At 41.5% G+C, this 72,089-nt stretch overlaps 1 protein-coding gene across 1 annotated transcript; it reads right to left on the bottom strand.

Annotated features, from left to right (window-relative positions):
• Positions 1 to 35,223: 35,223 nt before the first annotated feature.
• On the bottom strand, positions 35,224 to 60,051 carry ADAM28 (ADAM metallopeptidase domain 28). Its single transcript, XM_026081923.1, has 24 exons — positions 59,889 to 60,051; positions 57,005 to 57,108; positions 56,310 to 56,386; positions 54,318 to 54,396; positions 52,553 to 52,629; positions 51,288 to 51,480; positions 50,825 to 50,887; positions 49,635 to 49,706; positions 48,648 to 48,817; positions 47,799 to 47,883; positions 46,354 to 46,484; positions 45,327 to 45,504; positions 44,708 to 44,797; positions 44,080 to 44,275; positions 43,280 to 43,382; positions 42,481 to 42,637; positions 41,775 to 41,855; positions 41,093 to 41,171; positions 40,161 to 40,248; positions 39,714 to 39,798; positions 39,332 to 39,397; positions 38,360 to 38,437; positions 37,375 to 37,437; positions 35,224 to 37,274 (listed from the first exon to the last, which is right to left on the bottom strand). Exons 1-24 carry the CDS (start codon positions 59,938 to 59,940, stop codon positions 37,242 to 37,244), a joined length of 2,400 nt encoding a protein of 799 aa, XP_025937708.1. The 5' UTR covers positions 59,941 to 60,051; the 3' UTR covers positions 35,224 to 37,241.
• Positions 60,052 to 72,089: the final 12,038 nt, after the last annotated feature.

Here is a 72,089-nt window from a genome sequence, read left to right as displayed (position 1 = left end):
AGCAGCTGAGTCTTGGGGCTTGTCTAACCTAAAGCAGGTTTATACCAGTGACATTCCTTCCAGGTGCCTAACAGTGGAAGCTGTACCAAAGCAGCCTTATCCTGAATGGGTGCCAGCATGGGAAGCAGGCAGCTCAGTCATGCTAGTGCTGTTTCATATTCAGAACAGGGCTGCGACGATGAGAAAGGGATTTTCACCAAAGCACACAGCAAGTCAGTGGCTGAGCTGCTGCAGTAAGCCTGGTCTCCCAGCATCATGCTGCCTCTGAGAGGGAGTGGTTCTTCCCCTGCAAGGACAAAACCCTCTCAGCAGTGCCAAAATTGCTACCTATGAGCATCTCCTTTAACAGACACCTTGCAGTTTTCTTGTTGCTAATGCAATTGTGGCATAAAAGGTGCAGTCCTTTGGTATTGCTAGCACTGCAGCCTAGTCTCATAGAGCACTGATGGCTGCTACCCGCAAAAGAAAAGCAGTGCTGGTTGGGGCCAGTTCCCCTTGCAGGAGTGGGCAGTAGCCCATCTCCTTGCCCAGGTGCAGCCAGCCCTGCTGTGCTGTTGCAGGCAAGGAGGGTTCCTAAGCAGCAGAAGTTGTTCTCTGTGTATTAAGGTGAAATTCTAACTGCCCGGAACAATTTTGTTGCTGATCAGTTTGTCTAGCCTACTGCTGTTTCTCATGTTATTTTTAAATCTTCACAGTGTAGAGTGGGGGAAGGCTGCCTTAATTACTGCAGATAAAATAAATCAGGGAAATCTCATTGCAAATGCAGGGAGACGAGACAGCTCTAACTACAGCTCCCTGAGTCATCCTGCCAATAAGGCTATTAATTTTAGTCTGAAGGAACAGACTGCATATTCAGAAGCACACTTTAAAGATATTACAGGCTTCCAGATCTGAGTTGCTTGCTCTCATACTGATGGTTAAAGGATCCAGCAAGGTGATGTAATGCACTCTTGGATGAGAGTTGCCAAAATGCAGAGGCACTACGTGGAAAGACTCCTGGGTGGAAGGTCTTAAACCAATTTTCCTTCGTGGTAAGATTGATGGAGGGAGTCTGCCATATGCATATCTTTAGAATACCTATTTATAAGAGGCACTTGTTGTTTAGAAATGTATTAATTCTCCTTGGACTCTGTGGCATTCTTGCTAATTTGAGTGTAAGAGTAGGTGAATCGGAGGCAGTATAACTCAATGGCAGGAGCCCTGGTTTTAGAACTGAGGGAACATTGTGTTCGTTCCCAACTCTAACATTTGAATAAGTCACCTTTCTCATTACATTGCTCTTTCCCTCTCCCTCTGAGATCTTTGTAAAAACTCCTGAAGCATCAGGAGTGGTTCTAAATCACGTCCTGGCAATCTGGCACTTGGCCTATCCAGAGTGTGGAGGAACTTGTCTGAGTTCTTGCATAATTTATTTTGCTCTGTGACCGGTTTTGGACTAACGGATCTGCTAGCTGCAGTCTTATGCTCTAGCTTTTACAGCATTAGCCAACAGAAGGGATCACACAGCTACTAAAATGAGATCTAAATTTTTTATGCAGCTGAAAATTAGGACCAGAACAAGCAATCTAAGGTGGGAAGAACAAAGACAGGAGGCAGTCGGTTATGTTAGTGTAAGAATTATGTTGGCTGCTTTAGCAGAAGTGATTCCTGCAAGTACTGAGAGCTCTCTGCTTCCAGTGAAAACCAGAAGTCCTCTGCACTTGCACTGTGACTGGGTTTCATTCCACTGTTGACTGGATGTGTCCAACCTCTCATGATGTATATGTCTCAATTCCCACTTGCTTATATCCATTTATGGATATCTTCTCCCCCCCCCCTTTTTTTCCCAGCTGGTAAATTCTCAATAAGGTGTGTGTGTGTGTGTCTTTTTTTTTTTTTTTYTTTTTTCCTTTCTCCTCTTTCCCCTCTCCTGTGGCTTACAGGAAGTTCCCTCCCATCTGTTCCTACCATATGTTTTTGATGGCAATTTGCACACTGGATCGGAACATGGGGATGATTGGGACATTGCATTGCAATTTTTAAAAATAATTTCTCTTGGCAAAGCAAGATTTAGCTGCATCTAGAAAAAATGCAGGCTTACTGTTTTCCTCAGTCTGTTCACTTTTCACATTCGAAATCAGTGCTCAGCTATATTAAAACAAAGATGAGGCAGCTTTTAATTACCATTATTTAACTATAAAGGAATAAAAAGTCACTGCATAAGGCTCTGGATACCCAGGCATTATAAATAACCCAGTTTAGTCCTAGATGTAGTGAGTAATTGCTTCAAATGGATTAACTGCGATCATCATTACAGTTCCACTTTTTGAAATGCCCAGTCTGAGAAAGCTGACAGGCTGGAGAAGCAGTCCAGTTTATTGTGACCATATTCCATACCTGCTGCATCACTCCAGCAGGATCTCTTTTCTGCAGTGGAACAAGAAAAAGCCTCCATCACAGGAACTAAACTGAGTAGCAGCACTCCTGCATTGCTTGAGTTTGTAAGGATATTCTGTTGCTTTAAAGGACTGTTTTCATTTAATGATGCTTGTGATATGCTGGTGGTATTTCCTCTTTTCTTCCCTGAGCTGATCTTTGTGTAGATTTGTTTCTTTGCTTGTACTCTGTTTTCAAAAACATGCATTGTGCATTTGTGTGCACTAAAAACAAACTGATGGTAGAATTTACTTGGAACACAAAGGCGGTGTGGTGTCAGCCCATTAGTTATTATAATTAGCACTGCACAGTTATTAACACTGCGCAGTCCTGCCAAGAAATTCTCGTGGGTTAGGGATCAGTCCCGAGTGTCAGCCAGTTGTATTCTCTTTGTTAAAATGAAAACCAAGCTTAATGCCTGATGCTGCTATTCTGAAGGCAATGCTGTATATTTGCTTTGCATAGATGCAAGTCACTGCTGATTCAATAGCATGTGGTGCCAGTGGAAATGTAAAGGGTGGTACATGGTCCTGGCTGAATCCCCAACCCAGGGAATGAGAAATGAGAACCTGGTATTGCCCAGATAAGAAGGAGCAACCTCTGCTTGTCTGCTTTTTGCCTTTACTGCCAAGTGGCTCTTTGAGTGGCAGTCAAGTTTCTAGAGGGCTGCAAGAGCCTCATTCAGTACCTTTTGAGGCTGATGTGAGTTGGTGCTGATGAGCTTTGGGTCATGCACTAGAGTCACTGATATTCATGGTATATGGCCTTCATTTCATTCCCTAATCCAAGTGGAGAAGGTTCAGAGAAATGCTATGAAGTAGATAAGGGGAATGGAGATCCAATTCCATGAGAAAGCTTGAATCTTTAACTGTGCTAATGAAATCCCTGTTTATTTAGCCCAGGAAAATGTAGGATAATACAGTATATTCATATTCCTTCTTTATAGAATGGAGGTAAGCATGGGAGAAGGAAGAATTTCTAAGGCCAGCAGATAATGTTGACAAAATAAGAAAAACTAGCTGCCCATAAATCAATTCTTAATTTGAAAATAAGTTTGAGTTTTGTGTGGCTAAATTTGATGGTCACCTCTGATCAATCCCAAGAGCATGTACGCTGTGTAGGAGATGCTTCTAGTCTTATGTTCCTATAATTACTCTGGATAATATTGTTTGGTGTGGCTCAGCATCTGAGGATGGCATCCCAAGCAGGGTTTCTGGTGAGTAGCTAAACATAACCAAGGCTCGGCTTGTTCTAGGGTTTTGATTTGTTTTTCCCAATAGCCTCAAGAGGTGTATCAACCTGCTGAAAGTATCTGGAAGTTGTGTCCAACTTTCACAGGATGTTTTGGGAAATGCCACCACTACTCCAAGAAAGAAAGGCAGTTTTTTGGTTAGATAAGGAAGCTTGTTTCTCTCTGGTTGTCTTTAGGGCTGTGCTTTTGTGTGAATTCTCCAAGGTCTTGTAACTGTTGTGCTCATACTTGTAGTCAGTCTCTCCGTGCAGGCATTATAATATGATCTTCCACCCCTGTCCAATGTGACACTCAAACTTGTAGGAATAAGTATATTTGCCAAATTTGGTTGCAACTGGCCAATAGTTTTAATGGGCTAACAACTAGGCTTGACCTAGACAGCCTGGATTTTGAAGTATTTATCAAATTGTACTGTGCAGTTTGGAGCAGTAAGAATCCAGGTGAAGAGAGATCTTGAGAGTAATTTTCATACAAGGAGAGGAAACATGAATGCTTTGCAGACAAGGCACTGTGCTCCATGCATTTCCATACCCTAGAGTACAGAAAGATTTAAGCCAAAAGCACAAGAAAAACTGAAAGTTGATCATTCTTTTGGGATGCCAATCCTGTTCCTAGGATATTTTAGAGAGAGCATATACCTGTATCTGACAGACGTGTTGAATCCAGACTGTCTGCTAGCTCAGTTATTAGGGAAGTGCTTGCACACAGCAGGATCATGTAAGCCTCATTTGCTTAAGAAACTCAACTGAAAATATATTAAAACTGAATGCACTGTGTGCAAGATTAGGTTCTGTTTCTTCTGCTGGTAGCAGAAGGTGAAAGTAGGCACATCTATAGGGTTGCTATACAATTTTGCCATGCTTTGCTGGATTTGTTTGCTAAATGCTTAAATTTTAACCTTATGAAACAGAAATGAAAAAGCTGTCTCTAGAATAATTTTTAGCTTACTTGCATAATACAACCCTAATTTAAGTGATTTTCTTTCAAGGCATAGACCTATGAGCTCTCTAACTGGCACTGGTGTGGTTATATCTTTAAATCTCTACATTCTACAGTAGGCTTTTTTTTTCCCATATAGAAAACCCCACCCATATCTCTGCAGTATCTGCAGCATGAATTAGAAAGTCCATTGGGACATCTAGGTCAGCATGAGCAGATCTGACATCAGCCTGCAGATTATGCCCACAATCAACAGTGCTGCAGTTGTTTTTCTTTCCTCCCTCCCCCTCTTTGTACTAAGAGAAAATTATTCTCAAATGGCAATTCTAAGAAATGTTAAAATGCCTCCCCAGTCAGTCTTGTCAAAATGCCACTCTCTACATTAGAAGAAACTCCCTTGCCTTGTGTGTAGAGAATATATATAATCCAGTAATGTATACTTGCTAATGCAGTATTGACTGGAATTCAGAAACCTGGCAGAGAGATATAAAAGGAAGGAAGATGAAAGCTGATGATGATGCAGAGAAGAAAAATGAAACTCTATTATCTGATAATAAGAGCCTCAGCAGCAGAACTGGTGGCCAGATCCTGAGCTCCATTTCAATGCTGTCTAATGAAAGCTACTCCACTAGCTTCGCAGAATTACTCTTTTTGTCTATTTCTATAAATGAATTTGCCCTGAATTGACAAATCTATACCAAAATACCACTCCTCGCTTCTGTCTCCTATCTGCCAAGCAGGCCCTGCCTGCGTTTCACTTGGTCCTTTTTCTTTTCTACAGCTGTATATTAAGATATAGTTCTGAATTCTCCAATTTCCTGTACTTTTCACAGCCTCAGGGACTTTCTCTTTTACATCCTTGCACTATTTTTACAATACTCTAATTATACTGGGCTCGGTGGAATTATGCCTGATGTATCCTAGGGTAAAACTAAACTCAAGCTCCCTGATTCTGAGCTCAATTATATATTGGTGTAATTCAGTGGAATTAACCTTAATTTATCACATTGCAACATGGGACAAAATTTATCCCTAAGTGTGGTGATAAAGCAATTGGGAATAGGCATGTTCCCTAGCAATTTGCTTTGAAGTGAGCTGGAAACCTTAAAGATTCCTATATTCCTTATAGAAGGGGAGCTTGTATACTTTCACTGTGGGTCATCTGAAAATGGAGTAAGATATAGTCATTATGCCCAAGAGCTTCTGGTTTAAGTAGCTGTGACAGGCAGAACCTGGGAAAGGAAGGAAGCTGATGCAGAGAAGTCAGAGGATTTGTTCAGGGTCATTCTGCAGATCAGTGGCAATTCTGGAAATAAAACTCACATTTAGTGAATTGCTCCCTGTTAGAAGAATATGCATATTTTTTTTCTCAGAGAGCTTTTTTTATAGTCTGGATAGCTTTTCCCTTCTAATCCAAAATCATTGTTTCCAGTGCAGAAAGTCTGTGGGAGATGCTCCAGGATTGTACCCTACCATCCATGTGTCTTACCTGGTGAATATCAGTGTTCTTGCAACAAAAGGCAAATTCTTTAGTGACCTCCGAGTGCCTGTGTTTTAGGTAGTCAAGCTATAGCTGTCTGGTACTTGGCTTTTGGAAACGCAGATGTCTCTACTCCTAGTGATCCTGAATACTGGGGATGGGTCGAGAAACCTACTCCTGGGTATCTGAAACTAAGACGTGCTCAAAGAGAGATCGTATATGAAACCTGCATCACTTCATGTCAGTCTGAAATAAGTATGAATTAATCTTTATTTCAGCTGTACAAATTTAGTGAGGTATTTCTATATCTTTTCCTGCTGCTAGATGCAGAAAAGCAGATCCAGCTCTGAGAGATGCTGTCATGTTGATTGTGGGATAAATAATATGTCAAAAGCAGATTGAATGGCTGTTTCTTAACCAAGGGCCAGCGCTGGACAGTGCTTTTCCATCACTTGAATGGTGACATGCTTGGATTACTGTCCAGAGGAGCCTTTGTTCCCCTGCAGAGTCCCATTAATTTCCTGTGGGCATAACGGTCTGTCTTTGAGGACTTGGTTGCAGACTTTATCCTCTGCTAGAGATGACTTTAAGCACTTCCTTTTATTATTTCTCTAAATTGAATGCCTTCCAATGCTTGAATGCAGTAAAAATGACATTTAGAGAGAAAATTGGGACACAACTCTTAAGTTCCAAAATACATTGGAATAGAAAGCTGTGTGGAAGGACGGGGTAAAATAAATAAATATTAAATATCCTTCTAAGTCATAGCCTTTTTGTCCTAAGAGGACAAAAATATTTTATGCAAGTTTCTCTGTTATAAATGCAATATACTAACTTTATTTTGTTTTTTTTTTCTACTGGAAATTTTAGCATGACATTAAAAATGGCAGCTAAAGATCAGCTGGCAAATTATGCTAATTCTTTCTTCTAACCTCTTTTTTTCTGATTATGGATTGGGGGGCAAGAAAATCCCTGAATGTTATCATCTGTAAAGGCTTCCATTAACATTTTTCTTGCAACGCACTGTTTTACATACCAGTAATGAAAATACAGGAAGGCAAAAGTTAGTGCCTTGATGTAGCTTCTGTAAGCTGAGATCAAACAGGAGATCTGTCTTTAATTACTTCAAGTCCTTCAGCAAAAATTTTAGATTCCTACACTTAGATGTAAGGAGTAGCTTCATAATTTGATAGCAATAACAGGTCCAGAAGAGAGGGATACATCTCCCAAAGCATCAGCACAAGTACTGCTTTGGATGGAAATATAGCTATTTCAGATCTGGATACTAAAGGAGGGAAAGAGAGTTTTGGGGTGAGGATTAATGAGGAAGACTGAGTTTGCACTGATAACTTTGAGCCTTTGACAGTTTATGAACATTAAGAAAAAACTTGTGCTTTGAGGGGGAGAGATTTGCATCTGTCACAGTCGGGCTGTTAACACCAAATTCTTGCCCATAACCAGTCTCAATGAGTATGAGTGAGGGTGGAGGCACTTCTGTTCCAGCCCAGTTCTTTTAAAGGGGGTCCCCCATCCTTAAAGGAAGAACTGATTTTCTTCTGTACTGTTCTTTGTTGCGTCTGTCCTTCTATGGATTAAGGCTGTGTCAGGTGCTGTGAAACTGTAGAACAAAAAGAGCCTGGTTCCTCGGTGCCTCCTGACTTGTGTAATCACTTAATACCTGTACACAGTGCGACTGCCTGCATGGTGCCAGGCGCATGGAGTGTCAGCAAAGGAAACCACAGTAGAGGATCCTCCTTTGGCTACCTGTCAACTACAGCAAGTGAAATTCCATTCATCTACATTATGCTTTGGCAAATTGACCTAAAAAAGAAATTGTACATGATTTAAAGATGCGTGGGTGGCTGAAGCATGTTTAGATTTGTCTACCTCCCCTGCCTTCCTTGTTGCTATTTGACTTGCCTCTGGATCCATTTCAGGGATTTGGTGACTTTGAGTTTGCGAATAAATTGTTTCATTTAAGGGTGACGTCCAAAGCTTTCCCACTGCCAAGGAGATTCATGCTTAGGGAGGTCTGTTCTGCCTGCATGACTTGCCCTGAGGCTCTGGGGACGTTATCAGTTGTAAATGTCAGTCTGCATTTATGCTACTGCCCCTTTGGCATACGCAGTCTACACATACTGATGTTTGAATGCGTTTAATTGTCTTTGCTAAGTTTTCTTTGGCCTGAACTCCAGGCCAAAGAAGCAGCAGGCTAATAGGTCTTGTATTTGAGCTCAGAACTGTGTGACTTAATTTTTTTCTTTCTCTGATCTGCTTTGCGGTCTTGCCTGGATCTGCATTCCTTTTTGTGCCTCCATTTCCTCTCCTGCTGTTTGGTGCGGTTGCACAGCTGGACTCTGCACGCTCTGCTGCTGTGGCTGGCCCTTCCTCAGAAGGACAGTCCTGCCTGCTCTCTTCAGTGCTCTGAATCACGCACTGGAGGGGAATAGAGCAAATCTTTTAAAATAGTAATAATAAATGGTTTCTTAGGCTTGCTGAAAAATACTTAATATTCATGTGTGCTGGGATTCCAAGGAGCTTGTGCTAGTGATTAATTTGATCTAGTTGGATCAATTTTTTCTCTCAATTGCTATCAGAGAGGCTATTTTTGTCCATGGAATCAATCTGGGAACAAACTGCCAAAGCTTAATGAAAAGTAACTGTGTTTGGGGCCCAAGAGACAAATTTGGGGCTCACTTGCATACCATGTGCACCTCTGGCTGTCTCTTACATTTGTGCAGTATGATTACTCCTTTTGCAACCACTTAGCAGAGGTAGCAGTGGTCATCTGAAGTGGAAGATAGAATGGTATCGCACTCGCATGGCTTGTTGAAGACAAAGGTATAAATCACTGGGATCTGCAGGCATGGTGCAGAAGGTGATGTGATTCACTGTGTATGATTCCTTTAAAGCCATTTTCAAATATGAGGTGTTCATAACCTGTTTGGACTAACCCACTATTTCAGATAATTATTGTTTTCATATAATCCCAAATCTGATGTCAGCTGAGGAAGCCTGGTGACTCCCCCCTGCTCCCCTGCTTCTGAATCCAGAACCAAAATATAGCACTTAAAGGCTGTCTGCTGGCTAGAGGTGTGGAGTGGGTAGCAAGGATGTCAGACTGCTTACCTTGCCACTTCACTGTCAGAAATGGTTTTATACCTGCACTCTCTTTTCTACGTATGCTACAGGTGTGCTGGTATGTTTGACCTGGAGTTGCCTGTGGGTTTTCATCAAGAGTGAGCAATAGTTTTTGAGGCAGGGTGAAGTGTAAGGCATAGAAGCTGTTCCCTGAAGGTTTAAGCTGAGAAAACACTAAACTTTGCCAACCTGCAGTCTAAGAACAGATTGTCATAAAGATTGTTTGCTCACTGCACTTTTCCTATCCCTGTCTACATGCAGTGTAAGCCTTAATTCAACAAACATGCACACAAATACCTGAATGCAAGTAGGCAAGTTCAAGATCTGTAGATCGAAGTGTTTAAAGAAGCCACACAGGTGGATGGGCCATTCTGCTAACTTAGCTGTGGGGCAGTGAAAAAGGACTGGGGTGGTAAATCTGATCCATGTAGCAGTCTGAGGCTTCAGTGTTCCCTTTTAAGCCTTCAAACTAGATGCAATTAGAATAAAGTGCCTGGACTCACCTGGTGCTTGGAGCCATGCTGGGAAGCATTTGTTTTTGCTTTTATTTCTGTGTGACTATCAATTCATTTTTCATTTCATATTATGAAACTTCATTAATTGAAGCACCTTCCTCTTAACACGAAGCATTTTTCAGTGTCAAAGGCTATGGGGCTGAATTATCCCCAAAGAAGATGTCATACAGATAGACGCAACATTAAGGACCTGATTAGGTTATTAAAAACTGATGAGTAATTTTCTCCCAATTAGTGCACTGCAGCTACAATTATACCCTCTACCAAGGGTCTTCTGTGTTCCCAGACACAGGACTGTTCGCATCAGCCATTTCCAAGCCCTGGCAGGTCCGTCAGTGCTTCCCTGACAATAATGGAACATTAATTTAGTCTCTCTTGCCCCTGTGAGTTGTAGCTGGCAAAGCCAAGGTGCAGCAGGACCTGCAGACTGACATTTCAAAATCGTTTGAGAGCAGCTCTCCTGGTTTGCAGATGTGTTCTGAGCCTACATGGTACACAAAGGGGAATTCAGCAGCCATCTCAGCCCAGGATCTTGGGGTTTTTATGTACTCAGCTTCACTCTTAAGTTTGTATGTAGAATTATAACTAAATCTAGAGTTGAGTGAGCTAACAGAAGGAAAAAACAGCTTATGCCCTGACTGTGAGGCCGATTTCCAATTTTTGGGTTTAACCATTGTGCTTCAAGATCTATTCAATAGAAACTGAAATGGTTTTGCATTAAAATATGGACCTGAAATCTGTAGGGCTGTGGGTTTTTTGGCTCAGAAGTCACCACTGGTGACAGTGCTATTTAAAAAATCCAGCAAAACAGGAGGGGACTGGGATACACTCAGCTGCAGTCTGGAGGGCAATAAGGTGCCCCAGGAAATGAGGGTTGGTATATGAATCTGACAGGTGCACAGAATGGCAATCCAGAAGATACTGTGGCCATTCCTCCTTTATTCCACCCATCCCATATTCCTAATGGGCTGCACTGATCCTCTGCAGCAGAAAGAGGAGTTGCACTAAATTACAGCATCCAGCTGGGGCTGCTATTGCTTCTGTCACTCAAAAGAGCAGCCCTTTTTTGCAACTCACCATTGCAGCCAGGAGAACTTTGAGCATGTGATTTATTTGTATTTTTAGAGGTGAAAATAACTTGTCTTGAAAGATAAATTTCTCTGTGGACTATATTCCTCAGCAGGGAGCTCTACTAATTGTAGGAGCATAGTGCAACTTACAGTCAGGCCACAACTAAATACCAAGCAGTAAGAGTATATTTACACTAGGCACTGTACAAACCAACCCTTCCCCAGACAACTGCTAGACTGAGCAGATAAAGGGATTGAAAGGAAAATGTTAAGTTAAAGTCCTGAGCAACGCAGTGTGCAGGGCGGGAGGCCAGGGCTTGCTATTTCAGGTGTAAGGCGTCCCATAGCAATGTCTAAGGTTGGCTGATTGTTTTGAAAGTGGCGTTAATTTGTGGTTACATTCCAGTTTCATCACAGCTGATTTTGTAAGAAGCATGTTCCACTGAAATATTTGATGTAAAGGCTTGGCCTCAGCATTGTAGATACAAGGGCAATATCAAATCATCTTAAAACAGTACTGCTATTTAAATTGCTTTGGTCATCATATTGAAGGCAAAGCAACGTGAGCCTTATTCAACACTGAACTTAATGCAGTGTCTCTGAAGGCTGAGCCAAAGCCTCTGAAGTGAATGGAGGTAGTTTAGTTGATGTCAAAGGATTTTGGATCATTTAGCCTGGTGCTTTTGTTTTGATAGTTATCAGCCCTTAAAATCATAAAGTTACAGTAACAAGAGTACATGGATCCTGATCCCTGAACTCGATTTGAGCACACAATTATCTTTGTCTTAACGGTGCCTTTTGGATTGAAGCCTGGGGGATTAACTTTGAGTCTATTCAAAATGCAAGAACAAAAGGAAACTTAGGGCTTCAAGAAAATAACATTTTTGAGAAAAGATGATACAAATGCATGTAGGTGTGGTACAGCAATGTTAAATGTCTGCTAGGATCCACACATTTTAGTCTGAATAATAATAATGATACATTTGTTATGAAGTACTGGGATTGATCCCTCTTGAATAGGGATTGGCAAGAATCACAGTGCTGTAGCCAAGCTTCCTTAGCTATTAACTGAATAGCTGAGTTCGTAATTTTTTTTTTCCCCTTCTGGCTGATTTTCATATCTTTTAAATCAAGACAAGTCTAGCTGCTCTTGCATTAATTGGGCTCTACAGGCATGACTCAGGAATTATACCAGTGCAATGTAATGGAGAGCCAAGCCCATGAAATCAAATCTCTAGTAGTGTAAATCAACATATCTGAATACGTGAGCAGTTTCTGCACCTGCAGGTCTGGTCAACAGTGTACATGCAAGGTCTGCCTGGAGGGTTCACTGAACACTGGCATTTAGTGTCTTGTTGCAGTGACTGTGATCTTGCTTTTTTAAAAAAAAAAAAAAAAAAAAAGCCACTTGCATGGAAGTTCTGGCTGCCCGGAACTTTGTATTCTTTGCAGACAAATATTACCTCATTAACAAAACAGATGATGATAACATCTTAAAATTTCAGCCTGGGTTTGTCTTTGAATCAGTTTTAGTCCTGAGTGGGGTGGGGTTTTTTTCCTCCTTTTCCTCTCTTCTGGTAAGCTTGGAAAATCTCCAGGAATGCTTAATTGGCTTCCTCAGACTGTTGAATTCCTTTGTGTCCGGAGCAGTTTATCTTTGGAGCACTGTATTAATGCACTAAGCGAACTTTTCTTTTTCCAGTGACTGTACCAGTCCAGTGATAAGCAAGTGTGACCTGCTGCTCTGTCCACTTGGGTCTGCATTTTTAAGTAAGACCTTTCATTAGGACTAGTTTCATAGAAAGCTTATTTAATAACTATCAGACAAGGGAGTCTAGGTAAATTACAATGCAAGCCTGTAATAGATGTATTTTAAAATCACTCAGATGTTGCAGTTAACAAAATCAGTTTATCCTGTAACTCCAAGGAGGAAGCATTGCTCACATCTGCACTGGATTTTCATGCTTTGTTTTTGGGGAACGCTTGCTGCAGTTGAGGCAAGCCTACAAAGCGTGCATGTGCAGAGTAGCTGAAGTGCTAAGAGAATCTGTAATGGAGTGGCACATCCACTCCAACCTGATTTTGCAAGATTTTGTATCCTCGCTTCCTATCGAGTTCTCTGGCTTATTCCAGGATAAGCGATGGGGAAGGCTGGCAGATGGTGCTCCTGACTGCAGCTAGCTTAGCTGTATGCACAAAGTCTCTGTTGCTACAAATTTTCAGTGCTTTCGCCCTCCCTAAACATCCAGCTCCTTAATTTGTCTGAATCAGCAAAGCTTTGCCACTTCAACAGAATTGTGCTAGGGGAGGAACTGATGCTGAAAAAAGCTCTTGACATGGACTGAGGACCCTAGTGACTTCAGATGAAAAAGTCAGACCTAAATGGCCATAGGCATTGTATAAACCCTATGCACAGGGAAGAATTTTCCCCTAAAGTCTTAGAAGATAAAAGGAGTGAGCACAGGGGAGATCTCCATTTAGTTTGGGGAGATATTATAAATGCTGTGCTATCTTATGATGCGCTCGGTGTAATTATTAATCGCGTGATTAAGTGTTTGATGTTCTTCATAGCCAAGTTATCAACATGTTCAACACTAATTTTGCTTGTTCTGCTTTATGCAACATTCATGCCCCATAAAATGCATATTAAGTACTAAGGTTGCTTAATAATGATGTTTCCACCAGGGCATGATTTGAAGACTCCCTTGGGCTAAAAGATGAAAAATAGCAATGATTAAACTTTCTTTGACAGTGTAGGTGGGGAAACTGAGCCAGTTGCTATTTAAGAAAGGATCTTGAAACAATAAAGGTAAATGGTAAAGGAGCTTTTATTTACTTTGACATGGATTTGAACCAGCATCTAAGTTGATGTAGTGATTGAGCTTCCTTTTATTTATATTAGGGAGTGAAGAGCTCTTATGTGCTGAATAATGAAAAATCTGATTCCACAGAACCATGTCTTTTTAATAGTCTCTTCTGTTGTGCCTTCTGTTGCTTTTGATAGCAGGAATGATTTCTCTGCTGGTCATTTTAGGATATACCTATTCATATATATACATGTCTAGCATTGGCAGCTGCTAAGCGGGTAACAAATGGGTACAGCTTCTATTTAAACTGCTCATTGACAAAATGAGGTGAAGAGGATTCTCTGCTTCAGAATAGCTGAGGAACATGTAAAAGCTTCAAGCAATGTTGTTTCAGATTATTACTGCAATTTTATGGGCCAGTGAAAAGCAAAATGTCTATTTCTCATACTCTGCTACTCAGTATAGTAAATCAATAAATAACTAATGGTGGTCTTTTTAAATCTGTCCCTAATGGATTGTTGTCCTATTATAAAATGTGTGCAAATTGAAAATCTAACAAGACTAAAGGGAAAAAAGATCTTATGTGTGTCAGTTACCTCAGAGCTACTAGAAAATAATAAATATAATTCAGGATTATTGTTTGATGTAAATATTTGTAATGAAATCCAAGCATCAGTAAGAAACTGAGTATTGGAAAGAAGAGTTTAAACTCAGTGCTTTATAATAGCAAAGAACAAATTAAAAGCTGGGAGCTGGTCTTTCTTGAAGTCATGGGAAGGGCTGCTGCTGGCACTGCTGCAAATGGGAAAGGCTTTTGGGGTGGCCAAGGAGATGCTGAAATAAAATGATTTGCAGTTTTGAATGCTGAAGTGCATTTATTCTGCAGTTTCAGCTAGAAATACAATTTGCCTTCATTTCCTACTGTAATGTGATTTTCAGCCTTGCCATTGAGCAACTTCTTTATTCCCACTCAGCCATCTCTTTCAATGTTTGATAGAGTGATTTCCTTATGCTATATACTGTTTACTCTGTAAACTCAGTAAGTCTTTATTTGTAATGTGTTGTTTTATAAATATCCCTGGTGTGTTTACCATGTGTTAAAATTAGCTGCAGAAATAGAACATTAATCAGTTGATATCTATACCTCGTATTTGTTGCACCATCTCTCAAGGAAGCAGGGCTGTAGGATTACTTGGGTGTAAAAATTGCAAGCTGTACCCTTGAATTAAATCAATGTATTACCTGACCAACCTTCCGATTTAGATGACTTGAGTCACAGCGGAGAGAGAATAACTCTGTCATAATCCACTGAGTGTAAATGTTTTCCAAGGTATTGAATTTGTTCTCTCTTTTTCAAATTCTTTTGTAACTACAAATGCTATGAAAAGTTGCTTAAGTCATCCATATCTTCAAAATGTGATGTTCAGTTCTGCAGAGAAAGCCTGTCTTCATGTACTTCTATCCTTAAAAAAAAAAAAAAAGGGAACCCCCCCCCCCCCACACACACACATACATAGCAGCAGAACTCACCACTGATGTTTGTGGGCTTGCTGCCATTCTCTTCAGCAGAGTTGCATCTATTTATCCCAACGGCTTCATTTGGCTTTGAGGTTCAGTCCTCATTTTCCTTTCTAGCAGCGATGACTGCTTTTCCCTGATTCCCTGCAGACAAAGGGGATATTGTCTACACAGCACAATATAGTGCCAAGCAGAGAGAGCTGAGCTAGCTTTGAAGAAGCTAACTTGATTTATGCCTATAGCTTCTCCCAAGTGCAATGTTTCTGATCCCCGTACAACTTGGTCAGAACTTGGTTGATTGTTTCTGCTTGGCGCTGAAGCAGAGACATGCTCAGAGCAGATACTAGCTGAACATCTGTCCTGCAGAGTGAAATACTCCTGCATTCACACGATAGGGACTTGCAGGTTGATGTTTAGTAGATAGGTTTAACTAAATCCATAGTAAAATCGGTGCGCAAGAGAATTAAATTGACAGTGGGGTGGTATACGTGATTTCACTGGTTGAACTTTTGCTAGCTCAGTTTTGCACAGTAGTTTTAACAAAGTGCCAGATTGCTTGCAAGTGAGAGAACTTCTATGGAATAATTTAATATATTTGACAACATTGCAATATGCAACTGTTTTGTTCCTGCAACTGAGACTTATCTTGCCACAGTGCCAATACTTATTATTCAGCTACTCTTGTACATAAGGCTGGACCTTCTGTCTAACACAGATCTCTTCAACCTTCAAGAGCTTGTCAAGAGTATCCAAAAGTAGGACAAAGCTGTGCTGTCCTACTAATGTGTTGCAGCATTTGGTTTCAGCTTCCTGCCAGTCTAAATTGTGGCTCAATTTATAAACATCTCTGTGCAGTCATAGTAGTAAAGTGTCACTGTCTACCTTCATGCAAACAGTGTGGGTAGTTACAAGAAGCTTTGGAGTAAAAGTCGTTGCTGGACTGTTTCTTCTATTACCTTGGTTTGGAGACTAGTGGCCCCTGTGTCAGAGAGAGAAAATAGCTGTCATTAGGGTTGCACGTGGCTTTGATCTTGCTGGCTTGTCATTTGTGAACTGAGATGTCTAATAACGTCAGGTAGTTTTAGCTCAACACATGAAATTTATTACTCTGGCTCCTATTGATTGGGAGATGCCTGTATTGGAAATTGCAAAGATTTTCCAACAGTTGCTTGGTGTGGCCCATATAGCAAATTTAATGCAGATGCCCTTCAGATGACATCCCCTTACCTTACAAATGTGCCTAATATAACAGGGACTTACAGCATTAAATTTATAGCTTAATATATTTAAGGCAGGTTAATACAATAAACAGAGAAGTAACTGCTATTTCACCAACTTCTATCGCCTGCATAATATAATCTAAAATCACCTGCTTTTTCTAAAGATCTCAGAGGAAATTTGAATGGTAAACCAAATAATCAGCAGAAATGCGATATTTGAATTCTGTCACTCAGTCCATTGACTTGAAAGGAAGCTGGAGATCCACATAATCCCCCAGGCTGCAATCTAAAAGGCACCTACTGGTTTCCAGCCTGCTTTGCCTTTTAAAGCAGTGCTTCTGCAAGGTGCTTACCAGACCCCATCGTGTTCGGTGTTCGGTGCTGGGCAGAGTAAGCACTAATCTGTCCAGCACTGTTTTGTGTTTACATGTAATTTAGGCGACTCTGTTTCACTGTAAATCAGTGACCCTTAAAGGATTTTGGTTAAATCGCTTCTTAACTAAGACTTGGAGCACAGGAGAGGAGCAGGTCATAATTAGATAAACTGAGATATGTACTTGCCGTGTGCTAGGACAGGTGAATACAAGGTGGATGGCCTTCAGTGAAGGAGCGGTGAAGAGCCTTGCTGTCTCCCCAGCGTAAGCTACTAGTAAGAACTTCACAATAACTTGATGTGCGCGTGCATTTTCTGGACCTACGTCCTGCCCGCTGACAACGGAACACTTCTCACTGATTTTAATGGAGTCCATCTCATCTGTATCAATAATGCAAATTTAAGGACTGAAAATCTAGCTCTAAATTTGGTAAATTTGGTAGCTCAAGCCCATGCCTACCCTTGCTCAATGCCCTGGTCTTTTATTGTAGGCCTTTCTGCTAAAGATGACAACATCCATGACAGCCCATTTTGTCAGGTATCGAGAGGAAAATAATAAAAGCCACCCTGAGGATCAATGACGTGTTGATTTAACACTGAGCACTCCGCTGCTCCTGTGTATTCCACCCAGCTGATGGCAAGAGAGCTTGTAACCAGCTTGACAGGGAAGTCCAGTAGTGGTTTGACCCCACTCTAAAGCATTAGCTTGTCTGACAGTAAATGTAAGTTTAAAAAATAAGAAGTCAAAGGGCAGTTGCAAGCCCAGATGTCACAGCAGGAGAAAAACAATTAGGATCTTGGTACCTGAGTCTTTTCAGATGCCGATGCGTGTGCTGGCTGCCAAAGCAGATGTTTGCTAGTGAAGCAGGGGAGGAAGGGGACCTGTGAATTGCTCCTGTACCAAGATGAGTGTGTGCTGTCACATTGTCTTTGCGAGTCTGGGCATAGGCACTTACAAGCGGATTGATTTGTGATTGGCAGAATAGGTGTTGCTTTGTGCTAGCTGAAGTTCATCTGAGCGTTTTGCCCCTTGAGTGGGGGGAAGAAAGGTCAGTTCCCAGCTTGCTCATCTCTGTTTGCAACTTCTCTATGGCAATGATGGTCCTTTTTTGTGTATCTGTAGAGTCCTTTTATGCAGCAGTTCCTTACTGGGTCACCTCTAGGCATGATGCCAGTGTAAATGATGGAGAACAAGACGCTCTGTCTGAGCCAGAAGACAAAGAGGCTTTTGTCTGGTTTGTTTTACTCTGGTCGGAGAGACAGAAACTTGGCACCTGAAGGCTCTTGGCTCCGGATCTTGTGTGCGTGCAGGGAAGACATGAGTGTCCAGCGCTGATACTCCTTCCTGTTTCCGCTTCTCATAGATTGGGAATTGGCTAGAGACACTGAATGAAGGACTAAACTTCTCTGGCTTTATGGTAGAAAGTTTGGAGTGTGTGTTAACAATGGAGAATAATGCTCTTTGAGGTATATTTAGTAACTAATGTTAGTTCTGCTCTGGTACTACGTGGGACAGAAACTGTTCATAGCCAGAGGTACAATGGAGTCGCTTACTTCAGCCTATAGATTAGCTTTGGTATTCACTTTTCTGGGAAAGTAGGTGGTGGTGGCATCTTTATAGCATTATATATATAAAGTGAAAGTATATTATATATTATTTTTACACACACACACATATATAATGAATGCTTTCACATTATATACTAATCTGAATTGAAAATGAAACCCAAAATCTGATTAAAAATATTTTTTTTTAACTTTTAAATCAGTATCGTTGTTTACATAAAGGAGTCCAAACCACTGTCATCATGAGACTTATACGTTCACATTTTCTCCCACCTATCTTTCCAGCTAACTTCATTGTCTTTCAGTGTCTTCAATATTGTGGGTCTTGATACATTCCTCATGGGCATTTGTTTTCAGTACAGTCACTAGTGATGTAAATCTGATGTGCCCGTGAAAGATGAAATAGGATTGAAGCTTGATTCTAAGAGAAAATATTACACTAGAACTGCAGTGTCTAAAGATTTAATGGACATGCTGACATTCATTTTGGAATCATGCCTTTTACAGCAAGTGAGATCAGACTCTACAAATGCTGTAGAGCACTTCTGTTTGGTAGGACTCCAGGCCCTGTACAGAGGGGGCAAATGGCATGATGTACGATTTGTAGGTAGAAAAGAGCTTTTAGAAGGTAAAATGTTGATTTTTGTCCTGTATACTTCACTGTCCTCAGGCTTTCTGGGGTATGTAGTATAGCTGGATTCATGAACTTTAAAATATTTTTATCTGCTTTTCAGAATTAATACTTTGCTCGTAATTAACCTTTGATTAAAATTAATTGTTTCTAAATCCCATTAAGAATACTCTTAATGAAATGAACAACCGGAGTGGGCTTTTATGGAGCTGCAGGCAGCAGTGTAATGTGTTATTGCAAGGCTTCAACTGCAATGCAGAAGGAGAAAAAGAAAATTCAATGGAAAATCCATGATTTATATGTTATTCAGAATTATTTTGCATTGAACTGTGTTAATCTATATCTATAGAGCAGAGTTTTTTACAGTAATGCATGGTTTGGCATTAGTAGGCTGCTTTCTCTTTTTTTTTCCTCCTTCCGAGGGAGGGAAATGCAGTTCCATGTAGGTGAGTCATCTGCATTGTATAGTAAGTTGTTTAGGATGGTCAGCTATGAAAATGCGATGTCATTTGTCCTATCTATCAGTGTGAGAGACAAATGCTGACGGGCATTGCTGTATCTGCCTTGCTGAGATGGAGTGGAGAAATGCAATAAGATGAAGAGTATCTGAAGGTGGATGAGATAAGGTACTGGTTAATTAAAATTGAATCTGCTAAGATGCTACACTGGGGTTAGGTCAGTTTAGTTTCAAACAAAACTTCTGAACTTGTTTTCAAGGTTAGGACGTGGCTAGAAGGAGAAATACCAGCAAACCCAAGGAAAGGGTGTGTTCCTGAAAAATCAGCTAGGATTAAAAGAAAAGCATACTGTCAAGCAATTTCTGGTTGCAGGTTAAACAGGCATGGCGCAGTTGACACAACACCCCTGTACGCAGAAGGTTTTCAGGGAATTGGAACAATTTGCACAACCAGTGGTTACCATTTACAGTCCCTACAACTGAAGCCTTCTATCACCAATGTCAGAGAGATAGTGAAGGTAGGTGGTGTGTTCATCACTCCATAGGCGAGGAAAAGAGGATGCAATACAGATAAGCAACTTATTGCCACTCATGCTCTAAATCTGCTGTAGAGTCATACAAGTTCCTGCATCTGGACTCCCTTTTTTTCATAGCCTTATGCTGCCGTGTTGAATAAAGGTATTCCCTGACAATCAGGCTGCGTTCCCCACTTGGAGCAGTGCTTCCGAGAGAGAGGTGCCTGTTTAGAGGTGCAAAAATCCCACTGTCTAATGAGAGGCCAGGATGCTGTTATGGGGTGGGGGGGGAAGGCAATTCCAGACAATTTGTGTACTGCAGGCTGCCTTTATGTTGTAAGCAAAGAAGCAAGTGGCTTTTTAATCTTGGCTGAGTTGAAAGAGGATCACAGTAAGATTGCTCCAATTCAGAGGGTCTTTTAATAGAACTATTAGGAAACATTTCCATTTGTCAGGTGGGTGTCTCCATGCTTTTGATTAATGCATAAAACAAAGCACATGCTATGTAAAAATAAGCCTGCTGTGTTATCTGTCTAATTTTTCATCTATCACTCTGCACTGTGAAATAAAGTACCATAAATTCTCTAAATGAAGTAATTGGAGTGCGGCTCCATTTAATCCATCCATTATTTTTAACCTTGACATGAAGTTTCTTGATGCTGTTGTTCTTCCCTCTTTCTGTTAGTATTTCTTAATTGTTTGTCTTGACAGCAGGACATTTTAGCTGTCCCAGTGTAATCTACAATTCCCTTTGGGAATGTTTCAACAAAGGTTTCTGCAGAGTCAGCCTTTCTGGAAATAACAAAGCAGATACTGAGGTTAACACAGAGGTGCATGCCTTGAGCTCAAATTGTATTTTTTTTTCTTTTTTCTTTTCTGCTTATAGGAAGGACAAGATTGCCTTGAAATCCTGTCTCTCCCTGGGTACCTTGATAAGAAAATTCTTAGTTGATGTTAAAGGGCTGCTTGGTTATTTGGAACCTACTCGCTGTTTCTTGGCTTATAATATTCACGTCATCTTGAAAACTAACCAAAGATTTTCATCCCAAGTCCTGTATTATATCACAGCAGGAAATGCTTCTGTCATTTCATCCTATTCTGTTCCAAATCATTTTTATTTCTCGTAAAAATCCTGCTTAAAAGGTGAAACAGTGCTTTTAAAAGGGAAAGGGTTGCAAACCACATAACCTTCGAGCAACACAAACATCTTCAGCTCTGACACATAACACGATAAATTTCAGAAAGATTAATTCTTTGAAATGCAGCAGCCTTCTGTTCTCAGTGCTTTCCGATACCTGCTGTGGAAGGACTCATCAATCATGCTATTTTGAGACATTAATAAAGGGGTATAAGGTAGGGGTTTAAGCAGGGGACACTTTCATCTCAGACCTGAAGCAGGCAGAGATATTTATACCTCTCATGCAGCAGGTGTTTCATTAAAGACAAACTTCTTATTAAGATTTATGGGGCATACACTCAGCCTATTTGTAACAGATGTACTTGTAAGATAATAGCAATTCTTCTATCTCCTCACTTCAATGAAGTATTGAGAATCAGCTCCAGTATATCTCCTCTTTAACTTCTCTGGCTTAGCCAAAGCTAAAGTTCTTGATGTGTAGGATTTGTTAGGCATCTGTGTTCCTTCTCTTTAGGTTTGCCATAAGACACTGTAGAAATCAAGAGCTGCTTATAGAGTGGATGCTTATTTTAGATAAAGAGAATACCTGGAATTAAAATAATATGAGGTTTTTAAGTTCGGAGTCTTGCCGGCATTGCAGACCTGCGTGCTTCAGCTGCAGAATGATCGGAAGTGGAAGAGCTTTTTCCCTGTCAGCCTGTTTTTCCATAGCTGCCTGCAGCGGAGCTCCTCACTTTTGAAGAAGCTGGGGGTGGCCATTGCAGAGGGTAACATCCCAGATAGATGATTTGATCAAGATAGCAGCTCCTGCCTTACTGATGCACCAACTGTGACCCTGTGTGTGTCACTCGGTGAGATGGTGGATGGAACTTCATATCAAACGAAGTGATATATTTTTAGATACTGTAAGGTGAACCTGTAGAATTCACTGCTGTGTTGCAGCTGTATTCCTTAGTGTGACTGATCGTGCTATGTTTGATGCTTCACGAACGTGTGCAATTATTATATTATAGGTGAAATGTTATTATAGTAAATATAAGTAAATATTATAAGTGAAATGATCCCTAAGTGACTGGGTTTCTTGTATCTTTTAAAGATCTGATCCTATAGTAGTTTTGGCTACAACCTCCTTTGAGGATCGAGACTCTGATCTACACTAACAAACTGTGTATTTCTGGACCACCTATTTGGAGTCCTTTCCTCCCTGCTGTGACTGAGGTGCTACTTTTACAGAAGTTGAAACATCTGTCAAATGAGAAGTGTAAGGCTGCCTGTGAAACCTCTGTTTCCAGGTGTCTTTGATCTAAGTGCTTTTTGCTGAAGCAACCAGGCTTGTTCAGCTACTAATCTTCCTCTTATGATATAATCAGTGAAAAGGTGGAAGGAAGTTGCACCAAATCATGCATTAGTGTAATAAGGTTGTGCAAGCTGGAAAGTAGATCCTGTAGTCAAATGAGTCCTGTTATGCAAAATGAAGTTAGAATACTGTTATATGCGGTCTTAGATTTTAATAGCGCAGCAGGAGTTTCATTTTGTCAGAGGCATTAAGAAACGATGCTGGTTGCATCAATGTGATGACACTGGATTTGATGCTGGATCGTCTTTGAGAGGAACTGGTCCTGTGCAGTCAGCAAGCCTGTTCTTGGAGATGCTTGCCAGTGTGAGTAAAGGATGCAGTGAACGGGGAGCTGCAGAGAAACCTGGCTTCATGCTTGTGCTTCTCTCCATCCTCAGCAGAGCACTTGAGCACGTACTTAGCTTTGTGCGGACTAAGCCCATATTGAAGTGCTTTAATGGACAGAGGTCAGTGAGTGGGTGCCTCCGCGCTTCTCTGAAACATCCCAGGTTGATTCCCTGCAGTGCGACACACTTATCTTAGTTCTGGGTGCAGATAACGCCTCGGGGTTCGGCACAACAACGCAGTGAGTTTCTCCTAGTGAGCTACAGAGCGTTCGTCCCTTTTGTCCCTATGGTGATATTTATAGCTTGAGTTTTATCTAAATTTCCTCTTACAAGGATGCCATTGAGACAGCACACTGCAGATCAAAAAGACAGCATCAAAAAGACAGTATTTTAATTGAGAAGTATAATTACTTTATCATATTTAACAATGCCTGGAATTAAGATAATTATTAATATCATATAAAATACAAAGTAATATCAATAATAGTTGCTCCCAAGGCTAACTGATTAGAAAACAGTACTTTTCCTATTGCTCAATTTCTTATCTGTCAGAGTCCAGTCAAAAATTCACTATAGTCAATGACAGTCTTTTCTACTGATTTAAATGAGGTTTAGATCAGTTCCACAGCGAGACAAATTATTTTTTTTCCAGACAAGAAAATGCCACTGACTTCTTTGAAAACTGCTGTCACAGAAAATTACCGCTTTAATTGACAATATAGATGGTTTCGGTATTTTGCTGATGACTTGGAAGGTCATGCCACTGCTGCTGTGCAATTCAGCATCTCTCCTACCAGCTGACCTTACTGAAAAGCACCCTCTTGCCCTGTGCTTAGAGGCAAATACAACACCAGGCAAATGCCCAACTTGGCATGTCCTTCTTGCAAAGCAAAGGTTTTCCTTGGAGGATAGCGTGGATAACTCTAAATCAAACTCAGAAAGCAAGCAAGCAATGGAAAATAGCATCATCAAAATAGCACCAAATAAGTAGCCTTGAAAATAGGCTGCCTTGCAAGCACAGGTTTAAGTGGGACTGAAATGGATTCTTCTTCCAGGTGCAGCCGCAGGTCACAGTTACATACACCTGGATTTCAACAGGCTCATATTTTGCCTTTGACAGCTGTTTCCCTTGTGAATTTGGAAAGACTGCATAAAGTTTCTGCCTCACTTTTCCCATCTGGAAGTCTGCAATGCTAAACTCTAATATGCTGACTGTGCAGGCCTATTTGGAGGATTCATATTTTCGAAGTACTTTATAAATCTCATTCACTAGTCGGGATAAAACAAAAGTGAGTAATAGTCTCTGATTTCTCCAGTATGCGCTACTCCAATATTGAGTAGTTCTGTAACATTTTTACGTCTGTCAGGACGCATAGTGGTTTGCACTTGTCCTCTCTCCACACGCACAGTTCCCACTAACGTTCATAGGACATGAACAACAGAACAGGACTGAAAATCTGTGTTGGCACCTTCCTGTCGCTAAATATCGCTTGATTTTGTGATTTTTAGAGCCTGCAGTCTAGACTGGGTTCCAGCTTGTATGCCAGGAAGCCCATGTTGCTTCCATGTTTCCGTGTGATTGCGAAGGGCATATCTGGGATATTTTCTTTCTTTAAAAAGACTGGAATAAGTTGGGGATCTGGTAGTTGTGCGTTAAAGTCCTCCTGATATTGTTTTAATTGAGTTTCTGAGGTGGGACTGAAGCAGAACATCCCACAGACAATAGCATCCTTGCTAGGAAGCTGGGCATGGCAGGCTGCGGGGATAATCCGTAAAGGGCGGCAGCCCTCCCTGGGCAGGGTCCAGCAAGGCTTCTACAGGCCATGGAAGCCCACCTGCATCTTGCAGCAGGAACTAAAAGCCCTTGTACGATGGCTGCTGCTGCATTAATAAGGGGTCCGTAAAGAGAGCTGATTGACAAATTTCTGTAAGCACATTTCTGTTTCTTAAGCAGCAAATAATTATCAAGTAAATGGAACCTGGCACAGAAAATTATCCTTATTCACAAAACTGATTCTCAGAGATTAAAAAATGTGACATGAGTGTGAAGTGCTTTGGATTTTGGAGTTGCTGGGTTTAGATTTTTTTTTGGCAAAATGACAAGAAAACGTGTGGGGTTTTTGGGTGTTTTTTGCTTTTTGCAAAAGAAAATTACAATGTAGTTTTGTAGCAGAACCTGTTGTTTCTCTTTTTAGTACTAAACCTCTGAAAAATTACAAAGTAAAGCGTCACTGTTTCACTGCATTTTTTCTGAATGGAAATAATTTCCTGAAGATCAGTCCATAACCATTCTGCCTGCCCCGGCACAGGAAAGCAGCATTCAGCTCATGCAGCAACTGCTGTGCTCTAGCATGCTGGGGTTTATAGACAGGCTAATTTTTGCGCGTCTCCAGATAAATGCAGGGTCTTTTGGTCAGGCGCCAGCTTGGCTAAATGCAGGCCAGCTCTGTTCTGGAAGTTGTATCTGTGAGTTAAAATGACAGAGAATGTATTCTGCTTCGTAGACTTGCATGGTATCAGCACAAGTATATAATTTCAGGGTTGAATGCAGACAGTGTGGAGCTCATGGCAGAGCAAGATCACATCTCACAGCCCTCATTGGAGCAGTCATCAGCTAGTGAATTTGAGACTGCTCCAAGTCAAGTGCTCAAAATCTGGAGTGTGGCATATCCAGCTTGACTGCAAGTCAGATGTGAGACCGTTTCGGTGACTTGCCGTGCTGAGCGCCGCCTCCCTCCTAGAGCCTTGGGGACGCTTTGCATAAGTAGTCCCTGCAGCATTGTATGTCTGGTCGCCCCAGCTTTGGAAATGATGTGCTCCCCTGATTCATGGTACTAGCATGACGGACTGAGGTCTTGCAAGCTTTACGTGTGAGGCAGCGCTGCCTACTGACAAGTGATGCCAGCAGCGCGAATGGGACATGACAAGCTGGCTTGTGCAGAAGAGAGCTGGCCTCCAAAGAGGTTGCAGCTCGTGGTGTTCTCCTACAGGCTGGGGTTAGACCAGGTGCTTGCACAGAGATATTACCTTACATGCACCCATGGTTGGTGCTTTTAAATTCAGCATAAAGGTATTGAGCTTAAAGCTGCAAGGGAAAAAAATAAATAAAGCATGGGAATAACATTTTACATGCAAGAGCCTGCCAGTGCCTATGGGAACTAAGAAATGGAAGGTCAGGTTGCTCCTGATCTCTCTCCTGTCTTTCTCTCTCCGTTTGCAGACGGGCCCTCAGTCATGCAGGCCTAGGCAGTAATTTGTAGCTGAAATAAGCCTGACTTTGTGATTTCCCTTCCAAGCAGTGGGAGCAGCCAAGGCTGCAAACCTGGAGAGAGATTACAGCTTGCATGTCTATGCCTGCTGGAATAGAAGCATCTTTCAGCCCTTGCAAAGCTCTGCAGTGTCCCTTGCAGTGCCTGGTGGGTAAAAGCTCCTAGGTGGCAGGTGTTGTCATCTTTACTTAGCTTTTGGGAGCACAAAGACATGCAGAAAAACAAAGCTACATGATTTAGGAGGAGTCTTCTATTGCCTGAACACCCTGAAACAGAGCCAAGCATTTCAGATCAGTAGCTTCTCTGCAGCCTTGAGAATTGGACCCTTATATGTCCTTAAATTAAATCCTAAAACCACAAATATAATCTAAAGGGTTAAAAACAAACAACAACAAAACAAAAAACCCCCCACCTTTCCCTTTTCTATATGCTCCAACCACGGTGCTAAAGCTAGGATGGCATGGTGGTGGTAAGTGGCTTTCGGCTAGGCCTCAGTGCGGCCGTCTGCTCCCCACAACCCTGGCAGCGGTCCCTAGAAATCCTTGGGGCCTGGGTTGGGTGTCAGCCGCCTGATGTGTGTTAGCTTGCAGAGCTGGAAGCTCATTTTAACTTGTGTACCAAGGCCAGCTATTCAAAGATATCTAGATGCTTAACTTCCATGGTCATCTAAATACCTTTGATGGTTTGGATTTTATAAGACTTCTGTTTTATAGCAAATTTTTTTAAGCTCAAATGCGTTGTTTCTACTGTTTGCAAAATAATCCCCCTCACTTTGGATTAATTTCCCTCCATTTTGCATGTCCCTTACAGATCCCTTCTAAAGAGGGTCTTTGAATGTGTTTACTTCTTAAGTCTGTGTCCCCACCTGCTAATGTGTTTAATGTAAATTTACTGTCTGTCCTTGCTGATTGCATTATGCAGTCTGGGGTGATGGACTCTTTAATAAAGTGAATATTAGAGATGGGATTGATAAAAGACATGCCACATCTAATCATGTTTAATGAAAATAAAAGCTTCTGGTTTTGGTGTCTTGCCCATTAACTTAAGTGTGATTATATTTATTGTCCATCAGGCGGCTCAGTGCAAGTTCAGTTAGAAAATGAAATTCTAGCGTTACAGTAAAAATAGAAAATAGGATGAATATTTTGATAGGGGAACAAATAGGGTTCATTAACATGGCATGATGATGGTCATGTTAAATGTATGAAAATATTGCTACTGACCTCAGCAGGTTGCAAATGCTGCCACGGCATATACAAGAAAAGCATTTCAAATACTTCTGATTATGGTTGAAGTTATATGTATGCAGATCCTTATATATTCCGTGATGTTATTTGCCTGTTTCTGGTGGCTCTTTCCGGAGATGCTGGAGTATCTGAACGTGGCATGTTCTGCTTCGCCGGTAGCTTTCCTGGCTGTGACGAGACCATGGGCTGGGTGGGCAGGGTGCGGTCACAGCCGAAGGTGCTGGGCAACATAGCACATAACCAAAAAATGTACGACAAGCAAAAGCAATGGTGCTGTGGACATTGAAAAGAGAATTTCTTGGAAATTTAAGTGCTTAAAAATAAGCATATGCTTAAGATTCAAGGGCCGAGGTTTAAAAGCGTTGGTTTCGCTGGAGCCCGCGTACCCGGGCACGGTGTTTTGCTGAGCTGGGGCCCCGGTCCCCGGTGCCGGCCGGGGCAGCCTGGCGGACACCGACCCTGAGCGCAGGCTTTGGCTGGTGCCTTGGTGGCTTCGTGACGGATCATCTTTCCTCCCTGACCCCTGCTTCCTCTTCCATGGTGTGAAACCAGACCTGTGTTAACAGTTTCTGGAGCTGGCTGTAAAAGCATAAAAGGTTTAGGAAATGTAGTTTTTAAAAACTTCATTGCAAAAATGCTTGGAGTTTTCCAGTTGTTTCAGTGAAATTAAATTAATTGGGGGAGGGGGAGGGAAGAAGAAAGTCAGTTCTGTTCTTTTCTTTTTTCCTTTTTTCTCCCCTTCTGTCTGTTTTTTTTTGTATAAAAAATAATAAAGCAAAAACCTAGACACTGAAGAAAGGAAATTGTGGAAGATTAGAAAACTGGGAATAAAACCACTTTTATTCTCCCTTCAAAATACAGAAATTCTGAAAAGGTTGAAAAAACCTTCAATAGTCATGTTGGAGAAAAGGGCCATTTTTCACTGGATAAAATCAGCCATATTGATTTCAGAAGTACCACAAGATAAAGTAGGTTTTGTCCAGCCAAATGTAGTTAGCCAAAGTATACAGACAGGAAGAAAAAAAACCTTCCATTTTCTTTTTCATGTGTAACAATTACTTCAGTTGCTCAGCAGACTCAGAGCTGATTATAGATTTCATTTTTTAGAGCAATCAGATACAAAATTTAAATTATTTAAGTTTTTTTAATTAATGCCAAGTACAAAACACAGCAGGACACCTGGCCAAATTTCAAAGGATTGACTGGAAGAAATACTAGATGGCTATAAAAGAGGAATTAAATTGAATAAATACATGTGATAGAAATAAAAAGAAATAAGGTTGACTGAAACCATAACAGTATAAAAACATTTTGAAATGAAGATGCCCATGTTATGTTGAACATTTTCTGTATGAATATCTTTTATACACATATAGATAACATAAATACCCAGCGTTCTGTGCTTTCACGTACAGCTCTGTATGGTTTATATAGGCAGGTATGCCTGTGTTTGTAGCAGTCTACACATGCAGCACTTTGTCTTCATGTACCAAGTGTTATACAAATGAATACAGTATTCGTTCACAGTCTGTATTCTACATGTGCACATATATATATATATATATATATGTGTGTATATATATATATATATAGAAAGAGCTGACAAACCACCTCCTTTGGTGGTTTTGAATATGCAGTACTCCATAACCTGGGCTGTCCTGAATCTCTGAATCCATGGGGGTACACGGCGCTCTCTGTAACAGAGTGATGATGATAAACGATAACAAGAGCAGTAATTCCTGCTTTTTATTCCCCTAGCAGGGACCAGCAAGTCCCTGGTGCATTTCAGTTTGTGGCGAGACGCGCTGTGTGTTGTGCGTCTGCAGGCTGGGTCGCTGCCAGCTGCAGGGAGGGACAGCGCTGGAGCAGTTGGGTGGCTCCATCCAGTGGTGGCCGGGAAGGGAAGGAAGCCCCTTCCCGGCCGCTGTGGCAAGCCGGGCTGCGGGCCCAGTCCTCAGCCCAGCACAGGCAGCCGTCACAGCTGGGGCTGCCCTCCTGCCACCCCGCGTTGTTCAGGGGGGACCGGGCAGCCTGCAGGGACCCTGGGCTATGCCAGGTCCTCTCTTCTCACTCCTGTACCCCCAGCGCGCTGGTTTAACACCGACTTGCGTGCAGGGTTGACAGCCTAGCTCTGGAGACCTTCTCCAGCGAGCGGTCAAAGGCTGAACCCGGCAAAGGGAGAGGAGAACTTGCCAGGGGAAGGAAGAGTGTTTGTTCCTTCTGTGGCCAGCAAGTTTGGATAGGAAGGCAGGTCAAGTCGAACTCTTAGATCAGACCAGCTCCAAACCTGGCTGGATGCGCAAAGCAAACCCTGGTGGGATGGGATGTGGCATTAGCGACAGCCCCGGCTTGCTGGAAAATGATCAATGTTACCAGTTACACCCAGGTTTTGTTTTCTCCGTGATTTCAGTGACAGGAGCCACTGCACCACCCACGCTTCGCAGCAGGGTCGAGCATCAGCGACTCTCACTTCGCAAATAAACAGTGGCCCAAATCCTGGCTTTTGCAAAGCCTCCCACTATCTGCCTCCTACTGCAGCTCCTGAGATATGGTTTGAATGAATCCATTTTGCTAAACATGTCAGAATCAATTTAATTGAAAGATGCTATGTAAATTTGGGATGGATTCCTTTACCAGGATCATATCATTATCACTTTCCTGACAAGACAGGATGCATAAACTCGGCAGGCCAAAAATTACCGCTGTATCTCATTTTGGGTAGCATCTTACACCAGAAATAAACCTTTTAGAAAGAGGGTAACTACTGACCCATGAATTTTTTAAATTAATGTTGGAACTTTGATGTTACTTGTGTGCACAATGGATATTCTGCAGATGCTCAGAAGGTGTATATTTATATCACTGCTTTTTTTCTCTAACCTTTCCATTGGGCATAATTTGGTATACATCTCACAAACATCCATGCTGCTTGACATGTTTTAAATAAGTAATGAGAAGGCACTATCCTTCTGATTGCAGCATTCCTACTGATGGCAGTGATTAAGTAAATGACTCTAACCCCAAGTCAGGATAGCTTTTAAGGCAAGGAAAGGGCTACATGAATAAGGGATAGGTGTGAAATTGATAATATAATCATTCAAGGGAAGCAGAAAACGTTAGTGCTGGAATGAATTAGAGCGCTCACTCATTTTTGACAGTAAGATCTTGGGCTTCCACTCTGGTTAAATTTGAAGAGTTTTGGGTCAGGTCACATCAGTGAGTGAGAAGTCTGCCTGATGGTTTATAATGTCTAGACAGCTGCCTAGATGTATCGATATGTGCAGAATTAATCCCCCCCTTCTTCCTCTTTTCCGTGTCCTTTGTCCACCTTGTGCTACTGGGATGCATGGTCAGGAAGGAGCTGGTACTTCTGGCGCAAGGGGCTAATTCTAGGCCAAGCCACGGCTGAAAAGCGCTAGCGGTAAAGCGGAAGGTTTAGCTAACGCGGGTTCCCAGTGGGGCGCACAGAGACCAGTTGGTGAATGCACCAAAACCTGGCATCTGTCTCTCTTCAGTTGAAGGAGGATTGATTCAAGCCTCAGTCGTGCTGCGGATCAAGGGATAAGGGTTTTCCTGCATTATATAACGCAGGACTGAGGCTTCTAATAGTGCCTGATGATTAAATATGTTCCGCATTTAGGGCGAGAAGACGGCCTTATTGTCAAGATTGCTTAGCCTCCTGTGATGTTCTCCGTGCCTCTAAAGCAGCATGTGTTCATTGTAACTCACCTGCGTTTTGGACAAAAAGGGAGCAATTCTATCAGGCAGTCTAAGGTTCCCTGTCCTCGTTTGTAGCTCTTTTCCTGCCTGCACTCTGATATGTATCATTAATATTTCAGGTTTGTTTTCCATTCGGCTAGGTGCCTGCAGCACACAGCTGATTCTAGCATGAAAAATTCACAGCAAATTACAGCTATCTGGAGGACTGGTGATTGTCAGATGATTCAGGCGCATGGTCCCGCTGTGGCTTCTCCTTCTCCCTCGCTCTTTTTTGGATGCTGGGCTGTTGCAGAATGTATTTGGAGCTGTGCAAATTTACCTGTTTTCCTGCTCAGGACTTTACCAGAGGGATCCCAAATAGCTCAGAGATCAATCTCAGCGGAGCAGCGTAGTGGGAGATTGCATGCTAGAGAGGTGGTTGCGTCAGGGTTCTTTAATATGCACTTAGCATTGCTGCTGCAAGTCATTCCTGTCATTAGGGCCTAGAACTGACCAGCACCAGGCCCCTCTGTGCGGGCTGCTATAAAGGCACGACAAAGATGAAAAACGGATCCAGAAAGGCACTGCCACACAGCATGAAATGTTAGGTACCTGGTCCCAGTGGGCTCATCCCCTCTGCAGCTGACGGAGGGAAGTGAGGGCCCCTGAATTTCAAGAGAGAAGGCAGATAGAGAGAGGGAAGAGGAGCTGGTGCCCTCATTTCACACAGGCAGAGCCGAAATGCAGGGAATCTGAGGCTGGAGCCCAGAATTCAGTTTCCAGGCCTGTGAGCTTAATGTGCTGGGTGCACAGAAGATGCTAAACTCTTCTGAAAAGCCAGCCCTTGATTGCAGCTGCTAAGTGCCAAGAAATCCAACCCTGGTGTGAGAGTCGGTCCCTTTGCTCTGACTTAGAGTGTTTTAGAGTGTGGTGCCTTGAAATCTGGCTCAAAGCTCCGTGAACAAAGTCACATAGGCAGTGGGAATTTCCTTGCTGTCCTCCTCAGGTGTCTGTGGCGGGAGCAAAGGTGTCCTACGCAGAGGATGGAGAGGGGTAGACTTGTAGATGCCCAAAGAAAAGCATGTAGGTGCTCAGGCAGCAGCTCTGAAGGGAGTGAATCGTCTTTACCCATTTCAGCACCTTGACAAGGAGACTCTGCTTTCTTTTTGTTTTCTCCTTTGTTCAAGTCATCTTGTGGGTTTTCTACTGTTATGAAGCCTGATCACGAAACGGGCCCGGGTAGCAGGGATTTTTGGATCAGCTAATCTATAAAACATGCTTAGCAATTCATTTCAGCACTTTAATGGGAAGTACCCAGTCATGGGATTCAGGACATGTCTCTCTGTGACAGCTGCGGAGTGTGACATGGAAAATACATTATTGTAGTGCACTTAAGGACACAAAAATATGTTTGGTGTATGGCAGAAGAGCTCGTTTTTCTCTCCATGCATGAAATAATGCAAGAGAAAAACCTTTTCTGTATCCGCAGTGCAGAGTAAATCCGCCCACGCTCTATCTTCACCTGTACCGAGGCTTGCTAGAAGAGTTTGTTGGTCTTTCCCAGCAGTTTTTGAGGGCTGAAGGGGGGAGGCCTCCCTTTCTGAAGTCTTGTTGAAGTTGTGTTGTTCCCTTCATTTGTCCTGCTGCTTGGGGCTGGGGACGCTGCTGGATAAGGCATGTCATCGAGCTTCCCTCTGGTCCTGGGAACGGTGGCTTGGACCGGTCCCATGGAAACTACTGCCCCTTTTTTCCTGGCTGCCTCAGACACATTTATCACCATTTCAGCCTCTGCTTTTTTCCCCTAGACCTTCTAAAGGCTGGGGCCATGCATTATGCAGAATTATTTATGGATCTAATGTCAGTAACAGCCTGTTACTCTGTGCCACTCTTCTGAAGATTGCTCTAAAATGATCCAGTAGCTGGGGCAATTGCTGGCAGCCCTTCAGACATCCTTCCTCCTTCCTCAGGGCCTTCCATTTCCTCGGCACCAGGGGAAGGGTAGAAGCATCCAGCAATGCCGTACTCGGGAAGTTATCAATAAACTGATGATTAAAGACTAGCACTTCTCTTCCACTAGTAAGTAACACTAAGTAGCTGATGGCTGAGGTTCACATATGCTGATATCATCAGTCTGTGGCAAATGACACTGTAGCAAGAGGCATTTTTGTTCCATGGAAAACCATTAGGCCCGGCTGGATAGCAGATAGTGGGCAGAGGGATCTGAATTCTCGAGGCTTGTCAGCTAGGAAATCTTAAATGTTTTCATGAATTTACCCCAGTTTACGCATCACTGGATTCAACCAGCAGTCTTTTATTCACTTATTTAAGATGATAATGACTTATGCAGTACTATGTGGCTATGAAAGATCTACTGAGATGAGAAAGAACAAAAGGGGGGGGGGAAATCCATATTCTCCAGTTACAAGCGACATTTACTTCCTCCCTTTGATAGGGGCTGAATAAGGGGTAGAACCATGTTTTGGTTTCTGGTCAATAAAACCTTACACAATTAGGGCTTCCTGTTGCCGTCTGGAGTAGTGTCTGGGGTGTTACATTCGAAGGGTTGGGTTTAACCTATTTATTAGTTGTCTGGTGCCTCTGTGTCTGAAAATCTGAATCTGCTCCGGCCTCCCCACCCTCCCGGGCCAGTGATGTCCTTGTTAATGTCTCTGAATCTATAACTCAAGGTCAGAGGATGCAGGCAATTCAGAGCTGTCTCAATGGAGGTGAGAGTAGTTATCTGATAGCCAGCAAGAGAAATTTCTTCTCCGTGCCCCATTGCCCTCTAATGGACAGTGTTGCATTTGCACAGGAAAGTGCACAATTAAGAGAGCCAGATAGGAGCTACCGAGGAGATCAGCCTGTCGTGATGATCCTCCAGTGTGTGCCTTATTCCCAGTGAACCCCGAGCACTGTTCACAGGGAGGATAGATTTGTGGGTATAAAGAGCAAGAGGTTTGCGCTCTCTTGGGTGAAAGAGTGGTCAATTCAGAGATTGGAAAGACACAGGAAAGAGACGTTTTGTCTTCCCTAGGAGTCAGGGGAGCTGAAGGAGCGCAGGGCTTACTCTTACCAGAAAACATAGTGGGAAACAGCTTTGCTTTGGGCCAGGGGGGAGAAGGGACTTGCACACCACCCCCTGCATAGCACATGACACTTCCAGCAGTGTTAATTCCCTGATGGTGACTGCACTGTGCCAAAATCCTTTCTATATCTTACTGTATCACACCAGCAGATGGGCTCACTGCTCCCCTGTACAATGTGTGTAGGGCAAACCGTGCTGAGCAAGGAGCCGTTAAACCAGAAATAAGGGCACAGCTGAGCCCGGATCAAACTTGCTATTCGGTGAAAAGTTTGAGACCACAGAGGGAAAAGTTCCTTGTGATGAAGCAGTCCTTGGGACTAGGTACTGCAGACTCTTGATGCTTGCAGTCCTGAACACGTCAGAAGTTTTCTTGGGTTTGCTTTCTTCTTGCAGTAAAGGCTTTTTGACAGTAGATGTCACGTTTGCATAACCAAACAGTAGGCTGTATGCGGAGACGAGCCCCTGGCTGGAATCCATAGCGCACGTGCTCAGCCCCATCAGACACTGTCACCTTCCTGTCATTTGCATGCTGAGGCCAGGAAAACATCTGTAAATCATGAACTCCTATAGGTGTGTGCTGGTTTATGCTTTCTTTTGGCATCTACTTACTGCTAGCCACTGCTGGAGGGAGATGTATAGTCTCAGTATAGCACGCACGCCCTTGTTGGGTGCCGTCTTTGCTTATTGAAAGTGTACAGAGGCAAAGGGGATGTTAGCCCACATGGCTCAGAGCATTGGTTTCTGCAGGAGAAAGCAAGCCCCTGCTCCATGGTTTGGGAGTTGAGGGCCTTGGAAAGCTAGCTAAGGGAAAGCGAGGCTCTAGTCAGTAGATGTCAACTTGCTTCAGTTCTGTATGTCCTTGGAGAACTTGTAAACGCTCGCACCCGGGAAAAGTTTGAAAATCACGAAGAAGGTGACTGTAAGTAGGGAGAGAAATTGTGATGTGGTACCTTTTCCTTTAATGGATTAGGTTTTCCTCTGTTTAGGATGTGGATAACTTTGGCAGGGTTATGCGATGCTATTGACTGACTTTTTTGATAGAAACTGGGAGTTTGGGGGATTGGGTAATGTTATAGATGATCCCAGTCTGTCCCATTTTCATGCATTTTGTGTACAAATGATCTTTAAAAAACAAAACAGCCACCTCCACTTAAGTTAGAACATTTTTAATACAGAAATTTTTGTAAATACATTAATTACAGTTCATAAAAATAAGTTCTAAATCTTTACACCATAGTCACATATGGATAGATCAAAATCCATTTCTGAATAAAAATAAAGCAGTTATCCGAAGTGGAAGAAAGCAATGCTCTTCCAGTAAAATCTATCCTAAAAAAACCCCACCTCACTCCTCAAACTGATGGTTGTAATTTCATCACATCTGTGTTTTACATGACAGACAGTACTCGCTTGGCAACTTCAAAGCAAAAAGAAGTTGGATTTTTTACATGCGTTTCTGTATTAAAGAGAGAATAGTTCTGCAGCATGCAACTGTAGTAACGACCGCTGTAAATAACAAGCTTCTGCATCAAAAACTGCCCGTACACTTTAACACCCTGTTACGTGTTGAGCATTGGGACAGCATCAGGTGGGTCAGGGTTTCGGCATGTGCAAGCTGGTTTGTGAACGTGAGGAGAGGGATTCATGCCCCCCGAGGATCAGGCTTATTTTAAAGGCCTAATCAGAACCAAACCCAGATTAAAGTTGCTATTCCTGATGCTGACCTGAGGCCTCAGATTTTGTTTTGACGGTTCAGCAGCCACGTGATCTTCCCCAACAAAGCCACTATGGCCAAAGGCTGGAAACCTGCCTTCCTGAGCCACGGCATAATCGATTTGGAAAACCAAAAAATTCTTCTGATTTTGATCCAGATCCAAACCCAAGTCCAGTTCAAACTGGAACCTCCATAAAATCTTGAGTACTTTGGGTCCAGGGCAATTTTATTTCTCTTTTTTTTCCTGGTAGAGTTTTTATTCCTTGAAAAATACTTCCGTGTGCTTTTACTTAAAAATATTGATGCCAACCACATTAATAGTATCAGTGCCAATGGTAACAATAGCATCAGTGCCAGCACCCTCACAGTATTATTAATGTCAATGCCAACAGTATCATTAAGATCTATTCCAGCAGGCCAACAGTGTCAACAGTGTTGGTGCCAGCAGGCCCGAACTAATGAAGAGCCCCACAGTCATCCACCAGTGTGCAAAGCCTCACGCTGAGCTGCAGTCCTGCAATAACAACTCCCTGTGCCCAGCCTCGTTCTCATTAGCAACTTTACAATAACACACCCTGGTGCAAGAGCAATTAAATGAAAACACCAAGGTGTGTATATCCTGGAAGGGAGAACTATTAAGATATTTCTGGAGCTGAGGGGCAAATAAAATAAATGATTAAGGACTTTGTTGACTGTCCTTTTTTAAATTTTGCTCTCCAAGTGAAATGATGGCAGCTGGAGTTCTTTTTAAACTGGCACAGCCAGAGATCTGGGAGTACTTGCAAGCAGCAAGCTGTTTGACTCCTGCGTACTTTGCTTGTGAGCATATCTCCAGTGCTGCCTACTCAAAAGAGGAGTCTTGTTTATCAGGCAAGCTAAGGATTAATGAGAGAATGGTATCCAAAAGGATCTTTCCAGAATCAAAGTGTACTTACACCAAGGCTAATTCGGGCACTAGCCTCAAGGACGCAAACTCTTTTTTTCAGAGAGCAGGAAGGATTTTTCTTCTTCCAGAGCTTGCAAGTTGTGCATGAAGCAGAAGGTCTGGTGTGTTGCTGAAGATGGGGCTGGCAAAGAACCAGAAACGTAGCACAAAGTTTGCAGTTTGCTGACAGGGCTGGTACACCAGGCTTCCCCCGATCTCGCCGGGCTAAACGCTGAAGAGCAGCGCAGATGCGAGGCATCCCAGTACAGCCACGTCTTGGGGTGGTGGCCTAGGAGTTAGGGTATGTAAGCAGCTTTCATAATTCCCTCCTAGTCTACACCTCAGTGCAAGTAGCTATTTTGCTTGGTTTCCTTTCGGACAGCAGCTTGATGTCACGACCAAAGAGTTCCTCACTGTTTGAAAAACAAACTTTTTCTCTCAAAGCAGCTGTCAGTCACTTGTTCTTTTTTTTAATAGAAAACAGGAAGACTATCTCAGTTGCCTTTGCCAAAAATGGAGGAATCACAGGACAAACTGTCCCTGAAAATTTCAGGAATCTTGATCAGCCCTACTTCAGACGCTTCACACTCTGGGATTAGCAGGAGGTTTTAAAGCCTAAATAAAAAAGAAAGAATTGGACAAATCACTGTGCCTGGTGCAATTTCAGCAAATGCCATCCCAGAAGATCTGCTATTCACATCTGAACTTGAGTTACCTTTGGTGGAGGTGGAGGTTTGCCTTTGGGAACTGGGAAAGGAGCAGATTTTCTTTCTGGTGCCTATAATAAAAATATAGTTTAAATGTCTTTATGCTTTCCTGTCTAAGCAGCTGCGGAACCTCCTCAGACCTCAGCTGCTGCTACTATGATCTCATATATTTACTACAGCATTTTCCTAGTGTAAAAGCTAGGGGTGAATTAGGTTAATCTGTCCACATACTAAAAGGCACAATAGTATAAATATACAAGTGTTGTAGATCTCCTGTTTCAGAAGAGCCCTGTGTGTAAATTCATCTGTATCAAGTAACCATGCTCTGGTAGACTGCTCAGGAAGCTAAAGCTGATGAGGTGCTCAAGGTACATGTTGAGGAAGCATCTATAAAGACAACAGAATTTGAATGTGTCCCTGTGGTTAAGCCCATATGTCTTCTGAGTCCTGATCAGTCTGTCTTCATGCAGGCAGTAGCATGCAGTTAGGTTACTAGTGTGCGGATTGTTTTTAGGCCCTAGTATCAGATAGGCAGGAGGCTCAAACACTGAAGTGCTTAACATCCAAATGAGGGATTTTTGTTTCTTTAAGTAGGATTCTTTGGGTTTATTAACAGCAAATGTTTTTCTGACTTATTAAAAAAAAAAAAAAAAAAAAAGCACATTGATGGAGATCCACCCACAGATGGCATCTTTAGGGACTGCCAGATCTCAGCAAATACAGGGAGCATTGCAAACATCTGTAGCAGCTAAGATGTCTCTGCACTCATGAGATGTACTTGTGATGGTGCACAGGACTCCTTGGCACAGGTTAAAAATATTTTGTGTGGTTTAGGATTATGTGGCAAAAAAGATGGCTGCTACCCTAAACAACATGTGATCTGAATGTCTGTGATTTCTTTATGTATAGTCAGAAGCTGAAAATAGTAATTGGCATCTGCTATTCGTGTGCAACTCAGGGGAAAGACATGCAGTTTTGGAGGGTTATACTTACGAAGCGCTCTCCTGTGTGAGAAGCGGCTGCTTTGGTAGATGGGACAGGAGGTGGGGGACCTTTTGGCCTTATGGCAGGCTGTAAGAAAGGAGAATAAAAAACACACTGCCTGTGTATGCATATTATGTATGTGTGTATCTGCATGTTACCCGAGAATGTATGCAGGCTTGTGTTCTGTATAGAAAGCGTGTTAAAATAGGTAAAAGGATGCATTCATTTCAGAATAAACCCAGACCTAAAAGCTTATCAGTGTATTCCTGGCTGCACTGAAGAAAGGAGGAATTTTGCTACGTTAGGGTTTGTTAGGCTTTTTTCTGGTTCTCAACGGCATTTTTATTAATGCCTCACACCTGAAAACATGTCATCATAACTTTGTTCTTTTAATTCCTGTGTGTTTAATATGAATACATCTAGAGGGAATATTCTAGCTGACCTGGATCCATATAAATACAATCAGAAATTTGTATGATATATCCTGTTCATGTAGCTTTAGACAACCAAACCTACAACCTTAAACAGAGATATTTATCTTGATTCATGTCTCACGGTGGCCTGAGTTGGAGGTTCATACTTTTGGTTCCAGAAGCACATTTTCTACGGCTTTAAAGCTGTTTATATCTAGCTTGGATTCATCTCTGCTCATAACAGGGTCAGTTCTGAAGGAGGTAGATCGTCTGACCATGATACCTCCAGCTTACCTGTACTGCTGGTCAATAAGGAGACTGCTGGGAAGTCAGATTGCATGGCTTTTGTTGTGCCTTGACTCTGTGAATTTTGCGCGTTAGGTCTGGGATGCTTTATGCTATTCCCCTGGCTCTAAGAGAACGTGCAGGGCTGTGTCTGGAGTACAGTGATTTCCACAGCCTTTGGGACCAGATCATCATTGTGGGTCATCACTGTAATGCCAGAGCTCTGTGTTCTGCCTTCCCCGAAATAAACGTGCAAGCAAAGACATTCTTTAGAGGTACTTACACTGTGACGCTGTGGTTTGTTTTCCTGTGGTGGAGGTATGGGAAGGAGAAGTTTCTTGTCGTTCATCTGGAAGTAGGGAACAGTTAAGTCTGATAAAGGCCTTGTGGCAAACTCTTTATCCTGTGTGTTAGTTTTGCTTGCAGCCCAGCTGCTGCAGGTTGGCCAGGGAGCTGGCTTGGTGCCCTGTGCTTACCCGCTCCCTCCCTGCGCTGGGACTCGCAGCACTCTCCTCTCAGCACTAGACAAGCATTTAGAAAGACCCCTGGAATGCAGCGTGCTTTCGCTGACAAGTCTTGATGTTTTGGCCCCTCTGTTGTATTCCCAGAGAGACATGCATTGCCCCAGGCAGGCCATAGCGGACCCAGCACCTCCTTGCACTTACCTTCTGGGCAGGTACCGCCGTTGCAGGGTGTTCTTGATTCACAAAGACTTGGTTTGTGGCTCCAGGTCCCCTTCTGGGCTGGCAGCTATGTAAATATTGACATATAACTTACAACTGCACATCTTACCCTGAATGAAACAAAAGCCTGCTGAAGCGAATGCCTGCCTTACTCCTGCTGGCCTGCTGTATAGCTGTGTTTTTCTCCCCCCCTCCCTTTTTTTCAATTATTGTAAGTTTAATCTTGAGAGCTGCGGTTTCAAGTCTTCAGTCCTCTCCTGATCACAGTATTTCTAAAACAACTCGGTAAAGGTAGCAGGCCCTTGGCGTCCCAGAGTTCATTCAGAGTCCTTCCAGATTCCCTTCGCCCCCTTTGAAAACCCCAGCCTAAAACCCATCCAGAAGTTGCTTGATTTTAGTTATTTTTTCTCAATGGGGAGAGTATTTTACCTCTTGAATACCCGGAAACGGATAAGTAACACTGCTGCTACTGCTGTGACAGCAAGGACAACCAGCACACCAGCAATGACAGCGAAACCTGTCAGGAAGAGAGAACACAAGTTGCTGTTTCTTGAAAGACCAAGTATTGCTAAGCAGTTTTCCCCTTCCCTACTATTGGCAAGGTAATTTTTTCCACAGCATCTATGCTATACTTATCCTCACTGTTGCTCAAACTTATGGCTTCTTGTCTTATCACGAATGGTAACGAAGAGGAATTTTTTCTTGCCATTTCTGCCATATTTGAGGACTGTTGTTACTGCCTGAGCTGTCCTTAGACTAAACAAATCCAGCCCTTTCCACCTGTCCTCGCAGATCATGCATTTTTGTTCCTGTTCATTTTAGTTCCTCTCCTCTTTAAGGATGATACCCAAAACTGGGTACAGTACGTTGTCGTGGTATATAAGTAAGGCTTCACAATTTTCCTTCAACAAAGCTTTTCTAAAGCTAAGGCGTGATATTGGAGAGCTGCTGGTGCTCTAGTGGTGTGCAGAGAGGAGAAAGATGTATAATAACAAAGGCTCAGAAATCATTCTTCTCCCAACTGCATGGAAATTACACAAAGTATTTTCCCCATAAGGTAGATCAGGAAAAGGTCAGTTCTATGCCGGTGTTAAAGAAATCACCTTGCCGGCCTCCCTCACAGCAAAACCTCTGGAGAGCTTGCCTCTGCGAAAACTTATATAGGTTATAAAGAAAAATAGCTTGCTCTAGTCATTCACACAATTTGCAATGACTCAAAAAAGTGCAGAAATCGGAGACTTAGGTGCCATATTTGCAACGACAGCCAGTACAAGTAGTGCTGTTTCACTGGAGTTAAAGAAACTTTCATTTCAATCTGTTGTTTGCAGAGCTTGCCGAATCCACGGCCATGCAATACTCACTGGTAACTGCTGTCGAGCTGTCACAGGTTGGTGGTGCCCATCCTTCTTCACACTGGCATTGCAACTCGTGGTCACACACCTAGGGAAGCATAAAGCCAGGACTGTATTCAGGGTGGAAACATGAGTGAAGGTGATATAATAAAATTTCAGTGGCTCTGGATCAGCCTCCTGATAAGCTTACCGAAGTTAGGTCTGGAAACTCCCTCTCATTTCACTTGGACTAAAATTTAGCAGTTGTAATAGCAGAGCTTGTTTTACACAGTAGAGGACAGGCCTGTTTGTCTGCTGTCTTGTGCCTTTTGCAGGTATTTTTGCAGTGGAAGCTACAGCGTAAGGCACATGGCAGCAGGCTCAGGCCCTACATCTGTAGGGTCTCTTAATGCTCAAATAAGATGAGCACAATTATCTTCACAAAAAGGGGGAGTCCTGGGAGAGAACGTCTGTGGTACAATGGCTCAGTGGCAGGGCTAGAGACAGAATGTCCTGCAATTTCCTTAGTAAAGATATTGATAACTTGTCAGTTAGATTTGCATTCATAAAGATATCGGAAGCTTCCGACTCAAGGATTTTTGCAAATTCCTGTCCCAATGACTTAAAAAAATACTGCTATCAATGAGGTCTGTAGCTGACTTGCATCAATTTGTTTTTTTAAGATGGATAGCATCAAAAGCTCATATCTTACAGCGTGTCCAGTACACTTGGCAGAACAGTTGGTGGATCTGAAGGCATCTTCGACATAGACACATTCTCCATTGCTGCACACCTGAAACGTACAGGGCACATGTCATCTAAGACAAGTGGCTTTCAGAACACACAGAGCTTTCTCATTATTGTGTGAAGTGATGAAGAGTGAAAGGAGGCATAGAAACAGGTATGCAAATCACTCAAACCCACATTAAGAGTTTGATATAATTTCTCATTCAACCTTTGGATATTTTGTAACACTGCTTTCTGCCCTTCTTCTGTCTTTCACCATTTCTTTTCCCCCCCAAACCTCCTCTAAGTAGAAATATATAGCAAAGAAATGCAGACATAGCAATCAGTGATGCTTAGCACATCCATTATGGAAATAGTTGATTAAAAATAGTAGCGTATTTGTGACCTTTTAACCTTTCAGTACAAAGGTATATTTCTGCTGCCACATGCATTCATATCAATGAAAACTGAGTAAAACACAGCAGTCAAGCATAAGGAAGTAAGAAGGATAGCAGTTTCCATTTGCTTCTCTACTGATCTGAACTAGGTGTAAGGCAGAAGGTATAGCAGATCAGATCACAGGTATAGTGTCCACTTCAGTCTTCCCTGTTTAAAGTCTTTCTTGTCTGGCAAAAGTGCTAATGATATAAGCAAGGTCGAAAGAAATAGGAGAAAAGCTTTCCTCCACTAACCATTTCATTCCCACACTTCGTTCCATTGAGAATCATCCCTGGATCTGCTTCTCCATGGGTCGGAAAGCTTGCTTTGCATGCCTCAAAGGTCACCAGGCTCCCATACACAGGCATCTCCTTCCCCCCAGCACAGAACAACTTCCCACACATTATATCTCTGAAAGGAGAACAAGAGCTGCTAGAACGATAACATGGCACAGAAAAACGTTTTGAGCCGTTCTCTCCTCCAGCTTGAAACTGCTGCGTCCCTACAGGAACTCCAAAGCGGTAACTAAAGGTATGAACTTTGGCCTGTAGTGATTTGAGGTCAGTTTTGTGCATAAAACATGTTAGATTTTTAATTCCTATTGAGGTTATTAGGAAGCCTACAGTATTTTGTTGAAATGAGCGTTTATCTAATCTGAACTCAACCTTTGAGGTTCACCTGAAGTTCAAGTTCCCTGTCCAAAAATTCCCTTCCATTTCCTTATCTACACATGCATGTGCACACACGCACAGAGTCCTCTTCACAAGCAGACTTGCACAGATATATGCACGCACTCATTTTTTTCCTCAGAGTGGTCTTGGGATAGTTGGCTTGGGATAGTTAGTGGGTAAGAATACTATTTGGAAATTGGATTTCTCTTCAAAATTGTCTTTACTACAATTCAAACTGAAGATGAAAGAGAAGGCACACATGGATATATATGCCATCTAAAATACAGTGCTCTATGCTTCTGGCTCTTAATTTGAATAGGAATGATCTATTTTCCCAGATCCTTCTGAATTTAACACCACAGTCCTGTAACATGATACTTACTTTTTCTTACATGGGGAGTGACTACCTTTTTCTTTTCTGCAGTATCCATAATATACCCCTTTCTCGTTCATCCGGTAACAGGAAGCTGCACCTTCAGTAGCCTCTGTTGAAGAGGAAAGCGAGATATGCAATGATATCAAGAGTTTAGGAGAGAAGCTGGGATTAGGTTAGATTTTGCAGTGTTTCTGTGTGCATAAAGCAACACCTATCTTGTGAGTTCTCTATAGCCCGTACAAACCAACCGACCTTGCCTAAGGAGAAGGGACACAGTCAGAACTGGAGAAGAAGGTGAGCCATCTCATGTCTTAAGAAACAGGAAGGTGTGCAAAGGAGAAAGATATTTTAAGAGTGTCCACACATATTCTGCAGGCTCCATGCTTTTGCAAACAAATGCAAATTTTAACTGAAAAATATGGAATAACAGTGATCGTCCCATTAATAGGAAATTTGGACGTTAATTTGAAATATGGATATCTTCTCAATCTATCACGTGAAGAATTCTACCTTCACCCAGTACCATTCCAAAGTTGTCACCATTGTGCAAAAGAGGAATTAGCTTGCCACTTCCTTTTTCCTCTAGAAATATATTGTGTGATGTGGACTTCACCTCATGTAATTATAATCACATATAATGTAAACATAAAAATAGTAATTAAGTATATGCTACAAACTCAGTTATATAGATCTGCTGTTCCTGGTATCAAAGAGATCTTTGATGATTTGCCACTAGGCAAAGTCTACCTTTGTCTCTTACTCTGACCTAGGCAGCCTTATTTTTTTCAATGCCAGCTTGTACTCACGTGGTCCAAAAGCAGCTTTGCACTGGTTTTCCCGGGTGGGACAATTTCCCATGTAGCAGTAACCTTTGCCATCGTCGCAAGGATGTCCATTCACACGGAACCGGTCCGCTGGGCACTTCTCAGAAGAGCCAGTGCACATCTCGGCCAGGTCACAGTCATGCTTAACTGTTCGACAAACAGCTCCTGGTTTTTTATACTGAAGGGGATGAAAGGAATGCTGCGTTTAATGCACCGCTCCTCTGTGCCTTTTAAAAATCACACTAAACGAGAAGACTAAAATTAGGGGAGGCAAATCCCACTCTCGCTGTACAAATTACAGTAATGGTCATGTCTTTATCTAATGTTGAGTTGGTTACATCTGTTTACAAGATTGTGGCTTGGCTGTACCTCAGTTTTTTTTCCAGGAGAAAATGGGAAAAACTCATTTCACCAGGATGTTGAAAGATTGAGTAAATTGATAGCTGTAGGGTAGTCTGGGATGGGCAAAGCACGCTTCTCATTACTGTGCTATGTCAGTAATTACAAATAACGAGGGTTGATTCTCTTGAAAGGTGTACTACTGCATTTTTAGGGCCAAAAATATACCCCAGAAAACATGAGAGAAGCCAGAGGGGGAAAGGAGTCTTACTTGGCAGTTTTCACAGCACTCTCCGTGTGCACACTGAGAACCTGTGGTCAGTTTGCATGTCTCTGGGTCGCAGCAAGTGTTTGTGCATTCCTGTGACAGAATGAGAGAGGAATCAGAGCCCTGGCACAGTGCTTCGCGTTTTGGGTCCCCTCTTTACTGCATTCTCAATGCACCATCCTGCACAGGTTATTGAGGGAGAAAAGGACCTGCCCATTGCTTCTCTAAAACCCATTTTCACTACAAACTGTGCCACTTGTTCTCAGCCGGCTCATGTGGGAATACGAAGTATGTTTGATTATGAAGTGCAGACGTAAGTGGTGCAGGGGACTTGCTCATTTCCTCTCAGATGATTCGCTGTGGAAGGCTCTTCCCCATTCGGAGTTCCTCCGTCTGCACAGCAAGCACGGCCACATCGTGCAGTCTACCCTGCCGCGGTTCTGCGTGCGTGCTATAGGGATGACTACATTGCAGATCAGCAATTTGGTGACCACAGTTGCTACAGAAATAGTTCAGCTAGCTTTGAACTGGCTACCTCGAATACTAAGAAAAGCCAGCTATTACTTAGAAGAGGCAAAGATTGAGGCTGTGTATTATTTTATTCCAAGTTGCACGTAGATACCTCAGGAGTTCCGCAGTCGCATTCTTCCCCTTTTTCCACAAAGCTGTTTCCGCAGACTGGAGGGGCTATGATGTTGCTTGTATCTGGGATGTTAGTTAAGCATTTTGGCATGTCGCTCAACATGTATTTCTCAAAATCTTGGAGGCTGCATGAGCTGAATTTCTGGGGGATTATAGAACTATATTGAGAAAGCAGGAGGATTTATGTTAGAATTGGCGTAGATAAGGAAAAGCAATACCACTTAGAAGAGAAATGAACAAGTGACTTTGCCCTAAATTGTTAGATGCAGCTATTTTTCCAAATACATACATTAATAAATATAACACCATCTTCTAGTTATAATAGAAAAACAGTGGAGACAAACAGATTAGATGGAAAAAAAGATGTAGTCAATGTAGACACTGCATATAATAAAACTCACATCCCAAAGATTTAAGTGTGGTCTACACAAATCATATCTGGGTGGTTCAGGCATTAGGAGTTTTCCATTGGGCTGCCTAGCAGAAGCTGAGGGTGTTTAAAAAAAGATTAAAGTTCACCTAAACCTCTCAAATGGATGTTTATTGAAAGTGCAATCACTTAGTGTGATTTTCACAGGAAATATCTTCAGCATGGGGAACAAAAATATACTTTAGATTAATCTTGGGGAGCTTCTGTTATCCATGAGATGCCACAATAGTTTTCTCAAAAGTCATGCTGTTACCATTTTGAGGAAGAAATAGTTACTGCAAGTATTTATGGTATAATATGAAGAACCCACCATGCATGCAAAGTAAAGGCTATCCAAAAGTGACTAATGATTTTTTTAGGTGTCCATCTAGGAATGTCTTACAAGAGCTTGGAATTCAAAATGGGATGCCCAGCACTTTCTGGAATGTCGTCTTTTTTCTTTTCCTTTTGTGTATTTGAATGTCAGAGGACAAAAATAATAACCACTACGCCATTTAGGAAATTGGCAGCTTATCCAAAGCCCATCAGTAACTGCCCCTACGCATTAAAGCACTCACCCTTCTTTGCAAATGCCTACCTGACAGTATCTGTCATGATACAAACTTTGTCATTACATGTGCAGGCCTTGGTGTCATGACTCATGCCAAGGTTATGACCCATCTCATGTGCCATGGTAGCTCCAACCGCAATTTCATTTCTGTTATGATCCTGTGGAAATGAGAGCAGCCTATTATTTCCATGAACATTTTAGAACAAATAAGAACATCAGAGAAACCATGTGTTTAAGAAATAGGACAATTTTACTTCGAGTGAAATTATCTATGCCAGTACACAAGGCATTGATCTGTCAGTCAATCCAAGCTCATACATGCGTCTCTTCCACAGTTTAGTCTGGATTATGTATAATAGCTTAAGAATGAGATCATACCACTAACCAACATAAGTAAATAAACATGAGGGAGTTGGGCAGCCAAGTAACAACTGAGTATTAAGGGGAACTGAATATCTAAAACTCCTAATCCTCTCTTTGGATAGCTGTCTGGGTGCTTTGGGTAGCTGTCTGGGTGCTTTGGATAATTACGTGGGTGTGATATTATTATTACTTGTTACGCCAAGGTAACCTTTGTATATGACATTGTGTGCGCACCAAGTGGAGAGGCAGAAGCTGTGCTCCATCTTCACTCTTAGCTTGATATTTTGTGCTGTTGGGTAGGAGCAAAGAAAGGAAAAGTCTTGTGCTTTTGAGAGTGAAATTGGATGTATAAAGAACAGTCAGCATGGAACAGCCTAAAGCAAAAGCTAGCATACTGATCATGCTCTTCCATCGTGGCATTGCAAATCCTGCTGCTGCAGGGTGCATACCCCACCTTGAGATGCATTCTGGTTTCACAGTCAAGATTGGATTTTTGGGAAAGCTGGAATTTCATGTTGTGGGTCAGTCATTTTACCAACAGCCTGCACCTAGGAAGGTGGGCTCAACAGTCAACTTTCCCAGTGCTGTGGGTAAGCTTTTGGATCGATGTCCCTGTTTAGGCTAAACTTTAAGTGGAATAGCTTAGTTATTTGTAATTAAGTGGCTAAATTGGTGATTTGTATTGTGACAGATACCATCATTTACTTCTCTCTTAAAGCCATTGGAGAAGAGGGTATTCCTACTCTCTTCCTTTAGGCGTGGGGAACCCTCTTCAACAGAGGGAACCTTGAGTTGGAGGCACAGAATCACTTACTTCTCTCCTGTGACTATACAGGAGCCTGATGCTTCAAATACAGGTGTCTGAGTTTGGCGTTGACATTTAAACAGTGCAAATACCATGCTTTGCATGTGCTTTCCTTACCCTCTGCATTTCATTTAAAATAAAATCTCTGACCATGAATTTCCACAGCCTAATAAAGTAATGATATGAACCAGACAGGGAACTGAAAATGTCACACACCTAATAATTTTCTTAAACGTTCTTTGTTGGTTGAGTAGAAGACAAGGAAAAGCCTTTAAAAAATAAAATAAACAAGAACAAATCAGACCTGAATAATACCTGCAGAATATACATCACTGCATATGGATTTTAGAAAGGCTAGTCCAACTGTTGTGCCCTCGAAGTCAAGCCCTCTGTAAGGAAGAAGAAAGGTGGAGTGAAATGCACTGATCTGTTATCGGGAAGCACGTCTGAAGTTATTGTCAGCTTTGTTAACAAAGCTGAAGGCTTTAAGCATAGGCTCATTTCCATCTCTGGTTTGCAACCCCTGGTTTAATATAATTAAGGATATACTTAAGATCTCTGCAAATCAGAAAACAAATGCACGTTTCATTTTAAATGTGTACTTGAATTCCATTGCAGTTAATGAGACTTAAGCACCTGTTTCAGTGTAAACTGCTTGATGAAGTGCTTTAAACATAGTAAAGTGCTTTGATGAATCAGGGCCATTGCACTTGAGCCACTGAGCACTGGTTTAGTTTGGCATTCTGCGTTTCACAGCCATTAAACTTCATGCCATGTCTCCTTTGATGGTAAGACTAAAGCGCTGCAGTTTTCAGGGCACTCAACTATTTTGTGACCAGAGCAGGAAAAGGGAGTGACTGAGGTATAACCAACGTCCACGTTGCCTCTTTTTGCAGGGATTCAGATACAAACATTAGACACTATGTCCTAGTATTATGTCCTAGTGGGTAATCCATGCTCCATGAAGCAAAGAAAAGCAAGACATCAAACCTGCATTTCATCCTTTTGTCCTATAATTAGTACAGCTCGGTATTGGAAAGCACGAAATCCAGTTTATTATAGATAGCATCTCGATGGGTTGGTGACCAATTTTTTAAGAACTCATTCCTCTAACCTATTTGGAAATGCAAGTAGGAAACAGAATGATACACACGTGATTAGCTGAGCATTGTCATTTCTCTTCCTCTGTAATAACTCTGATCGACGCCACTTTGAGAAGCTGTCTAGAGTGGAACCTGCCGCACGACTCAAGAAGCATTTATCATTATCTGTCCAGATTTCTAGGCCAATTAATGCCACGTGGATATTTATGGACTTATAAACCTGCAGTAGAGAAACAGCATTGCTGTAGTAAGGAAGTGTATTGTAAAGACTTCAGAAACACACTTATCCTGGTAATTATTCCATGTTTGTCGCTAGCAATATGGTCCACTCCAAGCCATGTTTAAGCTTTTCCCCACTTTGAATTTGCAAAAAAAATTAATCAGACCAGCCAAAACATGAAATCTTTTCCTCCAAGTTTAAACCTACTATAAAAATGGCTTTAAAACTTTGAAAATTCCAGCTGTATTTTTGAAGAAATTTGAATTTTGAAAGAAATCAAGAATCAGTTCATTCTTTTCAAAGAATTTCAATCATTCATTTTAACAGCTGCTAAAAAAATGAGGTATAAAGCCTTCTTTAACATCAATTGGTTTTATAGAAACCTCCTATCTGAAGGCAGAGAACAAGATAATATGGACAGATGGATTAGTTTGGCCAGGACTTGAAAATGGATGCAAAATGACTGCAGGGTGAAATAACATATGAGAATATGGCAGCATTTATATCTACTTTCCACTCACTTTGCCTGATACAAAGGAATACACAAGGGCAGTGTAATGGAGAAATGCTGTGTAGTCTCTATGGCTGTTTGTAGTGGGAAATATTGTGGACTGTAAGTTGTCAGTCTGAAATTGTGTTTCTGTTGGTTTTAGATATGTAATGGGACAGATTCTTACACATTTTTCCCAGCAGGTAGATTTGTTTCATAAATGACAAGGAAGCTGTCATTCTTTCTTAAATTTATTATTTCATGAAGCTTGCAATAGAAAAAAAATATACTTCTATTCCAGTTTCACTTAGCTGTATTTGCTCTTACCGTGTTGATGTAGTTGACTATTCCAAATATCCTTTGTCTTACAGCTTTAACATCTTCCTTATACTTCTTATACTGAAAAAGTAAATATAGGGTGTCAGGAACAGGAGAAGGAAAAAAGGTGATTTGTAGAAAAGAAAAGGAATACTTCACTGAAGACCACGTTGCAAGCCACACCATATCTGATCTATTTATTATTATCTTATGTATTTATTATTTTATCAGACAATATATTTCAAAGCCTGAAACAAAGAGACAGGACAAACTGTATTCACTGATGCTATCTTATTTATACTTGATTTTATAGAGATTCTAGATCAGACTTAAGTATCTAGACCTGCCTAGGATGACGGCACATCACCTATTTATAATTGAAATCAATTCCTTCTGCGGTGCTGAGGAAGTTTAGGTCTGATAGTGCAAACATGGATAGCTCAACTGTGAGCACGCAGTAGCTGTAAGGGTCAGATTTGGCTGCGGCTAGGATCACTCTCAGACTTAAAGGTAAGCCTGTGTGTTTGCAGGATTAGGCCCTTTTTAAATGTATATCTGTGTTTAACGTGCAGAACAGGTCAGTCACTGCATTGTGAGCTCCTCCCTGACCCTGATTGTTTCTTTTTGGTGACCTCCTTTTGCCACCTTTGCTGGTGGACCCAGTCTTCCAGGTGTTAACATGACACATGCAGTTGTGTCTGTGACCAGCTTCTGCAGATCCTGCAAAAGAAACTAGTTTCTTGGGGGTCAGGAAGGGCCAAGGTCCGAAATGTTGCTGGTGTGAGAGAGAAGGATGCTCAGATGTTCTCCCAACAACTGGTTCCCTGTGCCACATCAACTGACCATTGCTGTGGGGCCTAAAGGCCTAGAAAACAAATAGGAAACCTCCCCTGAGTTATAAAACAACTGATAAGGGCCATGTTTTCATCCCAAAAGACTTTTTTTTTTTTTTTTTTTCCTCCCTAGAAAAAGAACCGCAAAGACCCTGGTTGTGATGGGTGCCTTGCCATCTGTTCTGAATTCTTGTCATCTCCAGGTGGGATTTTCTAAATCATGTGATGTTAGGAAATCATATTCCTAATCAAAGTCTGTGGTAAAGCATACTTAGCACTGTAATTGTAATAGGAGCCCAGGGATATGAGTATTTGGAAAGGTCGCCTCTAAAGGGTCAAAAGAGAAATACCTGTTTCAGTACTCACCATAGCGTTGTCTGCAACTATGTAAGCTTCCAGATACTTTTTTGCTTTCAGATATGTTTTCATCTAAAGAAAAGATGTATTTTAAATGACTTTCAGGGCCTGTTTCAGTCTCAATCCTTTCAATTTCAAAACCATGTATTAGTTATCAGGGTATTTCTTTAGCTAAGTCATTTAGAATGGGACTGTCTCATTTTAAAAAATGATGAACGGTAGGCTAATTATTAAAAAGTATTTAGATGTTTTAAGATGCACATGGACACATGCAGGAGAGCTTAACTCAGGTGGTGGCTTTATTAACTTCAGATCTCTGAGCACTGGCACATTTTGATCTGGTTGTTTAAGACCTGAGCATGCTCCGCTGTTCACCATGCTTCTCTTCAGTAGGTGCCATCAGACAAAGCGGGACTTGTGCCAGTCACACAGCTCTCCTACAGTTTCAGCTTCTTTTTTGATTTGTACTTACTTCTGGATTGTTGCTTGATTTGAAGATCTTGGTGAGGTCATTTGAATCCTGTTCCCAGGTACTATTGATTACGCCACAGGTTTTTATGGACGTGTCTTCCAGTTTCTCATATTTATAGACTGCATGTTCTTCTCTGTCTGAGGTTCCCAAGGGTTCAATAAGGTATTTCTGACCATGGGTCTCAAAATATCCACTATGAAAATTTTCATTAGGTTAGACTGTGATCCTTTGAATCCACAGGCCAGAGTCAGGATAGCAACATTACATCAAACAGCATTTAGCACAAGCGTAAGGATCATTGCACACATTGATGCAATGCAATATGGTTTGGCAGCATGTGGGCAGAATATACAAAAACTTAAGGGTAGAAATCAAAGCTGCTGAGTCAATTGGAAGCTTTGGTTGATCAGGTGAGGTCTCTGAGCAGGAGACTGTCAGTCAAAAAGAAACTGGATTAGGAATGAAATAAATTTAAATTTGGGATTTTTGTGCTTGACAAAGATGATTGAAAAGTGAATTTCAGTTCAGTGGGGAATCAAAGATGTGATTTCATCTTTAATTGAGATGAAAAGCTGAAATATTGAAAGCAATTGAGAATTTTGAATAATTTTGATCCGCAAATGTCAAAATAAGCATTCTGTATTAACATGTAAACTTGGCATGCAATGCTGGATCTATTCACAAAGTCTGGATTTTGGCAAAACCCCGTTATCCATTGGGAAGATGTTGTGCTCCAGCTTCTCAGACTTAATGCCATCCTCTTGCCCTTTCACATTATGCCACTGTGTCTTCCATGATTAGAAATGAACAGATTTTTTTAACTGGTCTTTTTGTGCAAAAGATTGAACTTGCTGACCCTGTAACTGCTTTAGCACTGAAAATAACGTGACCTTCTGCTGAAGTGTCAATGCAGCTTCCTACAGCTTAGAAGCATCGTCCCTAGACATCCACTGAAAGCAACTTCAAACACTAGGCAATATGACCTGATCTGCTATGGAATCATTCATATACATCTATTTATATAGATGTTCCTTTGGCTTCTAATTTAAATGCTCTGGAACTGCAATAGAAAGGTAACTTCTCCTTTCTTTCCCTTTGCTTTATAAACTAGTTTCCTTGTAATCATGAATAAAAGAGAATATCCATTTATAGATATAATAGCTCTTAAGCTAGATATAGCTTAAGATGTAAATTGGAAAATTTAGCCTCACAGAGTATGTGCAGTCTGCTACTGTTACCTTTTGTGAACCAAACCTCCATCTTACCTTAAACCTTTGCAAGCGTTGATACTTGCTATTGAATCAGCATCATTTTGAATATAACCTTCATAGTAACAATGATCCTATTTAGAAAGAAAAAATACATTGTCAAATTGGGCCTTGTCTTATTGACTGCAATGAACTGGCCTGATGCCTTTAAAAACTTGGCTTTTATGCATCCCAGATTGATTTGCCTTCTCTTTCTCCAGTTTAGCCATATCTTCCTCACATTCTGTATTTTAAGAACATTTATGGTGATCTCAAACTTAAGTATCTGCTAAAAATGTGTGAAAATAAGAATATGCAGATTCACTGCTCAAAATTAAGCATTTACTGATATGCTCTGCTGAATTAAGATCCATTATTTTATTGTGGCAAAACTTCAGGGAAACACCCTTTAACATTAACCCAACAATTAAATGCATTAACTTCACTGAGATTAAAATACATACATTATATTAAAACATATGCTTAGGGGAAGAATGTTCATGACAATTGATTTAGAGATCTAAGTTCTAATGAGCAGTTCTGTGTTCAAAGAGAGCTCAAAGTCACTGAGGTATTGTGGAAAACTTTACCCTTAGTATTTTCCTTAGATTTCTTAATAGAGGCCTGTAAAATAGTATGCAAATCTGCATGCAGTGTGCCTTTTCTTTTCACATGGATTTTTGGTTTCACTTTACCATTTATTTAATCTTCCTTCCATCACAATGTGCCAACTTTCTCACAGTGAAAGAATCGGTCACAAAGTGAAAATTACTAGAGACAAAAAATGTTGGATTACTGTCCGTCTCCTAAGGATGCAAGAGAAACAACTAATGAGATGGTAATGAAGTATTCACAATGTAGGAATTCCCTGTTTAGCAAGCTGCATAGCCAGGCCTGGTTGAGATTATCTTTAACCAGATATAGGTGCTATTTACTTTTCACAGGATCCTTTCAGGGAGTGGAAGTAATTGGAGCAATCAGAGTTTGTCTCGGTTTTATAAAAAGCTACCCAGAATTCTTTACACATGCTTATTTCACCTGAGATCCTCCTGTTCCTGCTAATCACCCTATGGCAAAGATCGTTAGGTTTTGTATTCCAAATTGCATGTATTAAAACACATAGCACGACAGCGGACAAAATGCTTCAAGTGAAGGCTTTGTTGAAGAGCAACAGGATAAGTCCCCTGGGCACATAGTTAATTAAAAAATAACTTAGACAGTGATTTCCTTTATGCCTGTATCTGAGTAACTGATTTGTCATGGTTCAGAGAAACCACCTGGGTAACCTGTAATGGATTTCCTGGGAGCCTGGGTGGAAAGGGGAGCCAATGAGGGAATGTGTGTTTATCTGAATCCATGATCTCACCGAGATTAGTGTGTAGAAGCAAGTCACGGAGCTGTGCAACATGAGCAAAAAGTCAGGAGGTCCAAAGCAGTGCAATGCTTATTCTGACCTGGCTCCACTCCCTTTCCTCGTAAAAGAGAGAAATCCAGCTCAGAAGATGTGTTCATCAGCCCGTGAGCTGAAAAGTGCTTTTCTTTTTGAAAGCAAAATGTATGTCTGAGTCTTAACCGGTGTAAATCAGCGTAGCTCCACCAGAGTCGAGAATCATTCTCCCTTGTCCCTTCAGAGGCATCCTAAGTTTATAGTTCTTAGCACCTGGACTTAAAATCTTTTTTTTTTTTTCTGTCCCAGTTTGTGCTGTTATTTCGTGGACCTATGAATCTCTTACAGACCTCCTCAAGACTGCAAATATAGGGGAAAGAAAACTTTGTTTACTACCTTGATCTGAGGGCTTGTTGTTATTTGTCGACCATCATCTGAGTAAATTGTTTCAGTATAGTCTCTAGCTAATAGATGCCTGCAAAGAATAAAGTGCAGTTATTATTCAAAACACTTAAATTGGAGTAATCTAGAAAAGAGGCAATTATATAGCACACACAGCATTTAGGGAATTCAGGTTATTATTAGTATCAAAAGACTGGGGAAGCAAGGCTGCTGGGTGCGTAATTGTGCCTGTTCATAATACTTACTCAAACAAAAGGACGTCTCTAAAATAAGAACAAAATTAAAGTCTACTTATTTTATTGCTATAAAGTAATCTCTTGGTAGATCTGAAAGTAAATGTATGATTGCATATGCAGTACTGATCCTTTTTCTGGCCTCCAATTTGTGTAGTCATTTCCACCACTCCACAGTGGGTGTGAAATGGTACCGTTCTGTTCTGTCTGCCCAGTTCACCCTCGTTGATGATAAATAGCTTAAGATACAGGTCAGTGGAGAAGCTGTTTCACTTATTTCATGTGTGCCTGTGCATGCATATATCTGTATATGTGCACATGCTCACAGATACTATATTAAGATTACAGTAGCATATGTTTTTAAGATTGTCCAATCCTTTTGCTCACAGCTTTTTTATAACTTTGCTAACCCAAGCTTTCCCCTTTGTAGTCATTCTGTCTGAAGCTGATTTTTCTTTTATATCTATACAAAACTCTATTCTTGTGCACATATGTGTTCTGAACCTCAAAGGAGGACATCATATCTACAGAATAGATTACTGTAATTCTGCCACCACTGGGAGATAATGACTTTGGGTGTCTTGTTAACATACGCATTTGTGATTCCTTTTGAAGACCTGACCTGCAAGGCTCTGTGCACAGCAACTCCTATCCAGCATATCGCTTAAGAAAGGCTACAGCTCTGGCTTAAAGTTAGGCCAGAGCTGTAGTCCTGCTGAAGCCAGCACCAAACCAAGTCTCCATTCATTTCTATTTGGATAACTACTCCAAACTCCCACAATCCCATTTCTTTTTAAAGAGTGGGATCTAGCGCAATATAATTCCCCCCCTTCAAATATTAGGTTAAATTTAAACTGGGACAAACATTTAATTATAGTATATATTTAACATGAACTGATTATAGCATCATTGTATTTACACAGCCATTAGAAACACACCTATTAAAACAGACTTCTTTGATACCGTGTCAAATATTATGGTGAAGCCAGCAAGCAGAAAATCACAGCTGTGCTTTATTTCATGTTTGCTCTGTATAGTATTGGACTTTTTGTATGCTATGTTCCTGTAACAGTGCCCGCTGCTTCTCTATGCCCTCTGCATGGCCTGTTTAAGTGCTGCTAATCTCTTCAGCCGAGGAAGCGAGCTCTCCTCACTTTCAATTCCCATAAAACATCTTATGTTGGTGCCAGTATATGTTACATTATAAAAAGTCCAACGGCTGTAGTGTTAAGTTAGGGAGTGTTAGAAGCCTTATTATTGAAGATAATTGTATTTTTTATTACTATTTTCCATTTTTGCAGAGGTTACAGAGCCAACACAGACATCCCTGTTTCATGGATATTTTTCTTGTTTTTCTTCTCTGTAGATTCTACTAACAGAGAACAAATAAATGTAACCCAGAGACAATACACAGACATAGAAAGCTTGTAAACTAATCTGTAAACATTAAACATCCAGTGGATTTAGCCATTTAGGAAATAAATGGGAGAATAGAGTTACCAGGTTAGGCTAGTCATTCCGTCATAATAATGTCATATGCCTGCATAGTTATTTCAAGTTACCAAAGTAGCGACATGATGCGTCCTGTCCTGTCCTGTCCTCCTCTGCCCTTGGACTTGGAAGGTTACATTTACCAAAGTACCTCTGTCTCATAGGAAGGAGCCCAAGTCCTGTTTCTTTGCATCCTGAGTGCTCTACAGAGCCACTTACAGTGAGGGATAATAGTTCAAGCAAAAAATTGAACTGAACCTACTTATTTTTTTTTAGGTGAAGTATGACTTCCTCTCCGTTGGCTTTGATTCCATACTCCATCGTGTCATTGTATTTTGTCTGTAAACAAATTTAAGTGTTAGAATATGGACTGTTATAATTTCTGGCCTCGCTAAGAGCCTGCTCTTGTTGAGTTGCCAGCTACATTCTTTTCCTCCTTCCCACCAAGAATAAGCAGCCTGGCTGTTCTAGAATAAGCAGGAGCTCACTTTGTTTCATAGTTAATTAGAGGAATAAACTGAACCTTGAAAATGCATTCTTACAGTCATAAACACACATCCAGCATATTCAGGAAAGTGCTGAAGTGCATGCTTAACTTCAAAAAGTTTAATAATTCTACCTTGAAGTATGTAAAAGCATGCTTAGTTTTAAGCATTTGATTTAACTTGCTTCAAATTAAAATATCCGTAGTTTACTCAAAATCTGAGTAGTATCAAAAAATACATCTGTGCAGAGGTACAAGCATAGAAGATCCACTAACCGCATATGGGTACTTCCCTACCTACCTACCCAGCACCCGTCACAGCCTGTCTTTGCCAGACATGAAATCGATGTTGTACACATCCTCTTTAGGGCTCCAAAGTCTCTTCCGCTTGAAAGCCAAGGCTACTCTGACTCCAGAAAAGCTTCCCCATCTCCCTCCCCATCCCCTAAAATAAGAATTCTCTCTTTTAATACCTCTTCATTGTTTCTTTCTGCATCTCTTTTATGTATTGTGTGCAATTTCTGTGGATAAACTACTTCGTATTGCTCAACTCCAGGTAATTTCTTGCTTGTGCTCCCTAGGGAGAAACAAATGTATACTTATGCAAACACAGTATTAACTTTTTAAAAAAGCATATTTTGCATCTGTCAGGACTTATTCTTAGGTCCTGTGTATTCATCCATCTACTGCACCACTCATTTCTCATGTATTCCCTGCGCTGGCTCTGGGAAATGCTCATCCGGTGGGCTAAGCAGTCACCCCCCATTATGTGATCTAACATAAGGTTTGTTATCCTCTGATGTTCACACAAGGTGACACACCTGGCTATTTCTAGGTGTCAAAATCTTTTATGCAATTCCCTCAGGATTTCTTTTCCCAGCGGTAGAGGTTTGTTGTACCAACATGCTAAGCCAGCTGTGCAAGGTGCAACCTTGGCCTTTGCATTCTGCAGACGACCTGAATTAAGTTAATGGTTCTGCGAAATTAATGATCTCCAAACTCTATCACATGACGATGTACAAGGTAAGATTGCCTCCAGATAGGCAAGTAAGTCTGTAGAGTTCACCACGAGCCTGGAACAAACCTAGGTTTCTCCTTTAGAAAGGTTTTCGGCTAGTCTCACATAAATACTTCCTGGCAGTCCTCCAACAGACATGCTCTACCTATTGAATCAGATCAAGGGTGATTGCATGCTTGTGACAGCAGGACTGCGAAGGCATTTGAACCAGGCTAGGTAAAAGAATAGGAGATAGACTACTGTAGGAAATACCATACTGTAGGAAATATGATACTGTAGATAGACTAAGTAGGAAAATCTTGAAGGTGGTAAGGAATCCAGATTAAATGACTCATAACCCTTTTTTACTTGGCTTGTTTGTGAGAAGTGCTGTGTGTCTTCAGTGGGCTATAGAGGACATTTTGGGGAAATATACTGCTAATGAAGAGTGCTTTGATTTTGTTTTCTGTTTCCAAGCATGAGTGATTTTTGACAAAATTGTATTTGTGAGCCTGTCTTGCAGAGGTGGTCAGTACATGTTGCATCACTCGAAGTTAATGAGAGCAGCTGATAGCATTTGGGAAAACGGGGGGTCCTACAAGTGACACGTTCATTACCAGCAATGCAAGTCTAGGTCTATATGCCTCTTAAGCTCTTTAATCTCACTCAGAAGGTCATTTCACCTGAATGGACAAATTCTCGAGGGCTCAGCACTAAACACTAGAACCTGTATTAAAAAGAAAAAAAGAAGAAAAAGTGCAACTCCCATTTTAATTGTCTGCCTTGAAGCCAGATTTTTACAAGAATGTGGCATCCAATTACTGTAATTTTCTGTATCTGCAACAACAGAGCACATGCTCATGCAAATTGTTCCAGTAAAATCAATAGATTAATTCTTCATAACTGGCTTACTTGATTAAGCCCTTTCCAAAATTAATTGCAGAATAAACTCGGCTTGGCCTTATCTGGACAAGGTTGAGTGCTGTAGAGAAGGACACAATGATGTAGTAGTAATAAGCCCTAAGAAGTTACCTTGCATCAGCTGAGCAATTGCACAGTACACAGAAACTATCCGTGTGCACCCTGTTAGCAAACAACGAATGCAAGTTTGCTATTGTAAATAACAATGATGTGTTAAATTTTATTTTAAGCAAGTGGGTTTTTTGACTTTTTAAAAATCTTTTATTTTGCAGGCTTACCCTTTCCATGAGCTTAAAGTATGCTCTCATGCAGTGACCAAAGTAATATTTTAGGCCTCTGGAAACTGAGTTCTGTGCCCCAATTTTATCTATCCATTCCTTGAGGCAGGCTCTGTTTAGAAGGCAGACTGTAGCCCAGATAGTGCAAATTTAGGCTGGATTTGAACAGGGACTCAGAACTAAACTTGACTTTTTCCTGCAGTGCGATACAGGTAGCATTTCGAGGAAAACAGGTTAGTTTTGTTCTGGATTAGAGGCAGCTTTTCAATCAACTCCGTACACTACCTTCATCTTGCTTTAGGCATTATCTCGAGTTAGGAGCTTTTAGGAGGAAAGAGATTCCTTGGGCTTCATTGAACAGCTACAAAAAGTGCCAATGAGGAACAAATAATCATGTAATTTTCCAAGCAACCTAAACCAGGAAGAAATACCATTATAGTGAGGATTTCATTGATAATGAAAATTTGTTTTTATCAAGAGATGAGATATATAACACCTTAAGCATTTGAAACGTGTGCATTTCCAGATATCCTGTGCAGCTAGTGAAGTCACAAAAATACAAATTACATGTGTAATTATGTATACAAAACCTGTGCATGCTTGTGCATGCCACCTTCTGAAAAAATCTCTTCCCTGTTGGTATGAATTGAAAGAAACAATGCACGTGGAAAGAAAATGTGTGGTCTGTTAAGGATAAGTCATATGAATTTCTCTGCTCACAACCTGAGATAATAAGGGTGCTAACTATTTTAGTTCGGGTAATGTCATTAACAGGATTCAAATAAAACTCTCTCCTTTAATTGCCAAAGTGTCGTCAGTGTGGTAAGTTGTCCCAATTGGATAAACTCTCTGATCACTTGCAGAGGAAGCACTTTCTTAATTGGCTCGCAAAATGAACTTGTTCTGAATCTTTAGCCAATCTGCGACCAGTTTTCATGCAAGTAAATATTTCTCTGACTAGAGAATTTAAAATAATTGCTTTGAATGGTAAAAGAAAAAAAACCAGACTCCCTAACTTCAGCAATAACATTTTCTTCAATTACTTTTATTTGCTTTTCTTCAGTATTATCTGCAGGTTAATAATTAAAAATTCATAAAAGCTATAGAAAGTAATCTTATAATAACCATTTATGAAAGAGGAAGAAAAATAAAAGGACTTACCTTGTCGCAGAAAACATAGCCAGACAACCGAAACAAGAAGTTTATTAGTCATCACAGCTGCGCTTATCTAGCAGTGGTCTCTTTGGGCTGGGGAAGTTTGGTTCGCAGCCTTGTCTGTGTTTTAAGCTCTCCTCTCTGGTGCAGTGAATGGGAGCGAGTGAGTTGTTCAGCTTTATTCTTGTTCCTATATGAGGAAGTGTTTACTGAAGGTGTTGCACAATTTTCAAGTCACAAAGTGTTACAGCAAGCGGAAGTTCCTGCTGGTTAGTTAATGTCACACGAGTTGTGATATATTGATTACTGCTTTGAAATAAGTTATCCAAAACTGCTCATCAGAGGAAAAATAAGAGATTGGCTTTGTCCTAATGTTCTCTTTATTTAGTCTGGCCACTGAAAAGTTAATATCGTAACAGGCACTCGCAGTGCACGACACCCTTCCTACGGCATGTCAGCGTTTGAACGATGATCATTTGTCCATTTGAACGTGTAAAAGCAGGATGAAAGCAGGTGGATGCTGGCAAGCAGCGGGCACCGCTGGCGGCACAAGGAACGGGAACCTTTTCCGGAGGGCTGGGGTATCATACGGGCAGTCGGGGCAGCGTTACCCGTGTGGCTCCCTTCCTGCTGATCACCATTCAATCTGGGCGGAAGGGCAGGGTTTAGAGCACCAGTAAAGGTACAAGTAATGCTGAGTCCGTGAATCATATCTGTAGTATGAACAGCGTGCACGTCCTTTGCTGCCCCTTCCACCTTTATTAGTAATGTTTGCTTTAAGTTCCTGTGACAGATGCCTAACTAAAAGGGGATGTGAACAAGTGAGTAATAAAAATATCTGTTAAATAGAAGTCTGAATGTCTAGGTAGAAACTTATCATATTAACTTTGACAGTTGTAATAAAATAGTACTATGCCCTTGTTGGGGCCATAGCTATATCAAAAAAGAGCTGTTTCATAGAAGCACGGCTATTTTCATGTGTTAGAATAGCTATTACAGAGTAAAGACCACAGAACTGGATTGGATCGTACTGTATACTCTGTCTGCAGTATATGAGTATAAATTTATATTGGCTATACACATTACACGGTAATATATATCATTCATTACATTCATTTAGAAATATATATATGTGTAAATATAAATCTGCAGGAGGATGTTTACTGACATAACTGAGTCACAAAAATTCACATTTCTATTAGAAATAATTATCCAATAAAACTTATAAATGTATCTCAGGTACCTGTTGAGAAGTTCTGATTTTTGAACATTGAAATTTGAAATGGTAAGAACAAACTATTCCCCTTAGGTTTAATTAGCTCTTCTTTACAAAGATAAGAACATATTAATAAGACCATTTGCTAATTCTTCAGACATTCTGGGAGAGGTCGGGTGCTATCAACCAGCAGGCTTCGAGCTTTCACTAAGTATAAAATGGTACCAATCAATAACAATTTATGTCCAATGCCAATTCCAATAATAAATTTATGTGCAAAGCTGGTAATTTAATAGTAAAACTTAATTCTAAAACAAAGGCCTAATTCTCTGTTTCTCTTCGCTTTGTTTAGCCGTTACACTGAGGCAAAGTGATTATAAAATGGGTATAAAATGCTACTGGGTAGAAGCAGAGGAGCTTCACCTCTTGTTGCGTTTGCTTTGCACTGCTGCGGGCGGCCCAGGCCGAGCGCAGGATAGGTGTCCTCTCATCCGCTGTGGGCGTAGGGCACCCGAAGTGCATCGCTTCGGATTCGGTTGCTCTGCGGGATGTGGGGCTGGATGCCTGTGCTCGGAAGAGGGCCCTGAGCTCAGATAAACCCTCTGCTTTGCTTTCCCTGCTCTCTAGCTCCTGCTTCTTCCCTTAGTATTAGAGCTTTGGGGTTCATTTAGTCTGGCTCTTTGGAGGCTGTGGCCTCCGCTTTGGCAGTAGCAGGGCATTTTTACAGGGCATATGGAAGTGTAAAATACTCGTTCACATAGTAAGTGTAGCCCAGACACACTATCTGGGCTCTGAGCCGGCTCTGAGATGTGCTAGCACAAACACTGTGTTCTTCCAGCATAACATTGGCTGCGAAAGGGCTCTGCAATTGCTTGCGAGTCCTTGGAGCCCAAATCAGTGGCAGGAAAAAGGTCTGAGAGAGGAAAAGGGCATCTGTTTGCCACAGCCTTCGTGACTGGCCTCAAAGCCCTTCTCCGCGGACGGGCTGGAACCCAGCAGTTCTGGTGACTTGTGGCAACATCGCCAGAACCCAAGTCAATGTTCCTCTGTTTCTTTTTTTTTCCTGCCTGTATGACAAGACTAATTCTAGCTAGCGCTGTGCTCCACCAAAGGGCACCGTTAGAGGTGGTCCTTCAGCTTCCCTCGCTTGCGCTGGGAGCCGAACCCTCTCTGGACAGGCCTGTACACGCTCTTTGGTAGCAATGTCTTTGGGGTACTATAGCTTGGTGACCGAGCGAGCTTGCTTTCTATAAGAAAAGTTGCATGCCAAACTGAACAGTTTTGCCACCCCAAGTTGTGAAAGAGTGCTTCAGGCAAAGGGTTCATGAAGCATCGTTGTGAGTGGGTTCAATGTGCCCCTGTCAAGGCGTCCGTTTCAACCACAGCGAGCAGCAGAGAGGGGCTGGATAATGTAATTTATGTTAGTTTCTTTCTAGCTCTGCAAAGAAAAATCTTAATGCAGAAGGTAGGCATTTTATTATTTTAAATGTTATAAATGAAAAGAAGCAGTGTGTTCTTGGACCACCTCTTTGCCTTACAAAAATAATTAAGAAAAGTAATTATGAACAACTGTTTTTAAAAATGAGCGGCTGCCATCCCAGCATTTATCTCAGTTCATTTGCTCTGTGTCACATACTTGAAAACCAGGTACTGACGCCACTGATCTCCTAAGCTGATGTTCTTAATAAGCTGTGCTTTTGAACCCTGTATAAGGAAGAGTTATGTTTCTGAATGCACACAACGTCCCAGCAAAATGCCAGCATTAGGAAGGGAGTGTGATGCGGTGAAGGCCTTTGGTAGAGTCGAAAGGGATTTGGATGTGACCTCTGTTTGTGAATTGAGAAACATTTAATGATTATGCCCTTGCTTCAGTGACTCCTTAATAGTCTAATTGTAGCTGCTTCTTCCATAGGTGATCCAGGAAGTATCCATCCAGAGAGATCTACTTAGCTGACAGGAGAGCTACCTCTGACTTTCTGAAACCTCTTAACAACCCTGCAAAGGCGAAGTAAGTAATTGCCATTCCTGTGTGGGTAAAATTGAATGACAAGTTTGTTCCACCACTTATTTCCATAACTAGAATGATGGTGGTTTTTCTACTCAAAACCTATCTGCTTGGTTATAAGAGGGAAGGGAAAAGGTGAAATTTTCCCCTACACTAAGGGCCTACACAAAACCTGCCTGTGTGAGATTAAAATGAGTATTAAAAGTAAAATGATAGTTTTATGCTAGGGCACTAGGCTGGGCTCAGGAAAAATCAGGGTTTGAATCACTTGTGCTACTGCCTTATCCTAAAGTTAGGTCACTTTGAACAAGATTTTTAAAGGTATCAATGCACCTAATGGAGATTTTCAAGACTGTCTGACCAATTTACATATCTGTTTCCCCTGTACTTCAATGGACATAAGGACCCTAACCTGCACAGGTGCTTTGAAAATCCTCCTGGACATTCATCTTTATTTTATTCACCTAGATACTGTTGAAAATTTCACTCTAAATCTCTTTATGCCTCCATTCCACATTTGTGCATTAAGGATAACATCACCTGGATGTTTAGGGGCTGTTGTAGGAATAGGTACATGAAAGACTGGAATATGTTGAGAAACAACAGTAAGGAAGACCCATATAATTGTTACAGACAGAGATGAGCAGTTGAGGGATGATGTTCTGTTCCTTCATGTATCTCCATTCGTTCCCTTCTGCCTTTCCCTCATCCAAACCTGAGACATTTTCAGCAAATAGTTCAGCAGTTCTGCCCCTTAGCAAGGAGAAGAGCGTCCACATCCTGTTCCTCCTGGGAGCACTTTCAGGGAAAGGATGTGGCATTTCACACTCAGCTGCCACCAGACCAACCATGGCTCTATTGGTTCGGCTCAGATAGTAACCTCCCTTCCGTCTTCCTCCATTTTCTTTTCCCAGAGTTTCAACCCAAGCCAGCTTGCAGATTATTTTTCTTTGACATACAAAGAAAACCATGTGGCTTTTGCATCTGAGTTCCAGCCCTACTCTCCTGTTTGCTTCCTCTGTCTATTCTCAGCTGCATTCCAGTCTCCCCACAACCTGCCTGCTGCTTGCCAGTCCAGGCCTTTCCCCTCCATTTTCAGGGCTGATCCAAAACCCATTGAAGTCAACAGAAGACCTTCTATTGCTTTCCAGGGCCTTTGGATCAGATTTACAGTTCCTCTTTAAAACCAGCTCTTTACACATAAAGCTTTTTCTTGTGCTGGCCTCTGTTGTCTCACACATTCCCAGAGTGAATTATCCTTCTTTTCCTTAGCTACTGGTCTTCAGTGCTTTGTCTTTCTTCTGTGCTGGATTTCAGTTAAAGGATATAATCAGCTGGCTGCTTTAGACCTACTCAGAGTAGCTGGGAAGTTGCATCCTTTCAACTGTTAACTGCCCACTCCTCAGCTTATGTGCAGCACCTGGCTATGTTTGTACTGCTAGTCTTTAACATAAGGTAAAATACTTTTACCAAAACTGTAACTGAAACTAACTCAGTAAGCACCAGCCAGTTTCTTTCCGAGTAGCTCTAATTAGATCACAGACTTTCATCTGATCATGGCTAAGGAAACCTCATTACAAACTTTTTACATCTTGTCATCCTTTTGCCTTGGAGAAGATCACAGACATATATGGTATGCAACAAAGACATATATGGTATGTGACAAGCGTTATTTCCATGTTATTTCCTCCCTTCTTTCCTTCCCCTTTCTTCAAAATAAAAGACAAAAAAAAATAAGTTACTTCATCATCTTTGCATATCTCTTCTACTTGTTAGCTGCATTTTGCTTGATTCTCCTTCACCAGCATAATCTAATGCAGACTGTCAATAGTTAACTCAAGGTTCAAGAACTTCTGATATATTTCTCAAGAACCACTGACATTTCATAATTTCTCTAAATGATTTGAAATGATTGTTACTGAAAGTTAATGCTGCTTGGAAAATATATACAACCCTATTTCTGGTTGTGTTGCATGTTATACTATTGTGTGCACATGTACAAGGTGTTTAATGCTTGCCATCTCTCTAGCATGAGTGACAATGCAGATCATTGTGAATTAAATGCCGTCATCCTTTTTTTTTTTTTTTTAAGGTTGTTGTTTTTTATATTATTTATATTCTATTATTATTTATATTATTTATATTATTTATATTCGGTTCTGGCTGAATTTTACCAAAGGACAGGAGAATCGTGCATGCTCTGACATGGTATCCAGCGCAATACCCTGCTGGCTGGCACACAAAGGATGAAGAATTGGTCACTTCTTCAAGCTGAGTTTTGGGAGGCAGAAGGCACCACCCTAGGCTGTGGTCCAAGCCTACTAGCCTATGTGAGAGAGCAGTACAAGGCAGTGCGTGTGCATGACCAGGGATGGGTGTGCATCTCGTGTCCCCATGAACCAAACCTGATCTTTGACTGTTCCCTCCCTCCTTTGCCACCGTGTTGCCCATGGAAGGCCTTGCACCTGCCAGCCCTGCCTGCTGCCCTGCAGGTTGTATCACAATTGAGCCTTTCAGCTCAACTCCTTTCCCTCATGGGGAATTTGGAGAGAGCTGGCAAGAGATTCAGCTTTTTTCTGGCAAACAAGAAGGGGGAAGCAGAATTATTTTACCTGGATGACCTGTCACAATGTCTCCAGTTTGATGGGCTCCAGTTGCTTCCCACACACATAGAGTACATAGCGAACATTTTATTAAGCCATCTCACCTCTGCGCTTGAGGCAAGAACATGAACAAAGAAGCAACTGTCCAACCTGAGCTACCTCTGCAGCAGGAGATTTTTCCTGGCACAGGAGACTTGATGTAGTTACTGACAAAGAGCTCCCAGTGTGGACATGGCTGTCCACCAGCCAAGCTGTGCTTTGTACCAGCATCGCAAAGGTGCCTTCCTTTTGAGTGAAACAAGCCATACAAGTAACAGGCACATTTGTGTCTACATCAGCGTGCTCTGTCTGGCACAGCCATATCTTCATTACCCCAGTCATCATCATTATGTGGTACAGACTATATATGACAAACAGTCTAGACTTTGATAGCCAGTACAGCTCCTCTGTCTCTAACCTAAGATTTCTTCTTAGCCCAGTCTGCTGCCATGAAAGAGCAGTGGGTTTTGCTGTTCATTTTTTAGTAGCTGCTTTTTGCCTTTTAATGCCTTGATCCATTCCTTTTGATTATTATGACATTTAATGTGCCTATATTGCTTTCTCCTCATAGCTGTAAGAAAAAGATACAAAGCAGGAAAAAAACAAACCCATTAATGACCTCTTTGGATTAGCCCTAGACTCTGTGATCTCAGCTATGTAACTCAGCAAGCAATTCAGTATCTAACAAATCCACGCTGATGCAGGGTAGCTGAATCCACTTCTAAACCAATGGAAACAAATAGAAGAGACATGTGGAATTAAGCATGTGATAGTCTCTCTGCTGTAACCCCCACAGTCATGTGGGGAGTCACCTTGTGACACCGTGGGAAATGCTGTGACCTACAATGAACAAGCTTTCATTTTGAGATGAAAGCATGTACACAGAGGCTGTTTTTTCAGGGTAGCTGAGGAGGGGATGGACTGCAAGTTTATGCTGTATTTTACTTGCAATAGCTTACTTGTATGTTTGTGCTCTGAGACCATGGAAGAGGAAGGCTAGTGAGGAGTAGCTGCTACACAGTGGATTGCACGGCATCTTCCACTGACGACTTCGTGGAAATGCTTGCTGTGATGAATATATGAAGTGGTGTTTGCATTTTGCTTTCTGTGTGCAAAGCTTCCTCCTTTTGCTTCCAGCTACTTGTGAGTCACAAGCTGAGAGAACCATGGCAGATACTTTATGCTATACCCTCAGCTATCTCTGGAGATTTTGGAAGGGCTGTCTACTACAAAAATGACCTCTTCCCCATATGGGTCATGAGACAATTCCCTCCATCCCTCTCGACTGCAGCCTTTTATAATTACTTATGGCCTTTCTAATCTTTTTCAGTCTGTCTGTGAAGCAACAGACAGGGCTGTGAGTGACCGCAGACATTCTTCAACACTTCTTGCAAAATAAAAGAGCCTCTGAGCAGGTGTAAATGGAGCAGGTGCTCAGTTAAGATCTTCTTACACTGCCCTCTTGTTGTATACTCTGTTAAAATAAGAAGATTCTGGTTATCTGGTTATTCTGGTTTTATGGCAGAAAATTGCTGTCCAGATGAGTCATCTATAAAGAAAGATGTCGTAACTTGATGGTCAAGAAGGTTATCTTTTCAGAATACTCATTTTCAGAAAACTTCACCTTTTACATTGCAGGACAGTGCTGAGACAGCAGGATTTGCGAGGGTTTCTTTCTGAAAACATCTGGCCAGAAAGCACACTAAAAATAGACTGGATTCTCAATAGGCCAGAGAAAGTGTGCCCCATTGTAGTAACCTCATGTAACCTTCTTTTCATCTAACAATTTGGAGTTAGAGTTTTTGAATAATAATATTACCTTTCCTAACACAGAGTCTTTGAAATATCATGCAGTATCTTATATAAAGAATAATACTGCAGTGCTTTCAGACCTAGGAGAACTAAGCCTGAGCCAGAAGAAGCATCATGTTTAATGTCTGTGACATGCTTAGGCCTTAATTAGACAGGGATTGTAAAAGGACAGTAGTGAAGTTCTGTCTGTTGTACTAACACTACTTGGCTTGTTAGCCTTGGCCTCAGTTTTGTTCTCCGTTACACCACGAATAACTTTCGACCTTTAGACATGGTGCAAGGAATGGAGTGGAGCACTGTATTTATCTCCATGTGCACTATGATTCCATAAAAACAGGGTCAAAAGCAACAAACCCAACCTTCTGGATCAGATGTATACCTTTAGGATTGTATGAAACTGAGCTGCAAATTGTCGATGAGGTATCACACCTTGAGAGGGAATATGGACACTTTCTAGTTAGGGCAAGATGTTGGTCATTTGTTTTTTCATATTGTTTTTATATGTGCAACTTTAATGAAAACAACAGAGCCAAAAAAACACTGACAAGCTGGAGCATCTGTGGGCATTTTGGCTACAGGGGATTGTAATGCTTGAACATGCTGTTTCTTTACTTCCCACATTGTCCTCCATTAAATTGACCTTGAAAGTACTTATTTGGTATTGCTGACAATAGACAGCCCCTAGTTGGTGTAATAAGATAGAACAACAGCTTGAACTGTACTGTTTCCTCGAAGATGGATATCTTTTCTGCCTTTGGCCTTATTCAAATCATCTTGTTTTGCTTATCTAAACTGTTCTGCATACCTCAGCTGCTCAAGCGGTACTTGAGCTCTTTCTTAGGTAGGAGCGTGTTAAGGATGTATCTGAAATGCTGTAATATGTTGGGGACTCTCAGTCTCTTGGCACTTCTGGTGGGCATAAGGATGTGTGAAGGGTGTTCCTTGCAATCCTAGTGTTGAAGGGTCGAATGTTCTTAGAATGATATTTCTCCTGGGATGATTCCACTGGAGCCATGGCAAACTAGGGTGACTAGACAGATGGGGACAGCAAAGCCATTGCTCCTCTGGGTATATGAAGTACAAGAAGTGAGGGCAGTGCCAGAAGCCCTCTATGATATATGAAGACACAGCTCACTTCTGAGAAGGGATGAGCATTTCTAACAACAGCAAGGTAGAAATTATAAATGTCTGTGTTTACCAGGGCCTCATCCTGGTAGACCTGAGGCGCACACAGTCCTGCCAACTTGCATGATTTTATCAAGAATCTCAACACATTTATTGCTTTTCCTAAAGTCTTGATCCCTGGAGTCATGTGAATAGTTCACAGTCTTGGCTTATGGTTGTGGCTGTTGTTGTTGTTGTTATTATTATTATTTTAATTAAAAAAAAAAAACAAATTTCTAGGCCTCAGGAGTCCAGAAAATGCTTGAAAGCATGAACCTGAGCAATGTAAAAGTGAGAAAGCAAATAAAAAGATTTTCAAATGCATTATTATTTTATTTTAATTTCATGGTTTTTTTCTGCTATTTTTTTAGGCCTGGCTGATGGTTTTGAATGTTTGGAATTGGCAGCCCTGATCTGAACCATTTCCTTCTGCAAAGAGCCTGTGAGCCATAAAAAGAAAAAAGGTGAATGAAAACATATATTTAATCCTGTTTTGTAGATACAGTACTTTGGAGGGATTGGGACTAAGGACTCGTGGTCTCGCAGGAAGTCTGTAGTGGCATAAAGAACTGATTCCAAATCTCCTAATCCCAATCTACTCTGCAGAAGAGTAGCTTGGGTTCAGCACTGTGCTCATGATGCTGTGTGGCTTCTAGGCAGCTCAGAATAAGCTAGCGTAAAAATATTGAAAGTAAAAAATATTGAAAATGGCCCTTGAGAGGATATGAATGAGCAGAGCTCCGGGGATTTTACCATGGGGGTGGGGCAGTTTTTATCAGCAGAGTTCAAGGGCCCAATATGCAGTTCAGTAAGAAGTTATCCCTCTGACCAGTAGCAACCCTCTTCTTGTAATGAGGAACTCATTTTGTGTGGATCGTGTTTCTCCTGCCACCCTCTGCACACCCTGTGCAAGGGAGGGGCTCCGGGCCTAGCCGGGAGCTAACAAAGGCAAAGCCCAGTGTGGTTGTTTATCTGCTCTGTGCACTATTGTCTTTGATCAGATAAGCCGTACGGTGAAACCCTTCCAGATCCAAACCAGCCAGAAAAAAGTGAGATCACAGGCTGCGAGACAAGCCCCAAACCTCTCAGGTTTCTTCTGTCCCAGGTATGTACCTGCCCCGTCAAGTCATATGATAGGGGACTGGCTCCCATTCCCATGGAGAGATGCCTTCTAGTTGCGCTCCGGTCAAAGGTGTGCTTCCTGCCTGCATCAGGACCTTACCCACTAAGCAGGGCAGCCTGGCGGGGGTGGTGGTGAGGGGGTTGGAGGAGTCAAGTATCAAGAGGAAAAACTGCATCTGCCGTATAGGAGGTAGGTTGTGGCTCTAATGCTGCAAACACATGAGATACAGGCTGAGCTGAGCGGACCAAGGGGCAGGAGCCAAATGTGTGAAGGAAACTTTTGGTGTATGAGGCCTGGCAGGTTGGCAAACTCCTGCCTTCACTTTCCGTAACCACAGCTCAGAACAGAGGCAACAGGTTAGTCCGTTGTCCTAACCTGTCCGTACTCAGTGTATGAATGTTAGCTAACTCAAAATTTACTGAGTTGCATTTATTTTTCTTTCTTAGCTGGAATGTGGCCAGCCTTTAATTGGTGTCATTCAGCCAAAACTTATTTACCGCCTTTTCCTGGTTTCCGTGTGACTTTTGGCCTCTTAGAGTATTTTAATTGGAAGCAAAGTAAAGACTGCTTTAAAATTATATTTGTATGAGAGAAGTTTTTAACCATCCTGTTTAAAAACTACATTTGCTGAGTGCCAACCCAAACGTATGCAGGTACATTAAATAGAAAAGGTCCTTTCAAATTATTACCTGCAAAAGGTAAAATTCTGAAAATTAAATCATGTAAAATAAACTTCCAAATGCACCTAGTGGCAACATTTAATTGAAAGTTAGTCCTTTTTACAGAATACCATATACATTTACATTTATTAGCTGAGCATTTTTGAGCTGCTAATCCACAGTTTCCTGTTATTATTGCTGTTTTAATCCTCAGAAAACACTGAAAACTATTTTTAAAGAACAGACTTGGTTAAATAATTCATGAGAAAAGATAGCAAACAGCAGTAATGTGCACACCAGATTAGCACAGCTCACTAGCACTATTGAAATATTTTATATTCTCAATGGAAGTAGTTACAAGGTTAATGCTGACAGATAGTTACCATCAAGTGGCTCTTGTCATGGTCTTTCCTTATACTGTAACAGCTCTCAGCTTTGGTCAACTTTTTATAAGCTACCTACTCTCTCACTTAATTTATCTGAGGTTCTGACAGCACTGATAATATCGGTAAAGATTCCCCAAATCCCTACAGTATACCAATATGGTATTAGCAGTGACTTAGATTGGCAAATAGCATGGCAGAGAAATTAGGGTGTTTGCTAACGCTGTTGAAATGTAGGCATAAAAGCATTAGTATGGATGAGAAATAAAACCTAAGGAATTCCTTTTCCACTGCCTCAACTCTATTGAAATGAGGGGATTGCTTTAAATTTGTACTGCTGCAAAGAAGTGATGGGAGACTGACTGATGCATTTCACTAAAGCGGTCAGGTCAAGGATGTGCCAGGATTCATGTTGCAGGAACATCTGAGCATGGGAATGTGGCTGAACGTGGCAGCCATGCCAGATCCCTATGTGTCCTAGCTCCAGGCATCAGTATCCCTAAACTGGGCTGCGCCCTGGGTTCGTACTGCCTAGGATGAACAACCAGCATCAGCCTTTCACGCGCGGCCTGGGTGCTATTGCAGTCAGTATTGCAGCCTTCAGGTGCAGAGTTATGGGCTTTGGCTCCTGCTCACAGATGAAAGAAGAGATCTTTAAAAAATTAAGTTCTGCTGAGTGTTTGAACATGTGGCCCCTCACCTGAGTCTTCATTATTCAAGCGTTTAGAGTTTTGATTTGTGTGTGTATGTAGGTAAGAGAGAAAGAGAATGTGCAGAGGAACAGAGAAGGAGATTACAAAATCTTTAGGTAAATATGCCATGTAGTCACTGCTTTTGTGTGTGGCAATTTCTCTAGTGGGTTTAGTTAAATATTTCCAAGTTCCTTTCTTAAAATAAGTCTGGTAAGCTATTTTTGAGCTCTGATCTGCTGCCTAGGAAAATTAATGTTTTTTTTTCTCTTTTTTTGTTTTCAATCGTAAAAATTTGGGAAGGGCATGGTAACCTTGGAACCTTGCTAAGATACTAATCTGGAGCCAAATTTAGTTTCATAAAACTTTGGGGAGACATTTTTTAAAAACATTCTGTTTTCTTCTGAGCACCCTAGCCTTAGTCAATTCTGTGCAAAAAGTGCCAGAATGTTCCAAGAAATGCTGATTTTGCAGTATTTCCAAGCTCACTAGTGCCATGAAGTAGTAAAACAAA

Source organism: Apteryx rowi, unplaced genomic scaffold, assembly GCF_003343035.1.
Source record: "Apteryx rowi isolate R43461 unplaced genomic scaffold, aptRow1 scaffold_56, whole genome shotgun sequence".
Lineage (NCBI taxonomy): Eukaryota > Metazoa > Chordata > Aves > Apterygiformes > Apterygidae > Apteryx > Apteryx rowi.
Note: the sequence above shows the minus strand (reverse complement) of the source record. Positions and strands in the feature narration are given on the sequence as shown.

What these genes read in the sequence shown, in the direction of transcription:
- ADAM28 (XM_026081923.1), bottom strand. Translation starts at nt 59,940, where the DNA reads ATGACTAATAAACTTCTTGTTTCGGTTGTCTGGCTATGTTTTCTGCGA. An exon ending in AACGCTTGCAAAGGTTTAAG is followed by an intron (nt 51,481 to 52,552) that starts GTAAGATGGAGG and finishes AAATTTTCATAG; the next exon opens with TGGATATTTTGAGACCCATG. An exon ending in AGTGCTGTGAAAACTGCCAA is followed by an intron (nt 44,276 to 44,707) that starts GTAAGACTCCTT and finishes CATCCCCTTCAG; the next exon opens with TATAAAAAACCAGGAGCTGT.